Source organism: Balaenoptera musculus, chromosome 6 (genome assembly GCF_009873245.2).
Source record: "Balaenoptera musculus isolate JJ_BM4_2016_0621 chromosome 6, mBalMus1.pri.v3, whole genome shotgun sequence".
NCBI classification, from domain to species: Eukaryota; Metazoa; Chordata; class Mammalia; order Artiodactyla; family Balaenopteridae; genus Balaenoptera; species Balaenoptera musculus.
Genome location: NC_045790.1, coordinates 11628333 through 11700421, shown reverse-complemented (window position 1 = coordinate 11700421; position 72089 = coordinate 11628333). Strand labels below are relative to the sequence as shown.

At 38.8% G+C, this 72089-nt stretch overlaps 1 pseudogene; it reads right to left on the bottom strand.

Moving 5' to 3' along the window:
* Positions 1-23099: 23099 nt before the first annotated feature.
* LOC118896944 lies at positions 23100-28781 on the bottom strand (annotated as a pseudogene).
* Between the last annotated feature and the right edge of the window lie 43308 nt (positions 28782-72089).

Below are 72089 nucleotides of genomic sequence, written 5' to 3'. Positions count from 1 at the left end.
TGGAAGGGATGTGAGGGGGCAGTTCTGGGTACTGCTTTTTTATCTGGTTGCTGCCAAAATGGTAGGTACCCTTTGCGAAAATTTATTGATCTTAAAAAGGCTTAAATAAAAAACAGGTTTTATTACTTAAAAAAAAAAAAAAAAGAAAATTTATTGATCTGCACCCTTGTGACACGGACATTTTTCTTTAAGTGTGTGCTTCATTATGAGAATATTAATTAATTAATTAGAGAAAAATTACTCAATGACAATATGATATCTCTACATCTTTGTTTTCATAAAAATATGGAATCACATTTTTTTTCTTGAACATCAAAACTTTTTGAATTAGAAAATCATCTCTCTACCCGCACAATATCATAGCTGAACAAATATTTAGAGGGGAAGAAGCAAATGTTTATCCTGGCTTCTCTGTACAAAATGTACCACTGGGTTACAGATGAACTGGTTTGCGGGGCAGAAATAGAGACACAGATGTAGAGAACAAACGTATGGACACTGAGGGGGGAAAGTGGCGGGGGTGGTGGTGGTGGTGGGATGAATTGGGAGATTGGGATTGACATATGTACACTAATATTTATAAAATGGGTAACTAATAAGAACCTGCTGCATAAAAAAATAAATAAAATTCTAAAATTCCAAAAAAAAAAAAAAATGTACCACTGGGTAACCAAATAGTAGAAGAGGGAAAGCATCTCTTTATAAAAGCATTTTATCTAATAAATGAAAAAGAAATGATGGATTTGCAACTGCCAATGAGTGAATGGATCTAGGCATTGAGGATCAATAGCAGCTAAGATCACGAAAAGAGAGACAATCAGACAAATGCCTCCTGGTGAAAGTGTAGAACACCACATAGTTTTGCCAAAGGATTTGAACCTGAGCCTGATCAAGTCTCTGGATTCAGCTGCCAATTTGCAGGAAATACAGAGGGTAGAGGAACTGTGCTATGAGTATACAATACATAGAGTCAAGAGTGTGGAATATTCTATAGGGCAAATGCCCCAGCTTCCTCAACAGATAAATTATAAGAACAATAGAGAGATGGAGGGGAAATGTATAGGTTAAAACTGACATAAAATATGAACTTAAAAAGGAAACGAGTAAGGTTAAACTCTAGTCTCTAGGAATGGACATTTATATGAGCTCTATAAAAGTCAGTAGAGTAGTTACTTTGGGGGAGGGAAAAGAAGGGGGGATTGTGATTTAAATGGGCCATATGTCTTCACCTGGGTGGTAGCTACAAAAAGGCTTAACTCATCAGGCTATACGTTTGTTTGGAAAGGCATTCTGTATTTATGATTTGTTTTTACAATAAAATAGTTTTAAAAGTCAATGAAATTATATATTAAATTATTTACATTTCTTTATTGTTCTTTGAAAGTAAGATCTCTTGACTATTTGCCTACATTTGCCCTTTTTTGGTAAGTTGCTTACATAGATAGGATGTACTTCTACTGTTCTCAAAAGAAATTTTTGAATTATACTCTGGTTTATGAGAAAGCTTCATGAACAGCATGCTGATTTTGTTGTTTAGTAAGTTGTAATTGACCGAAAATATTTTCTAGGTTTTAAATGCTACTTAATTCAGCAGTATTTGGAATCTTTTTATGTATTAATGTTTATCATAAATCGTACTTAAAACTTGCAATTATGAAGTTTTCTTGCTGTATAGGAAGGAGACACTAATTAACAAAACAAAACAAAAAAGGACTTTGAGCAATTACTTTTATGACTGTGCTTTATGCTCTGGAGCAGCTGATGGCATTCCATATCCCCTACCATTACATTTCTACAGAATTCCCTGAAGATGTTATGATTTGTCATAAGTGCTAATTTAAAAAATCTAATTACACATTGTTCATTCTGGATCCATCCTATACTTTTAAAGAATTAAAAAATTTTTTATTGATATATAATTTATATACTACAAAATTCACCTTTTTAAAGTGTACAATTAATTCTGTTAATACATTCACAAAGTTGTGAAACCATCATTGTTATCTAGTTCCAAAATATTTTCATCACCCCAAAGAGAAACCCTGTACACACTGAGTCACTCCCCATTTCTCCTTTCCCTCAGCTTTTGGCAAACACTAATCTACATTCTGTCTCTACGGATTTGCTTATTCTGAACATTTATCCATTCATCCACTGGTGGACATTCAGGTTGTTTCTAACTTTTGGCTATTGTTAATAATGATGCTGTAAACATTCATGTAGATCTTTTTGTGTAGACATCTGTTTTCAATTCTCTTGGATATATACCTAAGAATAGAATGCTGAGTCATATAGTAACTCTACATTTGGCTTTTTGTGGAACTGCCAAACTGTTTCCACAGCAGCGGCACAGATTTATGTTCCCACCAGCAGTGTATGAGGATTCCAATTTCTCCACATATTTGTCAACACTTATTATTGTCCATTTTTTGACTACAGTCATCATAATAGGTGTGAAGTGGTATCTCATGGTAGGTACTTTTAGAAATACATTTTGAAATCAATAAAGAAACATTGGACTTAAACATTAGACTAGTTGGATCTAACATTTACAGAACATTCCATCCAACAGCAGCTGAATATATATTCTTCTCAAACTCACATAGAACATTCTCCAGGATAGATCATATGTTAGGCCACACAACAAGTCTTAATAAATTTAAGAAGACTGAAGTCATATCAAGTATCTTTTCCAACCAAAATGGTATGAAAATAGAAATCAATTACAAGAAGAAAACTGGAAAAATCACAAATACATGGAGTTTAAACAACAAGCTATTGAACAACAAATGGGACAAGAAGAAATCAAAAGAGAAATTTAAAAAATATCTTGAGAAAAATGAAAGTGGAAATACAACATACCCAAACTTATGGGATGCAGTGAAAGCAATTCTAAGAGTAGAGTTTATGGAGATAAAAACCTACATTAAGAAAAAGAAAGATATCCAATAGGCAATCTAAGTTTACACCTCAAGGAACTAGAAAAAAAAGGAAAGACATAAGCCCAAAGTTAGCAGAAGGAAGAAAATAACAAAGATCAGAATGGAATTAAATGAAATAGAGACTAAAAAGATAACGGAAAAGATCAATGAAACTAACATCTGGTTTTTTGAAAAGATAAGCTAAGTAGAAAAACCTTTAGCTAGACTTACGAACAAAATAAGAGAGAGGACTTAAATAAATACATTCAGGAATAAAGGAGGAGACATTGCAGCTGATAGCAAACAAATACAAAGGATCATAAAAGACTACAATGAACAGTAATAGGCAAAAAAATTGGACAACCTGGAATAAATGGCTAAATTCCTAGAGATATTAAACCTACCAAGACTGTATCATGAAGAAATGAAAAATCTGAACAGATCAATTACTGGTAAGGAGATTGAATCAGTAACCAAAAACCTCTCCCAACAAAGAAAAGTCCAAGACCAGATGGCTTCACTGGTGAATTCTACCAAATATTTAAAGAAGAATTTATACCATACTTCTCAAAATCTTCCAAAAAAATAGAAGAGGGGGAAATATTTCCAAACTCATTTTATGAGGCCAGTATTACCCTGATGCCAAGCCAGACAAGGACACCACAAGAAAAGAAGAGTACAGGCCAATATTCCTGATATTTAACAGAGATGCAAAAATTCTCAACAAAATATTAGCAAACTGAATTCAAGAGTACATTAAAGGGATCATACACCATGATCAAATGAGATTTATTCCAGGGATGCAAGAATGGTTCAAATTCCACAAACCAGTCAATGTTATATACCATATTAATAGAATGAAGGATAAAAATCATACAGTCATCTCAATAGATACAGAAAAAGCATTTGACAAAATTCAACATGTTTTCATAATAAAAATTCTCAACAAACTGCATACAGAGGGAACATACCACAACATAATACAGGCATACATGACAAGTCCACAATTAATATCATACTCATTGGTAAAAAGCTAAAAGCTTATCCTCTAAGATCAGGAACAAGACAAGGAGGCCCACTCTCACCACTTTTATTCAACATAGTACTGGAAGTCCTAGCCAGAGCACTTAAGCAAGAAAAAGAAATAAAAGGCGTACAAATCAGAAAGGAAGAAGTAAAACTTATGTAAAACTGTTAGCAGATGACATAATATTTCATATATAAAAAAACCCTAAAGACTCCACCAAAAAACTGTTAGAACTAATCAATGAATTCAGTAAAGTTTCAGATACAAAATCAACAAAATTCAGTTGAATTTCTACACGCTAGTAATGAACTATCAGAAAAAGAAATTAAGAAAAATACCATTTACAAGTGCAGCAAAAAGAATAAAATACTAAGGAATAAATTTAACCAAGGAAATAAAAGATCTATTCACTGACAACTACAAGACTTTGATAAAAATAAATTGAAGGAGACACAAATGGAAGGCTATTCTGTACTTGTTGATTGGAAGATTAATATTATTAAAATGTCCATACCACCCAAAACAAGCTACTGATTGAATGCAGACTTGATCAATATTGCAATAACTTTTTTACAGAAATAGAACAAACAATCTTAAATTTTGTATGGAACCACAAAAGACCCCAAATAGCCAAAGCAACTTGAGAAAGAACAAAGCTGGAGGTACCACACTTCCTGATTTCAAATTACATTACAAAGCTATCATAATCAAAACAGCATAGTATTAGCATATAAACAGACACGTAAATCAACAGGGTGGAATAGAGAGCCCAGAAATAAACCTATGCATATATAGTCAATTGATTTATAACAAAGGAGCCAAGAATATGCAGTTCGGAAAAGATAGTTTCTTCAATAAATGGTAATGGAATCACTGGACAGCCACATGCAAAGGAATAAAACTGGACCCCTATCTTACAAGATACACAAAAATCAATGCAAAATGAATTAAAGATTGAACAGGAGATGTGAAACCATAAAAATCCTAGAAGAAAACATAGGGGAAACTCTCCTTGACGTTGGTCTTGGCAAAGATTAAATTAAAAATAGAACTACCATATGATCTGGCAATCCCACTTCTGGGTATACATCCAAAGGAAATGAAAACAGAATCTGGAAAAGATATCTTCACTTCCAAGTTCTTTGCAGTATTATTCACAATAGCCAAGATATAAAACAGCCTTAGTGTGTGTCAGTTGATGAATGCATAAAGGAAATAAATGCATAAGGATGTCGTATGTATACAATGGAATATTTTCATCCATGAGAAAGAATGTCATCCTACTATTTGCGGTAACATGGTTTGACCTTGAGGGTATTATGCTAGGTATTGTGCTGGTTCTGTACTCTTGCCTCTTGTGGCTCCCCCCCCCCCACCTTTTTTTTTTTTTTTTTAATGATCTTAACACTATAAGAGAGGAATTCTGGGCCCCTTCTGGTTTCTCTGGGACTCAGAGGCTGTGATACCCACAGATTTCTCCCACACTAGCCCTCTTTAGAGCCTTAAGTGGATAATCTTTGTGTTTAGGTCTGCCTTTTAATTTTCTATTTCTTAATAGTCTTTTTCAATGTTGTATGCTTGGAGTGTGTTTACAATAGAAGTGTCCCTAATAAAAGATTTTTAACTCTGTGGATGCTAAGAGAGGTAATATCTACCATTCCTATGAATTCAAATACTTCAACTGAAGGTGAGTTCAACAGATTGAAACATATTCCATCGACCAGAAAATCTCAAAATGTTTTCCTTCATTATGTAACGGTTATGCATTTCAGTTCTAAGAACAATTATCCTACTAGATCAAAGAGTTTTCAGGGCTAGAAAAGTGTGCTTTGAATTTATCAATACTGAGGCTCTTCTTAGGAAATCTTTGTTCATCATATAATTATTATGTGATAAGTGGTGCTCCATAAAAACAGAAGTAGCTCTAAAACAAAGATAATGAACTGCGCTGTTTAGCAATGCCTGGGAAAATTGGGTCCTTTTTCTGACACCCAGTTACTGCATCATTTTCACGTTAGTCTTCTTTTAAACATTGAACAAAAAAGATACTCTGGGAACAGCATTAAAAACATTAGAGAAAAAATACACAAATACAGCTTCTTCCCATTTTGTTAGTTGTAGTCATCATGTCTGTTGGTCAATTAGAGTAGGAAGTTGTCTTACTAATGGACAGGACTTCCTTACACAGAAATCCTATTGCAGATCAATTTCTTTTCAATATCATCATCACTTTTCAGAACTACTTGCATTATTAGTGCTTTGGTCACAGATGAGCAAAACTCTCCATTATAAAAAATATATATTGGGAGAAGTTGGTATAATTTTCAAATTACCACAGATGTTAAAATTCCAAGAGTTTGAATAATTTCTAATTTTGCCCAAGTTTTGAAACTGCATTTTTTTATTTGAGACTGTAGTAGCTAAAAAAAAAGAGCAAAACAAAAAAAACCCAGCAATGCCTTAAAAGAATTAAGGAAATTTTTAAATAAAAAGAAAACCTATTAATAGTTAACTGGGGGAAAATGTCAAACAAAAATTTCTCCTTTACCTGCAGCATTGTGGGAAAAAAACCTGCAATTTTGCTGAGGGAAATAAGGAAAGGAAAATTCTATCTTTAGAAATTGATGATGGAGATGGTGTTTAAAGCTTGCAGATTGAACTCAAACCTTTATTTCTGCTCCCTTCCAAAACAGAAAATATCAGAAAAGGGATTATATTTGTGACAAAAGGAATAAACCTGCACAATGTTTGGAGACCATTAGGACAAAATTTTGGAAACTGAAAAGCAGAGGAGAAATGGTGAATTACTAACTAGACATAACAAAGTTGAATGCCAAGTTGGCAGGAGGAACAGTGGAGAACTAATCCAATGTCCATCACAGAATTCCCAAATCTCAGGATTTAGAGGCACCAGGTTCCATTGAAGGGTGAGTGCTCTCCCAAAACCAGAGGAATGTTTCAAAGACTGTTTAAGAAGCGTTCAGGACCTTCCACACCCCAGGGAAAAAATTGAGATTTGTTCTCTGGATATTGGGGGAGGGGCAGTAGACACAGAGGAAGGAGGGGGTACCAACTGGACCAGAGTTTAAGCAGAAACTACTACTCCATGTTGATATTTCCAAGTTTCTTTCCTATCTTGGTTCTCGGAACACTGGCAGTTACGTTTATATCCCTCAGGTAAGATGTTGGAAGATTTTTCTCTGGGAAATCTGACTAAGCCAAAGAAAACAAAAACTAAAAACTAAACAACAACGACAACAAAATAAAAACTAAACAGAATGATATCCAGAGTTCCACAGTGAAAATCTCAGCTAGGTCACTTCACAGTGACGCACACAAGCCCTATGCATGCAATAAAACTTTGCAACAGCTTTTTAAAGACACACGCTTAAAAATAGAAAGAGAAAGCCAGATATCAGCAGATTTCTGGTGAAAGATTCTGATAAGAATATTAGAGACAAAAACAAATAAGCAGAAAAAAGCCACTTGGAAGATATACAGATTATCTAAGCAGATGATAACTTTAAAACAATTACCAATATCTTCCAAGGGATTTTTAAAGACATTGCATTCGTGAAACAAGCACAGGATGATTTTATATATACATCCTGTGTGTATGTATGTGTGTGTATAGCTAGAAAGATAAATAATATAAAATTTAAAACATTCTTGGAAATCATAAAAAAGAAACATGAGAACAGAAAAGGAAAACTGCAGTAGAGGATTTGGGAAATAGATTTGAGGAAATATACCAGAAAGTAGAAGAAAAAGGCAAAAAAGGAAAACAGAAAAGATGAAAATACAAGACAATTAGAGGAGGTCCCAACATCTGAACAGTAGAAGTTTCAGAAAGAGAGAATAGATAAAACAGAATGGAAGAAGTGATCCAAGAAATAATTCAAGAAAATGTCCTAGAAGGGAAGTATAAGAGTTTCCAGATTGAAAGAGCCCACTGAGTATTAAGAACAATGGTTAAAAATAGACCCACATTAAGGCACATCATTGTGAAATATCAGAACAATGGGGACAAAAAGCAAGATCCAAAAACGGGGGGAGGGAAAGAATTTCAAGCTATACACAAAATAAGAAGAAACACAATGGCATCAGACTTCCTAAATGGCAATACTTGGAGCAAAAAGAGAATGGAGGTGGTGATTTCCAAATTCTGAGGGAAAATGGATTCCTACCCAAAAAGTCCATACCCATAATTGATGAATTATGATATTTGATAATAAAGACATTTTCAAATATAAGTCTCAAAAAATTTATCTCCTATATTTCCTTTCTCAGTAAGTTACTGGAGGTGGTACTTTTTATTAAAACAATGTAATAAATGAAAAGCTAGAAATATGGGTGAACCAAGAAAAGGGAGATACAATAGAATAGAGAGGGAGAGAGAATCCTCAGCGTGATAATGAAAACAGATCCTGCAGTGACAGCTGTAGAGGAGCCGTAAGATGCCATTGGTCTTGATATCAGGCAGTCATCATAAAGTAGGGAAAACTGATAGACAGTTTAGGTAGTAGTAATTGGGGATGCATTTATAAGTATAGAGGAAACTGTGACAACAACAAAACAAAGGAATCATTATCTCCAAAAAGAACTGATTTGTGCAAGAAAGGAAAAGAGATTTTAATACGTAGCATGACATATGATTAACAATGTACATAGTCATACATATTGATCTAACCAAAGTTATGATATAAATCTACTGGGAGGGTGAGGATATGAAAAGTGTAAATACGTATGGATTGAGTATGTAAATGAAAGCTAAATTATCATTTTCCATCGTGGACATACATTAGATAATGGGTAAGATGGAAAAACCAAGAAGTAGCAATAAAACCATGTTATTTAGAAATATCAAGATAGAAACCAAGGGAAATAGCTAAAAAAAGTTGAGAGTGGTTGCTTCTTGCAAATATGAGTTGGTATTTATGTGGGTAGAGGAGAGGGAGAAGCGTTTTTGTTTTGTTTTTGAAGTTTGTTTTTTTTTTTTTCTTTTTGGCTGCGGCACCTGGAATGCAGGATCTTAGTTCTCCAACCAGGGATTGAACCTGTGCCCCCTGCAATGGAAGCACCGAGTCTTAACCACTGGACAGCCAGGGAAGTCCTTTGGAGTAAGTTTCGTAAAGCTATATGACAATTTTAGCTGTGGGCACACATAATTGATTCAAAAATAAAGAAAGGTGTTTGGAAAACAACATCTGAAGGTATTTGTGATGGTTAATTTTATGTATTATCTTGACTGGTTCATGGAGCACGCAGATATTTGACTAAACACTGTTTCTGGGTATGTCTGTGAAAGTCTTGCTAGATGAGAATAGCATTTGAATCAGTAGACTGAGTAAAGCCAATGGCTCTCCTCAGTGTTGGTGGGCATATTCCAATCCATTGAGGGCCTGAATACAACAAAAATGTGGAGAAAAAGAATTTGCTCATCTCTCTGTCTCTCTCTGTCTCTCTGTCTCTCTCTCTCTTTCTCTCCCTGATGGAGCTGGGACATCAATCTTCTGCCTTCAAACTGAAACTTACATCATTAGTGCTCCTGGCTCAGGTCATCAGACTGGGACCAGAAGTTACACCATCATTTCTGCTGGTTCTCAGGCCTTCAGATTTGCACTGGAACTATACTACCAGTTTTCCTAGGTCTTAAGCTTGTAGACAACAGATCAGGGCACGTAGCCTCCATAAGAACCCTAATACAGTATTATAGCAAGATAATGATGTATCTTTTGCCTATGGTAAGAGTTTTATTGGTTTAATTTAGTTAGACTTTATAGTTTTAGTTAAGAACTTTCTATGATTTTTTCGGCTAAGAGAAAGCAGGATTATGCTTAAGCTATTCGATAATATTTTTAAAACATTCCTCAGAAAAGATCATCTCAAAACAGATACCTTATTTAGGAACAAGGTCACTCCAGTAATTTCACAAATGATGTCAGTCTTCAAAGTTTTCTATGTTCTCACAAGCTCAAAAAAATCTTCTTTCTTTTGTAAAAAAAGTATTTTCTAAGCTTAAAGCCAACTTAATTATATGAATCAGGGAAAACAGACTCTTCCAAGTTATTGACTTCACATATAGGCAGGTAAATAAAGTTCCTAGTCTGAAGATTCTTCAAATCCTCTTCAGACTCATCAATCAGGTCATCTGACTTTGACCGGATCCCGTCAAAGACAGATTGTTTTTTGCCTCTGCCAAACTAGATCCAGGTTATAATTTTCAGAAGTAAAGGGGGACTTACTTATGGAAAACTGGGTGCAAAATGCACTGGAAATCAGACTACTCTGAGTTCTGATATCCAGAGTTGATTTCATTCTTGGTTCCATAGCAGAGATCCACCTGACGTGGTCGTCACAAGAAGCAATGTCTACCTATGCCAGTGTGCTTGATCCTCTGGTTGGTCCTACTTCAGAATGCAGCCCATGAGCCCTTAGCCCTACATCTCTAGCTGATACCTTATCCTTTACCCCATATGAACTCCTCGCTCCTGAGGGACAATAGCAACGGTAGCTGGGATAGCTCCCAAAAGTCCACTGTGTGTCAAGGAGGAGCGGAGGAAGCTATCGTGGCGATGGGAGCTACCAGGGCTCAGGACCCTCAATGCCCATTCCTCCCAACCTCTCATCTAACCCTCCCATCACACTCATCACATTCCCTTCCCTAATATCTCTCCTCCCAACCCATTTGCCCATTATCTGTTCTTCAATAACATAATCATTAAAGGTCCTTCATTTTGCAATCCAATTTTCCATGATTAATTCTTGGATCATAATTTTTTTCTTTCTCAAAGCTCTGAGGACTTTGCTTCACTGTCCTGGAATAAAGCTTTGTTGACAAGTTATCCAACCATGATTTGTGTATACATGAGTCCACAAAAAATTTTTAATTACTTTATTGATTGAAGTGGAAATTTGTCTTTGTTGATTGTTTTCACAGCCAATTACCCTCACTATGATCTTACCCAAAAGAAGTTTGTCTTTCTTTTCCCTCAAGCACATGATTTCACTAGCCTGAAAAGAAGAAATAAAGATGTTGCACTTAAAAATAAGACATATGCTTATATTCACTGTGATAGGTTGATGGCATAACTTAAATCAATTATTACTCCTGTTAGTGGGTATAGTTAAAAGGATTGATGGGTGACAAATAATTCTTTTGGAATTTGTCACAAAAATGCACACAAACACATACACTTACACACATATCTAGCTGCAGTCATTCTTAATAGAGCTATGCAGGATGGCAAGGTATATATGAATCTACAATGTTAGGCTGCTATCTGAAAAGTGAACTTTACAATATGATATCATTGTAAAAGGTTGAGAGGAAAGAGCTCAGGCTTATTTGTTCCACTATGTTCACCACTGGCCAATTATATATTTTAGAAAATTATACCTTTCCTCCCACTAGGAAAACTGAAGGGGGGCAGGTATTCTTCTCTTCACCTCTTGTCAGCTTGAGTGTAGTCACATGACCTAAAGGTGACAAACAGATATTCCTCAAGGAGCAACACCAAAGCAGAGGGTCAGTACGGATTATTTCTGATGACTGCAGCTGAGTCAAGATCCTAGTGGCATTGGCACCACCATTGGCCTCTTCTCTGACAAGAATTTGGCTGGTTCCCCTCCCTTAAGTCTGCCCAAGTCTGGTTCTCTAGCCTTATTATGGTCAATCCCTTCATATCAATTCCCCTCTTAACAAAGTTTCAGATTAGGTTTCAGTTGTTTTGTAACCAAGCAATCATCATCAGTTCTGATGAAGTTCATAGCTTTATGACTGTCAACCTAACTTCTTTCAGGGCTATTGGAAGAGTCTTAGCATGTCCGTGCATGACGAAGATGTGGAGAGCTTCCTTTTTCCCTAAAGTAGCATAAACCAGATATCTTACCAAGCATTACAGGGGCTCCATCTGTGCAGTGTATGAAGCTATTACTTTTGGTGAAAGTGGGTTGGCAAAAAAACTTACCGTTTCCCCAACATTGACAATCTTCGTAACTTCAAAAGGGACTCACAAAATAATATTTTTTTTCTTTGATGGCATTAGCATGTAAATAGTGAATATAAAAAAGGAGGTGATTACACAGAATGATGGCTGTGGTTTCACCCAGTTGCATATTGAAAGGGAATAAGGACTCTGTCAATTGCTTGATGACTTGCTTCAAGATGTTAAAAGCAATATTGACTACTCCAGAATATATCATTAGACAAGAAAATCACTTCCAGATTTTCCTATGTTCTATTTTACAGACATTCTCCACTATTTACAACACATGGCTTTACTTAAGCCTCTGCAGTAGAGTGGAGCTTCTTGTGTTTGGCAACTTCATAAGATGCCTTAAGAAAAGGTTTTTCTGAAAAAATAATTTTAAGGTTTAGGAAGGTCCCAGCATTTTTGAGCCAAGCTTTCTTCATTCTTACACCCTCACCCAAAATATCTTGTTTAGATCCATTTTTGGCATGAACAGATGTGAAGTGCTTTATTAGGTTGCTGGATACATACTTTAATGGATAAGACTTTTTGGCCCAGAAAACACTGGCTTTTGTGTTCCATCATCACATCACATCAACAAGGCAAGTAAAAGCATGTTTACAGAAATGATCATCCTTCCTTTTCTTTGACATTTCAATTTAAATTGAGTCTATAAAAATAAATATATAAATCTGAAATAATATTATTGACTCAGTTGATATTTTGAAACTTGACTTTTTGTATTTTAAATTGTTTAATCTGTATAGAAACAGGTAATTTTATGTCAACTAAGTAGAGTATAGGATATACAAAAAAATTATATAACAAATAAAAAAGATATAGCACATTTTATAGTTTATCCAAAATTTTAATTCGTTTAAAACACTAGTTCAGAATCTGTGTCCTTCCCGAAATTCAGCTACTGTCAGGTAGAATTGCTAGTTTTTGTTTCTATTGTTTTTTGCCTTCATAAAATAATGAGGTTTATTTCTGATAGTTTTTACAGTTTTCTTGTGAAGATTATTTTTAATGTATGGTATTTTCAAGGGATAATAATATATGAATATCTTTGTGTCATACATTGCATGTAGAAGCCGTTACTTCATAACCGAGAAAGTAAGCTAAAAAGGAAAGCAAATTTTTAAAATTTTACATGTTTTTATGTTACTAATTAACATCCTTTCTTTTCAGCTTGAGGAATTCCTTTCAGCCTTTCTCATGAAGCAGGTCTAGCGGTGATGAACTCCTTCCGCTTTTGTTTGTTAGGGAAAGTCTTTATCACACGTTCATTGCTGAAGAATAACTTTGCTGGAGAAAGCATTCTTGGTTGGCAGTTGCCCTGTGGGGGGGGGGGTTCCTTGTATGAGAGAATTTTTTTCTCTTGCTGCTTTTAGAATACTCTTTCCCTTTGATTTTAGACAGTTTTTTAAAAATAATTTTCCTTAGAGAATATCATTTTAGATAGAAAATTTGGGGTAATCTATTAGCTTCATGAAGCTGGATGTCCAAATCTCTCCATAGATTTGGGAAGTTCTTATCTATTATTTCTTTTAAATGTGCTTGCTACCCCTTTCTCCCTCTCTTTTCCTACTGGGATTCCAATGATGTTTACACTGTTTCTCTTAATGGTGTCCCATAAGTCCCCGAGGCTTTCTTCATTCTTTGTCATTATTTCCTTTTTGTGTCTCTGATTGGATCATTTCAATTGATCTGTCACCAAGCTCATTGATTCTTTCTTCTGATTGGTCAAGCCTGATATTGACACTCTCTGTTGTATTCTTCAGTTCCAAAATTTCTGTTTGGTTCTTTTTTATGTTTTCTATCTCTTTGTTGAGCTCATTTTATTCTTGTATGGCTTTCCTGTTGTTAAATTGTCTATCTGCATTCTCTTGTAGCTCTCTGAACATCTTTAGAACAATTATTTTGAATTCTTTGTTGAACAATTCCTGGGTCTCTCTTTCTTCGGGACCAGTTACTGGAGATTTACTGCATGCCTTTGGTGGAGTCATGTTTCCCTGATTCTTTGTGATTCCTGTAGCATTACATAGGTGTCTGCACATTTGAAGAAGCAGTCACCTCTTCTAGACTTTATGAACTGACGTCAGTAAGGGAAGATTTTCACTTGTGGGTGGGGACACGCTGGAGTGTTCTTTGACCCTGGTCCTAGTGGTGCAGGACGCCAAGTGTAGGGGCGTGTGATGGCACCAGGTCCAGTGGTGTGATGTCTCTTTAGCTCAGGCCACTGGGGTCCATAGCACTGACAAATGTGTCATCCTGGGTGAGTGATGCAGGGAGTCTGCAGTAGCTAGAAGGGCTGTTAGGGTCCTCAGCAGTGCCTTCAAGTCCAGTGGCTGGAGAACAGAGCAGGCAGTGATAGTAACCAGAGCAGGGGTGTGCACACACTCAGCTGTGGGGAACAGCTCCAGGTGCCTGTGTAGTGACACTCACATGACCACAGAGGATGGGGCTGGCTGCTTGGTGGAGTCAGAGGGGGTGGAGTGGAGAGAAGAGAGCAGTGAAAGGCTGGGGAAGCTGGTTGCTTACCCTAGTCTTCCTTTCCCAGTGAGGGGAACTCTTTCTAGCTGGGGAGTTCCCTCTTGGTGCTGATCAATGTCAGCTTGAGGAATAGAAAGATGAAGGCAAAATGAAGTTGTGTTTCCTTCATTTTTGTTCAGTTATTCTCAGTTTTTTTTGTTCCACTGAGTTGTTGATATTTTTTAAGTGGACTCCAGAGCTCTCCCAGAACAATTTTTGTTCATGGGTAACTGCTCAATTTTTTTAACTTTTTGAGGAGACAGAGGCTGGGTTTTCCTGCGCTACTAGTTTGGTGATGTCACTTTCTCCCTCTGAATTTTGGCAACCTTCAGGCTCAAACCTTGACTTTGATTTTCGATTACTTTGGTCTGCAACAAAGATAAGTGTTTGTTTTTGTTTTTTTTCAGTACAGCCTTAAAAATCAAAGAAATTACCTGGCTTTCTTATTATGCCTGAGGCTGGGAAATGAAGACTTTGAACTTGTTTTCCTTCTATACACTCTTCAGCTGAGAGGCAACCAGACTACCTCATAGTCCTCGTGTTGCATTTACTTGAAGGCTGTTGACAGCAGACATTCCTAGAATCAATTACTGCATCAGTTGGGATTCTAAGTCACAAAGAACAGAACTCACTGTGGCTAATTCAAGCAGGAAAGTAATTTTTAAAATCATGTTAGGAGTTCCCAGATTCTGACGATGAACCAGGGGAGCAGCTTGAACAACCATGAGCAGCTGCTCCAGTGAAGATCTGACTGGGGCCACCATGAAACACGGTGTCACAGTCCACACCATGATGCTGATGAGGGGTGATCCCACAAGGACCACTTACCTGTTGTCTCCCAAGCAAGCTTCACTACTCTGCCTGAGATGCTTTAAAGCCATCACCTCTCTTCAGATCACTCTTTTCTGTGTCGGAAACTCCAGTGAGTGTGTTTGGTGTCAGTCTCAGCCTATCGATGGTGATGGTATTGGCTAGAAATGCCTGGGGGCACTCACTGGAGCCTGATCTACTCATGAGGAGCCCTCACAGACATTTCCCAGACCAGAGCCAATGTTGTGTCTGGACCAGCTCTTGTGGTTCTCACTATGATTGCAAGATACCCTCTGCAACAGCCATGAGGGAACTTTGGAAGAACAAGGTATATTACTCGCAAGTCCTGGAGGGTACACAGCATGCCTGGGACTACACAGTGAGGTCACGGGCAGAGAGAGAAAGAGAGAGTACGGGCCTAGGTTTCTACTTATACTGGGGTCAACGGTAGGGTGCCTAGGGTTTTGAGGCTTCGATCTTCATTGCTGAACCTAAAGCATAAGAGCAGGAATTAAAGTGTGGAAAGGGAAAAGGAAGCAGTCAAATGGTCCATAACCTAGGTCAACCAGAGCTTTCTAAAATGGGAACTTTCATAGGTGGAACAGTCTGACTCTTTATAGTTGTGTAGCTGGCAATGTGTTTATTTGAGATAGATGTCTTTGAAGTGGATGCCTCAGCAATCAAAAGCTTAGTGTCAGGAGCTTACAATATAATAAAAAAGCTAATTGTCAGATGTTTACACTGCAGGGTGCATGTGATTGGAGGAGCTTATGCCACAGGCATGCACCCTGGTCACAGGCACACTGGGAAAACAAGATTTTGCTTTTACCTTGGGCAAGTGGGATAAGGTGAGAAATTCTGCAAACATTAGGCAGACATTGAAAAGGTATTAGACAGCCACAGACTTGAACCAATATCCACAGCCAAGACCCAGCTCAAATGTCTCCTCCTCAAAAGACTGTCTTCTACCACCCAATCTAAACTGGGCCCCCCTCCAGGTTACTCTCCATGACATGTTCACTTCTTTTAAGGCATATATCACATTCTCTGACTATCTTGTTGTGTATTTATTTGCTCTTTTCTTGTCTGCCACCTAATTAAAATAATAAAGCTCTATGAGAGCTTAGCATAGTGCATAGCAGATGGGCAACGTTCTGTAAATATTTGTTAAATTAATGTAGCTGTAAAATAAGCTATAACTAATAAATGATTATAACATGGTTTTCATTCTTCCCAAGGCTATATGCTGCAGGGGTCACCAATGTGGTGAAGCCGGTGGTCCAGTCTAGGGCTGGGTTCTGTGTTTCCTGCCCCTACCCCTGCTTCAACCAAAGCAACTTTGGATTGTGGGGTTCTTGCATAAAATCGCATTTGAAAATAAGTTTAAATTCCAAAATAATATGTGAAAATGACAGCTCTAGCTCAAGTTTCCATCAACTCTAAATTGCATTACCCTGTAAGAATGGCCCTGACTGCTGTTTCCTCTCCAAACAAATAGACTCTGCAAAATATATCTCAAACTGTCTACTGTCCATCTGCCTCCCCAACTTCATCCCTGCCCCTCTTCAATTCATCTTCCATACAGCAGTGAGAATAATATTTGTGTAATGTAAATGAAATCATAACATTCCCCTGTTAAAAACATTTTAGTGGCTTCCCACTGTGCATGGAAGATCCAGAATTCTTGGTGTGACCACAAGCTCTCTGCCTGGCCTGACCAACTCCTCCAGCCTCACCCACCTGTCGCTACTCCTTATAGCCACATTGGCCTCCTTCTGCCCCTCCAGGACGTCAAACTCTTTCCGAGCTCAGAACCATCCCTACAGGCTCATACCTGTTCTTGGAATCCTCCTCACCCCTGTTTGCAAGGTTGATTCATCATCTCTCAGGTCTCGGCTACAAGGTCTCCTTCCCAGAAAGCCCATTCTGGGTTGTCAGATCCATAGTTAGTACTCCCCTCAGAGTCTTTCTTCTAGCACCTGTGCCTTTTTTATTGATTTCACCACAATTTTAGTAATATGCATTTATTTTTATATAGATATATATGTACATATATATGTATATTTTGTTTCCTTGTTCAATGTCTAGTCTCTCTGCTAATTTATAAGCTCTAAGATAGGAACTCTGTCTACGTTGCTCAACAGAGCCCAAGAGAGTGTTGGCTGGGTATATTAGGCAGTCAGTACATATTTGTTGAATGAAGGCAAGAAGTAACGAGTTCAAATTACAGAAAGTAGAATTACTTTTAAAGTGGGACAGTTTATCAAAAGAGTATCTGAAATACCCATCAGTGAAAAACTTAACTTTGGAAAAGGGGTCATATGAATCCAAAATCCAAATATTCAATTTTTAAATCCCTGGATTAAATACATTAAGGAAAATAGTGTTTCATCACCTCTACTTATAAACCGCTTTGACTCAGCTTATCACCGAAATCGTCATGGTTTTCATGGAGCATTTTTTTTCTTTATCACAGGTAATTGTGTATTTAGTGCCCATGAGCCCTCTGTAGATATAATAGCTACACAGAATGGTTAGGATTCATATTTGGATTTCTTCATTGTCAGTGAAGCAGTAAATAATAGAATCTTTAAAATAACGTGTTTATTTAGCAATGGTTTATTGACGCTGCAAATCATAAACTATGTCCTCCGTGGGTTAAATCATTTACATGAGAGTGTTTTGTAGCAGGAAGGGGAGATAGATGGCTCTAATGTATTCAAAAGTATTCCTTAAGCCTTCTCCTCAAACTAGGAATGGTTTTTCCTCCAATCAGAATTCTGCAAAATTTCTCCATCTGCTGGAATACCGACTTCTCACCTGGTCCTTACAGCCTCTCAGAACTCGGAGTTCTCTGTCTTTCCAAATTTGTTATCTTGCGGCTCTCCTACGTTTATCTGGCATTTCAATCCATGTACAATAAAAACACTCATAGATTTTAGAACAAAAAGGGACTTAATAGCAATCCTGTCAAACCTCTTATTTAACAGAGGAAAACAACTGAGTCCCAGTGAGGTTAACTGATAAACATAGAGTAGACACTTAGCCTTTTGTTAACTGAGTAAAATTTCCTAAGATTATATCCCTACATAGTGGAATAGCTGAAATTAGAAAGAATCTTCTGAGCATTTATCCAGCATTCAAACTTCTACCGTAGTCATGATAATAAAAAACATTTTTTGAGTACTTACTATGTGCCAGACACATGTAGGAACAAACTTAACACTCTCAATGGCCTTATGGAGAAGGATACTATTCTAATCACTTATTACAGTCAGGGAAACTGGGGCACAGAAGAGTTTAAGTAATTTGACCATAGCTGCACAATGAGTAAGTAGCAGCACAGGAATTCGATCCCCAGAGCCTGTACATATAATTACTATGTCATGCTGACTATAAATGTTTAGTGATATTCTGCATCTCCCAAGGCCTCAGCACCTTCTTTCATATCATTCCCTCCAACTGGAATATTCTTTGTCTGATTTTTATTTTATTTATTTAATTAATTAATTAATTAAATTTATTTTTGGCTGCATTGGGTCTTCGTTGTTATGTGTGGGCTTTCTCTAGTTGTGGCGAGCGGGGGCTACTCTTCGTTGCGGTGCGCGGGCTTCTCATTGCGGTGGCTTCTTCTGTTGCAGAGCACAGGCTCTAGGTGCATGGGCTTCAGTAGTTGTGGCTTGCGGGCTCTAGCGCACAGCCTCAGTAGTTGTGGCACACGGGCTTAGTTGCTTCGCGGCATGTGGGATCTTCCCAGACCAGGGCTTGAACCCGTGTTCCCTGCTTTGGCAGGCGGATTCTTAACCACTGCGCCACCAGGGAAGCCCCTTTGTCTGATTTTTAATTTCCTTTTTCCACCTAGCATCATTCTTCATGGACCACATTAATTATTATCTCCTCCATGGAGCTCTTTTTAATTAACCCCTAAAATATGTTATTACTCTACTGTTAGCCTTCATAACACTTTGTCTCTATATTATGGGCTTAGTACATTCTGCCTTGATTTATAATTAATTTTTGCATTTGCCCTATCCTCACTTACTTGATAATGAGTACCCAAAGATGACAACTGAGACATTCATTTGTGTTTGGTTCAAGTTGTGTATTATAAAGCCCCTGCTATGCTATGTTAGGAGGTCAGAAAACAGGCTGATAAGACACGGTCTCTACCCTTGAGGCACTTACAGCTTAGTAAATGTAACTTTATGTTCCTGGCAGTATTTATACATTTATTAGTATCCAATATGGCTTGATTGAATTTAATTGAAAATTGGCTTACTGAAAAGAAGAAAAATTAAAGAGGATGCAAATGAGAACAGATTGTTTTACAAAAGAGCTAGTGATCTTTTTTATTAAATTTTATTTATTTATTATTTATTTATTATTTTTTATTGTTGTTGAATTACAATGTTGTGTTAATTACTGCTGTACAGCAAAGTGACTCAGTTATACGTATATGTGCATTCGTTTTCATATTCTTTTTCATTATGGCTTATCATAGGATATTGAGTATAATTCCCTGTGCTATACAGTAGGACCCTGTTGTTTATCCATTCTATATATACCAGTTTGCATCTGTTAATCCCAAACTCCCAATCCAACCCTCTCCCACGCCCCTCACCCTGGCACACCAGTCTCTTCTTTATTCCCTGATTCTGTTTGTTTCATAGATAGGTTCATTTGTGTCATATTTTAGATTCCACATATAAGTGATATCATATGGTATGTCTTCCTCTTTCTGACTTACTTCACTTAGTATGATAATCTCTAGTTGCATCCATGTTGCTGCAAATGGCACTATTTCGTTCTTTTTTTATGGCTGAGTAGTACTCCATTTTATAAATGTACCACATCTTTATCCATTCATCTGTCGATGGACATTGAGGTTGTTTCCATGTCTTGGCTATTGTGAATAGTGTTGCTATGAACATAGGGGCGCATGTATCTTTTTGAAGTATAGCTTTGTCTGGATACACGCCCAGGAGTGGGATTGCTGGATCATATGGTAATTCTATTTTTAGTTTTCTGAGGAACCTCCATACTGTTTTCCACAGTGGCTGCACCAACTTACATTCCCACCGACAGTGTAGGAGGGTTCTGATGGTGTATTTTAATTCTGCCAACTTTTGCTCTGTATATTTTTTTTATTGGAGTATAGTTGCTTTACACTGCTGTGATGGTTTCTGCTGTACAGCAAAATGAATCAGCCATATTCACACTATGTATAAAATAGACAAACAATGAGAACATACTGTATAGCACAGGGAACTCCACTCACTTGGGTCACCACAGTGCTAGCGCTCTTCTGAAGTGAGGCAGGAGACATTTATTCTTGGTGGGGCAGGCTGGGTGTGGCAATGCAAGAGAGGGGAGCACCGCTAGCCCAGGTTACTCTTTGGCAAGTGCATCGGTAGCCTGCACACCAATGCCTGGGGCATCACTGTCAGACAAACATAAAAACCCAGAGGTCTCCTGTGAAATGAATGTGCAACAGGGGCTTTTCATAAACAAACCTGAGTCAGAGGATTTATGCAATGAACACCTGTGGGCTGAAGACGCATATATCAGTACATGAAACCCCACATTAAAGCAGGTAGCAGAGAATGATGAATGTATCTGATCATCTCACACTCTGTGACACTCGACCTTGCTCTTCACTGTTGCCGCAGTGTGCATGATTATGGGAGACAGACTTTAGAAATAATGATGAAAGACCAATTATATCCTATCTACTCTGAAGTCACTAATCTTTGGTACCCAGGTGTGGGGTGCAGTGGGGAGGTCGGGAGCTGGAAAGGGCTTCTCTGTGTTTCCTATCTGACCTTGATTTTTGACCTTGCTTTGTGTTCTGTTTTAAAAGCCTGGACATCACGAGTTCATAATAGACTCTATCCCACAAAAGTTAGGGAGAATATTGTATACCCAATTATTTGATGAGAGCTATGACATTTGATTAATGACTCTGACCTAGCCTAGGATTATTCCAAAACAGGTTAGGAGCACTCTTGAAATTGCGGAAAACTAAAAGTGTAAGGTAGGTAATGGCCAACTCAAACAAATATTCTGCATGTTTGGACCTTGAAGTGAGAGTATGGAAAGGAGAGAGGGAAGTGGGGGAGGAAGGGATGGAGAAGAAGGAAGAGGAGGTAGAGGGGAGGAGTCTGATGATTCCTTTGGTGATCCATTCCCTCCTTGAAGATTCTCCCATGTCTTCTCAGAAACCTTACACTAAGGACTGTACCTTCTTTCTCTCGCATGTGCGATCTCTCCTTCTTAACTGGATCCCTCCAATTGTCCTTTCCACACGCTCCTTCCCTAACATCCATTTCACAGGGTCCCTACTCCATTTCCAGATCCATGTTGGGCAGCTGATGAAAAACTTTGGGATAAACTCTAGAGAGGGAGGAAGGCTGACTGACTGCTGTGGAGGAATAGAGGGGGTGGACATGCCGTGGAGGGGACATATACTTCGTTCTGACAAGATTATTCATGTAATCACACCCTGCAGAGATCACAGAATTTGGATGATATATTTTTAAAGCACGGTAACCAGCACACACATGGGGGAATGAGAGAGATTCCCCCAGCAATCTCTAGGTGAGCTAATCCAGTTGTGGCCTCAGTCACCACACTTGAAACTCTTTTTTTTTTTGAAGCCAGCAATAATTAGGGATCCTCGATGAAAGAATAATTTACTTTGAGAAGAAGTGAAATAATGTTGAACCCTTAATTTTTAAGGTTTATTGATGGTATTTTTGCAAAGAAGTTGATAAAAGTGGTACTCTTTACTCAATCCTAAATCCGTTTCTCTCTTGTCACCTTTGGGTATTGGCCTGTGACCTCAGTCCAATACCATCAGGGTCTTCACAGATCTTTGAGCTCATTCATTTTTCGCTCTCATTCAAAAGTCCATAGCTGATCCTCTGGAAGCATGTAGTGTCTGCCAGAGCTTCTCAAGACACCTAAGACAACCTGGCTTCTCTTTTTCATTAGCAGCAGGCCCTCTGTTCACATCGCACCTTCCGTAATTGATTTCATAACCTCCATCCCACATGTGTTCTGTCTTTTCCTCAGAGATCTGGAATCTTACAAAACATTCACTTCTCTAGATAGGCTATTCCATCACTGAATTTACTGTGAGCATGTACCTCTCGTTACCTACACACTGCAGTCACTTCCGTAGATTTATTACATGTTAAGGAGCAGGAAAAGACCTGAGAACTGATCCAGCCCTGTGATAATCCATGTCTTAGTACAGATTGCTGTAAGGAAATACCATAGACTGGGTGGCTTAAACAGCAAACACTGTTTCTCACAGTTCTGGCGGCTGGACATCCAAGATCAAGGTGCTGGCAGATATAGTGTCTCATGAGATCCGTCTTTCTGGTTTGCAGATGGCTGTGTCCTCACATGGTGGAGAGAGAGGAGGAGAGCAATCTTGTGTGCCTTCTTATAAGAGCACTGATCGCTTCATGAGGGCTCCACCCTCACAACCTAATACTTCTCAGATATCATCGCATTGGGGGTTAAGGCTTCAGCCTAACAACAACAACAACAAAAATCTGAATTTTTTGGGGGGGATGGACACAAACATTCAGTCTGTGGCCCTCAAAAAAGACAAAACTGCCCACCCCTGGGAAGTGTGTTGGAAATTTGTAGAAGTCTTTTGGATTGTCACAAAGGTTGGGATTTAGAGGGGATGTTAGACACGCTGCAGTGCAGAACCCGATGAAAGCTTTCCCCGCATGCTATGCAACTTTTTCTTCTTTTTTTTTGACAGGAAAGTAGGATTTATTGGTGAGCATGAGTAAGGAGGGGACAGCGCCAAGGCTCTCATGAGTGCAGGGCCCACCATTTGTCCCGAGGGCCACGATTAGGGATGTATTTGATCCCATAGCCATCTGGGATGGGCTGCTTTTCTGCCACCATGTTTTCAAATTCATTCGCATTAAACTTAGTATATCCCCACTTCTTGGAGATGTGGATCTTCTGGCGGCCAGGGAACTTGAACTTGGCCCTGTGGAGGGCCTCCATCACATGCTCCTTGTTCTGCAGCTTGGTGTGGATGGACATTATGACTTGGCCAATGTCGACCCTGGACACTGTGCCCTGGGGCTTCCCAAAGGCACCACGCATACCTGTCTGGAGCCTATCAGCTCCAGAGCGGGACACTACCTTGTTGACACGGATGACGTGGAAGGGCTGGAGCTGCACTCGGATGTGAAAACCATCTTTGCCACAGTTTTTCACCAGGCGCTTGTTGGTACAAATATGAGCAGCCTCCAGGGCTTCGGAGGAGAGCTGCTCAAACTCATCTGACACCATGTGGCCACAGAGTGGGAACTCATCCACTTTTGCCTTCTTCCGCCCCAGGTTTAGAAGATACGGCTCGTAGCATCAGGTACCCCCCTGCAGAAGCAGGACTTTGGGTACGGCTTGTTCTTACAATACCGTTAACACCGGCAGGGCGGTAGCCCATGGCAACACCAGGATCTTCAGTGGTACGCCAAAGGGAAAGAGCTATGCAACTTTTTCAAATGCATCACTGGACATTCATAGGTTTATAATCATATATTCATAGGATTGATTCTAGTTTACCTAGAAACAGAAAATGTATTTTACACTGAAATTGCCAGATTATGGAAACAGAATATACTCTGCTTTCTTCACAAATTTCTTCAATGCAGCTTGATCTGTTGGTCTGCATTTGTAGCTGTTGCATTTACAATGGTTCTACGGATAGGTATCCCTGACAGTGTTGTTATATTATCTAGAGTAGTTGCCTCTGAAATAAATATTTTGTAATTAATTATAAATTATATAGTTTTCATATTAGAATTAAGACACTTGATCAGTTTTTTAACTGTGTCTGGAGATCAATTTTATTATTAACAATTTCACTGCAAGAGGGCATTGCAAAACATTTGTTAATAAAGTATATACTAGTTCTACATCCATTCATGAATGTTCCACCATTTATTTAATGTCCCTTACTGATTTAGGTTATTTCTAACATTTTACTTTTACGAATAATGTTGCTATGAAAAAGTTTGTATCCATCATTTCATATCTTTACAGGGTTTAAAATTTTTATTAATTACTAATTTTAAAAATCTAGAAAACTTTCATGTAAAAATCTAGGTTTCTGTCTTATTATAAAAACGTAACATATAGTCATCCTGGGCTCTTTCCTACCTGGTGATAATAATCTGTAACTAAGAAGTAGCTGCCTACTTTTGACAAGTTATATTAGTTTGATGGAGCTGTCATAACAAACTGGGTGGCTTAGATAACAAAAATTTATTTCTCCCAGTTCTGGAGACTAGGTAGTCCAAGATCAAGGTGCCAGCAATGTAGGTTTCATTCTTAGGCCTCTTCTACAGCTTGTAGGCCATCTCACTGTGTGCTCACACGACCTTTTCTTTGTGTAATTGGGACGAGGAGAGAGAGAGAGCTCCCTCTGGTGTCTCTTCTAAGGATGATAATCCTATTGGATAAGGACCCCACCCTTATGACCTCATTTAAACTTAATTACCTCCTAAAGATCTTACTTCCAAATACAGTCACATTGGGTGTTAGGGCTTCAAAATACAAATCTGGGGGCAGGGGGACACAATTCAGTACAGAGCACAAGGCATGTACTCTCCAGCTGGCCACCGTCCCCACTATTCTTTATGGTTTCCCTAACACTGAGGAGTATCAGTTTCCATTCGTCATCACACATGGGCTGGTGTATTTCTTCTACCAAATATAAGAGGAAATGAAATAGTCATTATGTATAGGTCTCTTTCAAAAGTGAGAAAATGCAAGAGAGATTGAGAGAGGCAAGAGTTTCAAGCAAATGGGAGATAACATATTTTGGTGGAAGTATTCTTACATGTTTATAGGCAAACTGAATGCAACTTTGTCAAAGAATAAAACCTAAGTACCCATTAGGAAACAAACCACTGGAACTGCTCAGACCCAGGCTGCTTTACATAGGCAGGTCATCTGCTTGGTCCCGTGGCAATAAAATCCTGAGCATGCATTTGTTTTTTTTTCTTCTGCTCCTAGAAATTGCCTCAGGTCTGAGGAATCACTACTCCTTGGGAAATGGATTGCCACACTCTTTCTTTATGCATCGCCGATATCACTGCATCTGTTTTCCAGTCTCGTATATACTCTGCAGTGTAAGTGATGGAGGCCGAGTTCTTATGCAGCTGAGACTGAGCTGGCTGCGCTGTCCAACCGTGCAGCTCAGAAGGAAGCCAGGATATTTGTTGTTTGTTCATTTCCTTTCCTAAACACGAGCTTGTTGCTTGCTGCAGTGCAACAGGCTATGAATTCAAAATAGAACAGTTCCTTCCGTGGGTTACCTTTCAGATGAATGTTCACTTTTGACCAGTGACCCTGGAAGATCTAAAGCCACAAAATGGGGGAAGGGAGCACCTAGGAGAAAACAAGTTCCTTTAGAACTTCCAGAATTTCCAGTCAGAAATTCTGAGAATAATCATCTTTCTAGAGGCAAATCAACCCTCTTTTCAAAGTAAATAAAAAGGATGCTTATTAGAGTATATGCAAATGCGGAAAGCAACAGTTTTAAAGTGAAAAGAATGTGAACATGTTTTTTTATTTTCCAAGTCCAAGATTTCTTTTTTACTCTTGGCATGCCACGCAGAATGAATAACCTTTCTTTGGATTGATTTGTAGCAAAGGTGCAATTCCAACTTTAGGGAGGCTTGTCTTTTGTTCTGGGAGAAAAGTTTTCCCTTTGCTGGTGTCATTTAGCTATTGCAACAGTCTCAGGGCCACGCCCACTCAAGTGTGAGAAGATTTGCCACAAGTCTAAGGAAAAAAGCACCAGTCAGGAAGAAATTTTTGTATCTTGGCTGACATTACGGTGTAGTAGCTACTTATTCTTGCAGTGCTTATGAAGCCTGGGACACCATCTCAAAGCAATTACTGAACACATATATAGTTCACCAAGTGCTTTATACATTTTATCTCACTTAATTCTCCAACAATCCAATGAAGGTGGAAGCTATAAGAGATAACTATTATCCCAAGATCCAGAGCTATAAGTGGCAAACCTGAGAGTCTATGTCAGACCTCTTTGTTCATTCCTTTTCTTTTTTTTTTTAATTGTGGAAAGAACACTTAACATGAGATCTGCCCTCTTAACACATTTTAAGTGTACAATATTTTATTGTTGATTATAGGTGCAATATACAATATAATAGATCTCTAGAACTTATTCACCTTGTTTGTCATTCCTTTCATCACATTCAGTAAAGACTGAGTTGACGATGTCTGTCTAACCCCAAAGCCTATGCTTCTCACCCTGAGATACTCTGCCTTTTAAGTATTACTTTAGAAAGTCAAACCGAGACAGGCTAGGACCTGGGACCCTTTGTTGCAGTGCTTGCCCCTGGATTCACCTCTCCTCCAGCAACAAAATACAAAGAAACTTTATGGGACTAAAAATAACTGCGTGCATGCGCAGTTGGGACAAATTCTGGACAAAAGATACAAAGAGACCAAAAAAACCCAACTGCCACTTTTTAACAGCCTGGAGCAAAAACAGGGTGTCGGGAGCAAAAGCAGGGGGCTGTGCATGCCCCCGGCACGCAACACCACCTAAGGGGTGGGCAAAACTCCTAAGCCGCCCCTCCGGCCAGACCCCTGCACATACCCGTACCCTCACCCCAGGTAAGGAACAAGCTTGCCCCCCGCTCAGGGAGCGAGCGAGCCAGGGAACCTGTTGTTTGTTCTCACTCCCCCCACCTGCTGCAGCCGGGGCCCCAGTAAAGCCTTGCCTGAATTTCTTATCTGGCCTCTAGTCAATTTCTATTGATTGGGGAAGGCCAAGAACCCTGGTCAGTAACAAAACTACATCAAAATGTTATTTTAGCTCCTACACAACCTAGTATTGTACAGGTGAGAGCTAGTGGAGTCATTGGTGCCAAAAGTCATTCACTGTGAAGCAATCTTAACAGATCAAGCTAGGAAAATTCCCTTTAAGTCCATTTCTTGGGAATGGAGATCATCCATATAAATACAGATCACTCTTACACCTACCACTGGGCAAGCATGTTTGTCCCATGGCATCATTTGGTCCATTTGCAAATTATGAGAGAGAAGGAAAGGCAAGGTAAGCCAAAAGAAACAATATGTTTATGGATTCTGTGCAAGGTGCTAGTGGATTTTGTTTGGATTTATTTTGATTTTCTCTAGGCTGTCTTCCTGGTTTAGGAAGCCAAAAAAGAGCAGAGAAATTCAACATAAAATTAAAAATGGGTGAAAACTTGTGACTCTTAATAAGACCAAAAATACATTTTAAAAAAAAATTAATTTACTTATTTATTTATTTTTGGCTGTGTTGGGTCTTCGTTTCTGTGCGAGGGCTTCCTCTAGTTGTGGCGAGCGCGGGCCACTCTTCATCGCGGTGCGCGGGCCTCTCACTATCGCGGCCTCTCTTGTTGCGGAGCACAGGCTCCAGACGCGCAGGCTCAGTAGTTGTGGCTCACGGGCCCAGTTGCTCCGCGGCATGTGGGATCTTCCCAGACCAGGGCTCGAACCCGTGTCCCCTGCATTGGCAGGCAGACTCTCAACCACTGCGCCACCAGGGAAGCCCCCAAAATACATTTTTAAACGAAAAAGATTGAGCTTACATTGGGCTCAAACCCACTCACTTTCTTTAGCAACAAGAAAATTGGGAGGCTTGGGGTACAATACATTCTTCCGTTATTCTTAGGTTGCAATCTTAGTACTATATACATATAGATATTTCTTTGTATTTTGGGGTAACTTTTACGATTCCCTCTAAGAATGTTAAATTAAAAATTAAGCCTTTGTAGATAAGTGAAAGCAGATCACCTTACAGAAGAAAATCCATCCAATGAAATAACAGTGAATTGACACATACACTTTAATGTAACAATGACTGTAATGGCAAACTCTTTTCCTCCTTAAGCATGGAAACAATGGTGTGCAAAAAGTATCTGGACCTTTCTTACATGATAGGAGTAGTGGGAAAACAGGTAAAAGAATAATCATTCTTCTGTTAGGACACAGTAACATGTTTGGATTCTGAACATTGTACATGTGTGTGCCACGAAGAAAGAAGAGGGGGCTTCTGAGAGATTTCCTTTCTGATTTTCTGGAAAGTCTTAAATTCGGATATTAAGTTCCATAGCAATACTATTTCAGATGACAGAAAAATTGGCATGACCAATTTTTGGATTAAAAAAAAAGTCCACAGTTACCACTGACTTTGCTGTGCTTGAAGCATGTGATACAAGTGGAACGGAATCTCCTTGCTGGCAAGGAAAGCAGTTTCCCTTACTTCATACTTGCATTCTCCACCTTTCCCTTGTAAGAGGAAAGGATGCTGAGGATGAAACAGCAAGGAGTCTAGAATAGAAAACCAGCACTTAAAGAAATACATGCTCATTATGAAAAGCTTTCAAAATGGAGAAAAATACAAAGAAAAACATTGCCAAAAATTCACCTTCCAAAGATAACTGCGATTTTCATGTTCGTTCTTTCCTACCAGTCATTTTACAATGTTCTTCACATTTTTGATAGATTTTATAAAATCACTATTATCTTTGTGTGTGTTTCAAAACTAACACGTGAATCATAAAGAATTTATAGAAAACAAAGAAACAGAATGGAAACAAACCATTGTCCAACAGTTAACATTTGAGGGTATATCAATTTTTCCATACTATATATTGAGTACTTATGTGCTTCAGGCCAGTCTTCTAAGCGCTACTCATGCACTGTCACATTTAAAGTGTACAGTTTTGCAGTAAGGTATGTATGGTTATTTCTGAGGTTTGAAAATATCAGGCTCAGGAATGAGCAAGGTCAGTGAGACTGAAAAGCCTTTGTTCTTATCTGGCAGTCCATGCTACACTGGAGCAGCTTTCAACTCCTTTTTTTAATCACCTAAATACATGTTATTTATTGAAATGGAATTATTTCCATTACTATTTGTAAATTCTCTGTTTAATTTAAAAATCCATTCAATATTCTTTTACAGATTCACTTTCAATGACTATAGTGTTTCCGTTTATTGAAATACCATGATTTATTTAGTGATTCCATATCGTTAGATATTTTGGTCAGTTCTAATTGCGCTAACAAACGATGCTAGAAAGGAATCTGTAATTCAACAATAATAATTTCACATCTATAACTTGTAGAGTTATAACTCATAGATGTGATATGCCAGCATGAAAGGACATAACAAAGTTTGTAGAATTTTGACAAAGTGTTGCCAAATCACTTTCCAAAGAGATTGTACCAATTTAAACCTGAATCGGTGATGTGTGAGTATGCCTGCCTCTCCACCGAAATGGAGCATTGGTGTTAATGTTTCCCCATGTACTTTTTGCATTTATTTATATAGGGTTGTAAATTTTTATTATGTATTCATGTCCTCTGCCAGTACTTCCACTGGAGCTGCTGTGGTTCTAAGAGCTCATTTAATCCTCCAACAATGAAGAAGTGGAATGAAGGTGGAAGTTATTAAGTAACTGTCCCATGATCCCAGAGCTATAAGTAGCAGAACTGAGACTCTAATGCAGACCTCTTCATTCATTCATTCGTTCATTATTCATTTTATTTATTCATTTCACTGCATTCAACAAATATTAAGTTGATGCTTTCAGATCATCAACTCAGTTTTCATAACATTTACTATTAAATAGTTCACCTTTTCCCCACCTATTTGCATTTCCAGAAAAACCCTGTAATAAATCCTTATATACACATGTATCTATTTCTAGATATTCTAATTGGGCCATGCAGCTGCCTATCTGTTTATTTCTATGCCAGTATATAGGAGACACATTATTTGCCAACATCACTTTCGTTAGGGCATCACCCCTCCCACCACATGTGGTTAATCTTGTCCTCTGTCCTCACCTGACACAAGAGGACAGGAGTCCTGCATGGGCCAATCAGAACTCCCTACACCTCTGGTCTTAGAAATTAGTCTCTGGGCTTCAAAAACTGGCATGTGGCTCAAGCTGGGCTGTGGGGTTTTCAGCTGGAGGAAATGAAGACTGCACCTGGCATTTGTAATCTGGGTGCTGGGCTATAGCCCACATGAGGGCTTTTGGCACTTACCTTCCCAGTCTCATGGAGGAAGCCCGTCTGCAGAGGGAGGGAAGGAGGGCAGTACACAGGGGGAGGCTGAGGCAAGGGAAGAAGCAAGAAGCCTATCTGCATTCAGTCACGCTGGGTTCCTAGTCATGGAAATCCATGAATTCCGTTCTTTTTGGATTAAACTGGTTTGAGTTTCTGCTTTAGCAAGTCATGTCTGTCTTAAGTGTTTCATAAATGATACGGGGGCTATAAAAATTTAAGGCAGTGGTAACATCTGGGAAAATGCATCCTCTCTTCTAATATTAGTCCCCTCAAAACTCTTAGTCCAAATTTCCGTATCTGTAAACTAGAAATCATAATACTCAGCTTACCTCTTTTATAGGAAGAGTATTTATAGATAAGTGAATAAATATATATGAAATCTAAAAACACTATAAGATGTATTCTTTTAATCAATGGCATATTTATTTTTCTTAACTTTGTATGTCTTATTTGAGAGAAATTACTTTCATGTCTCTATCTATGCTACAGCCACCTAATAGGTTCATTATGGTTCATAAATGTATTTTATAATTAGATTTCTACAAGGACAACCCTAGTCATAAATATTAGGAAAGGAACGAACTTGTATTATGTCTTTCTATACATGTAAAAATCACCACAAGAAGAAAAACTATTGTTTCAGTATTTTTTTTTCACCATCAGTTGCCCAGTCCAAGAAGTATTAATGGAGAAAAGTCTCAGTTGAATGGTAATGTCAACTGTCGCATCAAACCAGATAATAACAAAGTGTCAGTGTAACTCCAAGGTGTCTAAATGTTCAATGTGTTAAAAGACTGCCTTCATTCACAATATAGCTCTTTACAGTAAAGTCCATGGCCCCATAGTTCTTAAAGAACAGAACAAATAGTTGAAAATGATGGTTACATTTTAAGTTTCTCACATCTTGGAATAATTAATGTGTATGTGAAGAATTTCTCTAAGCTGATTGAAACATAGGCAGAAAAATGTCTGTTTTCTTTTTTTAATCAATCATTTCATTTTACTGCCACTAGATATACTGGTTCTGCTTTATTCTCATGAGAAAGATTTTTGCTTGAGTCATAGCAAATTTGCTGAAGAACATCATGATATTTTAACATAACAAGAATGTCTACTTTTAAATCTCTAAAATTAATTCCATCCTCCCTGAGGAAAGACAAATGGAATGGCCAGGTTCCACACTCTGAAGTACACAGAAAAGACTGACAAAAGCGTTCCCAGTCTGAAGCCTTGTTGCTAGCTTTGTAGGTTTAATTGCTTGCTCGTTTGTTTTAAATCTGAGATTATATATTCTTATATATGATACCTTTTAAACCTTGAAATCATATTCCAGGGGATGAATAAGGTTTATATTGTCATGTTTGATGGAAAAAGAACAGTTTCTGCTCACTTTCATCTCTGTGGTTGGTCATTAAAGAGTGTAATTAGTCAATATCTGTGACTGGCCTGCTATATTCAGATTGAATAAAACTTTTCTTTTTTTGGAACAGCTATTGTGTGTCTAGCACCACGTTCTCAATTATTTTATCTCAATCTTGACAATCACTTTATGAGCGGAGTATTTTCACAGTCGTTTTAAATGCAGGAAGCTGAAGTTTAGAGAGATTTGTCCAAACAGCCAGCACTGAGATTAGTCATTTGTGCAGAGTCACAGAATTAAAAAGAGTCAGGATTTCAACTCAGGTCTTTCAAATTTATGATGTTTGCCCTTTTGACTCTCTTCCCTCTGATCCCTAAAATTGTGAATAATTGAAACTATCACAGAGGACATGTGTAATAATGTGGATCTCAAAGACACAATGCTAAGCAAAAGAATCCAGAAACAAAAAAGTACATACAGTATGAATCGTGGGTATGAAATCCAAGTTCAGATTTACTCATCTTTACTTCCTGAATAGATCTCTTTACACCTTCTGAATGTGATATCTCTTTTGCTGGAATACTTCCTCTAAGAGTGATATCAAAGAGTCTTTGTGCTAATCCTTCTGAGACAATTGTATGCTCGAGAATATCTTTGTTGCACTTAAACAAAAACAGCTGGATGAAAACATTCTGGGTTCAAATTACTTTTTCCTTCAGCACGTTGAAAATATTAGTCTCGTCTCATCTAATACCATTGCTAAAACATCTAATATCAATTTGGTTTTTGCTCCTTTGTCTCAAGCATCTTCTTTTTTCCACTATGATGGTCTTACATTTTACTATAGTATAACCAAGAGTTGGTTTTTCTTATCTATTCTCTTGATGTTTTCTAAACTCTTTCAATCTGTGGTCTTCCTTCTTTCTTTAATTACAGGAAATTCTCAATCATTATTTCTTCAAATATTTTCTCCTCTTCATTTACTGTATTCTTGTCTTCTGAAGTTCGTTCTATCCTCTTTCTCTTAACTTTTTTTTTTTCTTTTGGTCCTGCAGCATGTGGGATCTTAGTTCCCCGACCAGGGATCAAACCCGTGCCCTCTGCAGTGGAAGCACGGAGTCTTAACCACTGGACCGCCAGGGAAGTCCCAACATTTCTTTTATATTTTGCTCTTTTTGTACATATTGGATGTCTTTTAGGAGGATTCCTTTACATTTTTCTAGTTTGCTAGCTCATTCTTTGGTTATATCCATTCTAATATTCAATCCATCTACAGTTTCTTATTGTAATGCTAACTTGCAATTGCCTCTTTTTTATAACCGTTTGTTCCTACTTCAAATTACCAATATCCTCCTGAAAAATCGTTCTTTTGTTTATATTAAATTGATTGATTGTGCTTTGCCTTGTGTTGGGTCTCCAGCTAAATTTTGGACAGTCATTATATTTCTTTTTGAGCTCATGTTAACGGAGGGCTATCACCTCCCTCAGGTGGTAACCAGGACCTATTGCAATCTTGTCTCTCACACCTGCTAGGCTCTGGCTCCAGTACTAGACTGTAATTCCGATTTTCTTCCTCCAGCTCTCTCTCTGCTTCTCCCATGCTATGGCTCACAGTCCTCCTGCATTCTGGCCTGTGATTCTTCACACACTCACCCACTTCAGATGTCGCCAGAGGTTTCTGACAGCATTTAAGTTAATTAGTCAGGTCCATCAATTTCACTTTCACCCTGGAGCATTTCCAGATTGCGTTCTGGGGCCGAGCCACTAACTAATTTCCTTGCAATCCAGCAAAGCTCACATTTTGTACAGCATTAGGATGCTACAAATTTTAAAGTGAAATCAAAACCACCAGCTCATTCCCTTCTTTCCTTCTTTTCCAGGAGGTTTCTGCTATCGTAAAGTTGCTGTGTCATTCTCATATGTATTTGTATACCTTTACTTCATATTGTAAAATAAAATTCAAATTTTATGGCAAGACAAGAAAAATTTAAACAGAAAAATTCTTCTCTGCCCTTTGGCCTCCTTTCTCCCCCCACTGTGCCTTGTGTATCCACATTATGCTGGACCAAACCTCTCCCATTGGCAGGAATACCTGCTCAACCATAAAGAGCAACGTCCTCCTAGCATCAAAAGACAGCTCCTTAAAAGATAACACTCCTTCTTGATCCTGTAAGGGGTCACATGATCCACCGCAAAGGGCATATGTATCTGGATTGTATAAGCTGTCAATATTACGTCATTTGATGTACAGCCCTCTGTCTCAAAAAACATATAAACTGTGTCGACTTTTTTTTTTTTAACATCTTTATTGGAGTCTGCTGTATAATCAAGTGAATCAGCTATACATATACATATATCCCCATATCCCCTCCCTCTTGCATCTCCCTCCCACCCTCCCTATCCCACCCCTTTAGGTGTTCACAAAGCTGATCTCCCTGTGTTATGCGGCTGCTTCCCACTAGCTATCTATTTTACATTTGGTAGTGGATATATGTCCATGCCACTCTCTCACTTCATCCCAGCTTACCGTTCCCCCTCCCCATGTCCTCAAGTCCATTCTCTATGTCTGCACCTTTATTCCTGTCCTGCCCCTAGATTCTTCACAACCTGTTTTTTTTTTTTAGATTCCATATGTATGTGTTAGCAAATGGTATTTGTTTTTCTCTTTCTGACTTACTTCACTCTGTATGACAGACTCTAGGTCCATCCACCTCACTGCAAATAACTCAATTTCGTTTCTTTTTATGGCTGAGTAATATTCCATTGTATATATGTACCCCATCTTCTTTATCCATTCATCTGTCGATGGACACTTAGGTTGCTTCCATGCCCTGGCTATTGTAAATTGTGCTGCAATGAACATTGTGGTACATGACTCTTTGAATTATGGTTTTCTCATGGTATATGCCCAGTAGTGGGATTGCTGGGTTGTATGGTACTTCTATTTTTAGTTTTTTAAGGAAACTGCATACTGTTCTCCATAGTGGCTGTATCAATTTACATTCCCACCAACAGTGCAAGAGGGTCCCCTTTTCTCCACACCCTCTCCAGCATTTATTGTTTGTAGATTTTTTGATGATGGCCATTCTGACTGGTGCGAGGTGATACCTCATTGTAGTTTGGATTTACATTTCTCTAATGATTAGTGATGTTGAGCATTCTTTCATGTGTTTGTTGGCAATCTGTATATCTTCTTTGGAGAAATGTTTATTTAAGTTTTCTGCCCATTTTTGGATTGGGTTGTTCATTTTTTTCATATTGAGCTGCATGAGCTGCATGTATATTTTGGAGATTAATCCTTTGTCAGTTGCTTATTTTGAAAATATTTTCTCCCATTCTGAGGGTTGTCTTTTCATCTTGTTTATGGCTTCCTTTGCTGTGCAAAAGCTTTTAAGTTTCATTAGGTCCCATTTGTTTCTTTTTGTTTTTATTTCCATTTCTCTAGGAGGTGGGTCAAAAAGGATCTTGCTGTGATTTATGTCATAGAGTGTTCTGCCTATGTTTTCCTCTAAGAGTGTTATAGTGTCTGCCCTTACATTTAGGTCTTTAATCCATTTTGAGTTTATTTTTGTGTACAGTGTTAGAGAGTGTTCTAATTTCATTCTTTTACATGTAGCTGTCCAGTTTTCCCAGCACCACTTTTTGAAGAGGCTGTCTTTTCTCCATTGTATATTCTTACCTCCTTTATCAAAGATAAGGTGACCATATGTGTGTGGATTTACCTCTGGGCTTTCTATCCTTTTCCATTGATCTATATTTCTGTTTTTGTGCCAGTACCATACTGTCTTGATTACTGTAGCTTTGTAGTATAGTCTGAAGACAGGGAGCCTGATTCTTCCAGCTCTATTTTTCTTTCTCAAGATTGCCCTAGCTATTCGTGGTCTTTTGTGTTTCCATAGAAATTGTGAAATTTTTTGTTCTAGTTCTGTGAAAAATGCCATTGGTAGTTTGATAGGGATTGCATTGAATCTGTAGATTGCTTTGGGTAGTAGAGTCATTTTCACAATGTTGATTCTTCCAATCCAAGAACATGGTATATCTCTCTGTTTGTATCATCTTTAATTTGTTTTATCAGTGTCTTATAGTTTTCTGCATAGAGGTCTTTTATCTCCTTAGGTAGGTTTATTCCTAGGTATTTTATTCTTTTTGTTGCAGTGGTAAATGGGACTGTTTCCTTAATTTCTCTTTCAGATTTTTCATCATTAGTGTATAGGAATGCAAGAGATTTCTGTGCACTAATTTTGTATCCTGCTACTTTACCAAATTCATTGATTAGCTCTAGTAATTTTCTGGAAGCATCTTTGGGATTCTCTATGTATAGTAACATGTCATCTGCAAAAAGTGCCAGTTTTACTTCTTCTTTTCAGATTTGGATTCGTTTATTTCTTTTTGTCTCTGATTGTTGTGGCTAAAACTTCCAAAACTATGTTGAATAATAGTGGTGAGAGTGAGCAACCTTGTCTTATTCCTGATCTTAGTGGAAATGGTTTCAGTTTTTCACCATTGAGAACAATGTTGGCTGTGGGTTTGTCATATATGGCCTTTATTATGTTGAGGTAAGTTCCCTCTATGCCTACTTTCTGGAGAGTTTTGATCATAAATGGGTGTTGAATTTTGTCGAAAGCTTTTTCTGCATCTATTCAGATTATCATATGGTTTTTATCCTTCAGTTTGTTAATACGATGTATCACATTGATTGATTTGCTTATATTGAAGAATCCTTGCATTCCTGGGATAAACCCACTTGATCATGGTGTATGATCCTTTTAATGTGCTGCTGGATTCTGTTTTCTAGTATTTGGTTGAGGATTTTTGCATCTCTGTTCATCAGTGATATTGGCCTGTAGTTTTCTTTCTTTGTGACATCTTTCTCTGGTTTTGGTATCAGGGTAATGGTGGCCTCGTAGAATGAGTTTGGGAGTGTTCCTTCCTCTGCTATATTTTGGAAAATTTTGAGAAGGATAGGTGTTAGCTCTTCTCTAAATGTTTGATAGAATTCGCCTGTGAAGCCATCTGGTCCTGGGCTTTTGTCTGTTGGAAGATTTTTAATCACAGTTTCAATTTCAGTGCTTGTGATTGGTCTGTTAATATTTTCTATTTCTTCCCGGCTCAGTCTCGGGAGGTTGTGCTTTTCTATGAATTTGTCCATTTCTTCCAGGTTTTCCATTTTATTGGCATATAGTTGCTTGTAGTAATCTCTCATGATCCTTTGTATTTCTGCACTGTCAGTTGTTACTTCTCCTTTTTCATTTCTATTTCTGTTGATTTGAGTCTTCTCCCTTTTTTTCTTGAAGAGTCTGGCTAATGGTTTATCAATTTTATTTATCTTCTCAAGGAACCAGCTTTTAGTTTTATTGATCTTTGCTATCGTTTTCATCATTTCTTTTTCATTTATTTCTGATCTGATCTTTTTGATTTCTTTCCTTCTGCTAACTTGGGTCTTTTTGGTTCCTTCTCTAATTGCTTTAGGTGTAAGTTTAGGTTGTTTATTTGAGATGTTTCTTGTTTCTTGAAGTAGGATTGTATTGCTATAAACTTCCCTCTTAGAACTGCTTTTGCTGCATCCCATAGGTTTTGGGCCATCGTGTTTTCATTGTCATTTGTTTCTAGGTATTTTTTGATTTCCTCTTTGATTTCTTCAGTGATCACTTCGTTATTAAGTAGTGTATTGTGTAGCCTCCATGTGTTTGTATTTTTTACAGTTTTTTCCTTTAATTGCTATCTAGTCGGAAAAGATACTTGATACGATTTCAATTTTCTTAAATTTACCAAGGCTTGATTTGTGACCCAAGATATGGTCTATCCCAGGGAGTGTTCCATGAACACTTGAGAAGAAAGTGTATTCTGTTGTTTTTGGATGGAATGTCCTATAAATATCAATTAAGTCCATCTTGTTTAATGCGTAATTTAAAGCTTTTGTTTCCTTATTTATTTTCATTTTGGTTGATCTGTCCATTGGCGAAAATGGGGTGTTAAAGTCCCCTACTATGATTGTGATACTGTCAATTTCCCCTTTTATGGCTGTTAGCATTTGTCTTATGTATTGAGGTGCTCCTATGTTGGGTGCATAAATATTTACAATTGTTATATCTTCTTCTTGGATTGATCCCTTGATCATTATGTAGTGTCCTTCTTTGTCTCTTGTAATAGTCTTTATTTTAAAGTCCGTTTTGTCTGATATGAGAATTGCTACTCCAGCTTTCTTCTGATTCCCATTTGCATGGAATATCTTTTTCCATCCCCTCACTTTCAGTCTGTACGTGTCCTTAGGTCTGAAGTGGGTCTTGATTGTAGACAGCATATATACGGGTCTTGTTTTTGTATCCATTCAGCCAGTCTATATCTTTTGGTTGGAGCATTTAATCCATTTACTTTTAAGGTAATTATCGATATGTATGTTCCTATTACCATTTTCTTGTTTTGAGTTTGTTATTGTAGGTCTTTTCCTTCTCTTGTGTTTCCTGTCTAGAGAAGTTCCTTCAGCATTTGTTGTAAAGCTGTTTTGGTGGTGCTGAATTCTCTTAGCTTTTGCTTGTCTGTAAAGATTTTAATTTCTCTGTCGAATCTGAATGAGAGCCTTGCTGGGTAGAGTAATCTTGGTTGTAGGTTTTTCCCTTTCATCACTTTAAATATGTCCTGCCACTCCGTTCTGGCTTGCAGAGTTTCTGATGAAAGATCAGCTGTTAACCTTATGGGGATTCCCTTGTATGTTATTTGTTGCTTTTCCCTTGCTGCTTTTAATATCTTTTCTTTGTATTTAATTGTTGATAGTTTGATTATGTGTCTTGGCATGTTTCTCATTGGATTTATCCTATATGGGACTCTCTGTGCTTCCTGGACTTGACTGACTATTTCCTTTCCCATATTAGGGAAGTTTTCAATTATAATCTCTTCAAATATTTTCTCAGTCCCTTTCTTTTTCTCTTCTTCTTCTGGGACCCCTATAATTCGAATGTTGGTGTGTTTAGTGTTGTCCCAGACGTCTCTGACACTGTCCTCAATTCTTTTCATTATTTTTCCTTTATTCTGCTCTGCAGTAGTTATTTCCACCATTTTATCTTCCAGGTCACTTATCCGTTCTTCTGCCTCAGTTATTCTGCTATTGATTCCTTCTAGAGAATTTTTACTTTCATTTATTGTGTTGTTCATCATTGTTTGTTTGTTATTTAGTTCTTCCAGGTCCTTGGTAAACGATTCTTGTATTTTCTCCATTCTCTTTCCAAGATTTTGGATCATCTTTACTACCATTATTCTGAATTCTTTTTCAGGTAGACTGCCTATTTCCTCTTCGTTTGTTTGGTCTGGTGGGTTTTTACCTTGCTCCTTCATCTGCTGCATATTTCTCTGTCTTCTCCTTTTGCTTCACTTACTGTGTTTGGGGTCTCCTTTTTGCAGGCTGAAGGTTTGTAGTTCCCATTGTCTTTGGTGTCTGCCCCCAGTGTGTAGGGTTGGTTCAGTGGGTTGTGTAGGCTTCCTGGTGGAGGGGACTGGTGCCTGTGTTCTGGTGGATGAAGCTGGATCTTGTCTTTCTGGTAGGCAGGACCACGTCTGGTGGTGTGTTTTGGTGTGTCTGTGGACTTATTATGGTTTTAGGCAGCCAGTTGTCTAATGGGTGGGGCCGTGTTCCTGTCTTGCTAGTTGTTTGGCATGGGTGTCCACCACTGGAGCTTGCTAGTCGTTGAGTGGAGCTGGGTCTTAGCATTGAGACGGAGATCTCTGGGAGAGCTCTCGCCGATTGATATTATGTGGGGCCAGGAGGTCTCTCGTGGTCCAATGTCCTGAACTTGACTCTCCCACCTCAGCAGCACAGCCCTGACAGCCGGCCGGAGCACCAACACCCTGTCAGCCACATGTCCAGGTACGTGGGGAGTTTCTTGCCTTTTGGGAAGTCTGAGGTCTTCTGCCAGTGTTCAGTATGTGCTCTGTAGGAGCTGTTCCACATGTAGATGTATTTCTGATGTATTTGTGGGGAGGAAGGTGATCTCCACATCTTACTCCTCTGCCATCTTGAAGGTCCTCTATCCCTTGTCAACTTCTAACAGGCAGAATAGTTCTCAGAGCTTTCTGAGATGCTCCTCCCAGGTTATAATCCTCAAATTTGGCTCACATAAAATTTTTCCATTCTTTCTTAGATCAACTGATTTTTTGTCGATAATATGAATACTTCCATAAACATTACTTAGTATTATTTTGTTTTTAAAATTATCATAAAAAGTATCATACTGTACAGCTATAAAAAAGAATTGTATATATAATGAGTTGTGTTAAATTCAATTCTTTTTCAAAAAAACCAAAAAACAAAAAACTTGAGGCATTTTAAAATTAAAGATACCACACTTAATAAAAGAAAAAGTACAAGATCAGAACCAAGGGAAAAGGGAAATGTCAGCATGCTAAGGTAAGGGTTAGAATAGTTACAATGTTTGAGAATGAAGCAGTGCTCTGAATAAAAGGGCATTAAGTCTTTTTAGTTTTGGAAAAAGATCATACTCTTTGGGGGAATCACATTCTGATTCACAGGTCACTTGGTGTGTAATACACTTATATGCAAGTAAATCAGTTGCCCTTCCATTGATTCCAGCAACCATAAGTAGAAACCAAGCTGTGTGGACCAGAGCCTTTTTAGGCTTGAAATAGGAGCCAGAAGCAAAACAAAGCAGAAAACATCCAGAAGTGGATCTAACGGGCTTTGTTTTGAGAATTAGCTTAAGGCAACCTGTGTCTTTATAGTAGTGTATCTGCAGCATAACTTGGCTGTCCACACACTGTGAAATGATTTTAAAATTTGTAGCCATGATTTTAAGTAGGAACAGGCATTACTTTCCTGTTTACTGAGCAAAGAAACTGGCTAGGCTGACTAGAATGTTTAAGTGACTGATGCAACAATTGCTACCGTTTCAGGCTTCTGTTAGATACTTGGAACATTATCATTGGTTTTAAAAAGGAAAATGGTTTGGAGCACTGTATAAATAATATTATTCTACAATGAGACATCGCTTTCTAAATCTATAGCTATTTTTTAAAATCACGTGGAGAATTGTGTTCATAATGTGGGGAAGCTGTACCTTTTCAAGCCTCTTTATTTTGCTGTAGAGTGAAATGAGCTCAAAGAAAATTCAACTTCAGATATAGTTAAGGAAATTTTAAATTAATAAAATTATTTTTCAATTTTTGAGAAGAGCTTGACGATCTGTATGTTTATGTTAGGGGTAAAATTAGAGTGAGCAGCTTTGTTCCTTAATCATGAAATGGAGCAGGACCCTGTGGGGCTCCTGGGCACAGAGCTAATCAGGGAAGGGAGGGAGTGCAGAGACAAGGGAAGAGCAGCCAAGAAACAGTAGTGCAGCGCTGGGGCAGGGTTCTGGTTTTGCCTCAAGGGACACACATAACAATATCTTTGAGCTCTTCAGCAGAACTAAAACCCCCCACGAATGGAAGATGCTAATTACTTGATGAAGCATTCTTCAGAGAAGATCAGGAGACCACCTGAGGCCAGATGAAAGGCCCTGACCCTTATCAGCAACCCTGCCCTTGAACCATTGCTATAAAAACTGCTACCAGATCCTCCTGAGTTGGAACACACAGTTTCAAGAGCAAGAGCCCTCTGTGCCCCCCTTTGCTTGGCAAAGCAATAAAGCTATTCTTTTCTACTTCACCCAAAACTCTGTCTCCAAGAGTGGATTCAGCACCGGTGCACAGAGGCTGAGTTTTCGAACTCAATCACACTCATTTCGACACAAACAGATTCTCAGCCACTTAATTCACTTTACAAACATGTATTGACTTATTGACTACCTACTATGTGCCAGGCATTGTGCTATGTGTGACAAAGACTCTGCCCTTGACCCAGCTCTAGTCAGGGTCCACTAAGCCCTCAAGGCCCTGCGCTTGGATTCTGTCCTTTATTGGTAAGAATCTTGCTGGGGCAGTTTAGTGAAAATCCCCCACCCATGATATTGGATCAAATTCTCCATCCCCCCCATCCTCTGGCGGTATCTTGTCACCTTGGCCTGCCTTCAGCAAGATTCCTGTTGAGTTGGTCTAGCAATAATGCCCTAGCCTGATGTTTTCCTCTCACTAATTTTCCATCCGCTGACCCCCACCCTGCTCCTTGGCGGTAAATCTCCACTTGTCCTTGTTGTATTTGGAACTTAGCCCTATCTCTCCTCTACTACAAAACCCTCTTGCGGTAGGCCCCCTGGATAATGCCTGCCTTATCATCTTTAACAAGTGTCATGTATAAATTTTTTTCTTTACAGAAGAAGAGTAAATCCTTGCACTCATGTGGTTTAGAGTCTAGACAATAAGCAACCACATAATGAATCAATGACCATTTTGCTCAGTACCATAAGGTAAAAGTTTCCAGTGCTAAATAGCCATATAGGAGGAATATTAACTTAGTCAAGTATGAGGAAGCATGTTCCTGAGGAAAAGCCACGCTTGTTAAGACACACTGGTAAGTAGGAGTGACCGAGGAAAGGAGGGCACAAGGAAGCGTGTTTCAGGTAGAGGACATGGCAAGTGCAGACTCGCAGGTGGGATGCCACCTGGCCTGTCTGAGAGCTGAGAAGGGCAGCATGGCTGGAGCTTCAGAAACAAGGGACACAGGTGAGTCATATCAAGCTAGAGAAGCATTGGCCGTAGGAAGAATTTTGGATTTCATTCTGCGTGATCCAGAGGGGGTGATATGATCAGATTTGCCCTTTGAGAAAGGCTATCTTATTACTCTGAAGAAAATGGATTGGGCAGGACAGCCGGAGGCAAGGTGAACCATTTGGCCAGGACGGCCATAGCCGGAAGGACAAGGCCCACAGCAGGGGAGAGGGAGAGGTGTGGATGGATTCAAATTGTAATTAGGAGGAGGGGTCAACAGGACCTTGTGACCACCCAAGGTCTAGACCAAGTAACTGTCACAGGGGATGACAGTATTCAGCCAGCAACGAAGGATTACAAGGATGTGAGGGAGGCAAGTGGATTTGGAGGAAGGTGGGCAGTGGGCCTCATTGGAATTCTACCACAGCTTGCAGACGAATCCTGGAAGTTGTGACCAGGGCCGATACCGCATTTGCCTGTGGCCACCAGATACGGGCAGCAGCAGTGGGTACAATGATGACCAGCGATAGCAGGAAGTGAACATAAACCAACAAAGCCTCCTCAGGATGCCAGAGACAGGAGCCTGGTGTGTGCTGTGTGTGGACCCACTGACCACCTTGGTCCCAGGGCCTCTCCCGCCGTGACTTGGCAAAGGGCCAAAAGCTGGTACTTTTCTCTCCCAGCATGTGCCTTGTGGGTTTAGTTTGTTGACCTACAGGTGCCTCTGGGTCTCCCGTGAGTTTCCAGTTTGAAGGTTGAAATCTTAAGCCACATAACAAGAGTGTGGACAGCTAGAGAACTAAAGAAGGTCTGAGGAAAACAAGAATTAGAAGAAACATAAGAAATTATGAGAAAAGCACCACAGAACCTTTTTTTCAGAAACTACCTTTTTCATGTTTAAATTCTTTGGGGAAAAAAATGCAGTTATTTGTTTAACAGCTCAGAAAACGATTGATCGGATAATGCATCAGAATCAGTTTCCACTCCTGGGTGCCAAACTATGGCCCACTGCCGCCCCTCTGACCTCTGGTCACCCTGCTTCAGCCACACTGGCCTCTAAGCACATTCCTGCCTCAGGGCCTTTGCATTTGCAGGTCCTTCTGCCTAGATGTCTAGATGGACACTCTCTATTCCTTTGGGTCTTTGCTCAACTGCCCCTTCTCAGTGAGGCCTTCTCTCTCTGAACTGGCCCTCACACACCATCCCTCCCCCACTTCTGGTGGCCCATCCCTCTTTTCTGCTTTTTTTCCCCATAGCAGTTATTATCATCTCATACAATTATTTTTATTTATTTGTTTGCTTATCTCCTTCCATCAAAATGCAAGCTCTGTAAAAGGCAGTGATTTAGTTTTCTATGTCTCCAGCTCTTAGAACAGGGATTCTCCCAAAGTAAACCCTCAATAAATACTTACAGAATAAATGAATAATCCTTTAAAGCACAGGATACTGATATAGCAGTTTTGAAACCACGCTAATGCCTATGGTTTAATAATTATTTTGGTATCGAAGAGATTACTGCTTTGAAAAGAGAACACAATTATTTTGAAGCAAACAGGTTAGAACCAGTTAGAGCCCCCTGTGCACTCAGCTAATGCTAGTTGAGGATGCTGTGGGCAGATAGATGGGTGGCAGCTGAGAGCAAAGAATTCCCAGTGGGCATTCGTCCTCTTGCAAGCCCTCCTTGAAAATCAGGTGATGTTAGTCATAAAAACAAGGCTGAGTTCTCTTGATTTTTTGCCATTGTTGTGACAAGGAGATCGAGCCATCACATCATTTTAATCATTAAAGGGCTCCAGGAGAAACGGTTGGTCTCAGTGACTGCTCTGCATGACAGGGTAATGACCAATGCCTCCTCAGCGGTTGGCTGTGTTTCATATTGACTAGGTAATAATCTGCTGCATGCAGCTGGCTGGAATAGATTAGAATGGTGAGCACAAGACACAGACTAATCAACGAGAGAGATACGCGCCACCCTATCGGAGCGTCCTTTGGGACCGTCCACAGTCACATCTGTCATTCTGAAATCCTGTGGAGTCCAGAGAACGCTTTATTTGCAGGCTGGTTCATGCTTTCAAAGGTGGTGTTTGACACAGTTAGGGAGACCTTATCCCACAGCTACAACCTGAATTTCTTGATAAGGCACCTAACTCATTTAGGTGTTCTAGAAATTGGGAATTTGTGTTCTGTTCATCCATTTTGCCCAGGAGAGGGATGTAAGAGAATCTCCTGGTTCCTCCTGCCTGGAGTTTATCTGGCCTGAGTAGGGCATACTCAAGGGAGGAACTTATACAGAGGAGTCAGTTCATGTTTTACAATGAGATTTCTAACAATATTCAGGGATGCCGTGTCAACGAAGGCCAGAATCTAAACTGACGGGTGAGCTAGTCCGATATCAAAAAAGATTATGAAGGGATAAACATTTGGAAAGTACGGTACAAATAATAACTCTTAGAAATGTAAATCCAATAAACTAGAGAGATGGAGCTTAGATAAATAGAACACCATGTGAAAAGATCCCAAAATTCTCTAGGGGTCAGAGAGATGCAAATTAAAAGAATAGGAAGGTATCATTTTATACCCTTCAGGATGGAAACAAGAAGGTCAAAAAGAGCTAGAATATTTGTCACTGGCGGAGATCTGGACAACAGAGTGTTGTTCCCCAATGCCATTGGAAATGTAGTGTTACAACCTTTTTAGGAAAGCAAACTGGCCACTTCCTATTATAAGTATAATTACACATATCTTTGATCCAGCAACCCTGCATAAAGCCATGCATTATCCTAGGTCCTTTCTGTGATAAGCCGACTAACCCAACACACAAGACTATTACATAGCTTGCAAAGCTCTGTAGTAATAGAAACATAGAATTCTGCTTATTGGCATTCTTAGGTGCTCTAATTTTCAGGGACCAGATCTGTTTGGCTTTTTAAAATTAACTTACATCTTTATTGATTCAGGGATGCTGAAAATGTTGTCAGTCTTCCAAATGCCAAGTGAGACTATTTGAATTTAGGGGGGAAAAAACCCCAGAAAAAAATGCCAGGTCAGAGGCATGAAACCCAGCACACCCAAAGGACTGCTGCTCATCATTGTGTGACAGTTTTGAGAATCAAAATGAAGAATGGTCAGAAATTGACTTGGGACTGCATTCTTCATTGGTGCTATCAAAATGCAAAGTCAGAGTGCCAGAAAAATCAGAATTGAACTGTTGAATTTATTTGGGTGTCTAGTTTATATTAGGTTTAACATTGTATTGGGATACAAACTTTGTTTAACTTATGTGTCAGGGAAATGCCACTGACAGGTAAATGTGCCTGTTCCCTACCCTTACACAGTCCAGAAGACAACACTTAGCTGATGCAATCACCGGAGGGTAGCAAGACCTGAGCCACAGATAAAATGGCCCACTGCCAAGGTGAGAACAGTTTTTCTTTTTGCACCTAATAATGAAATACTTTATTCTACATCAAGGTATCTGGAAAATGAAGCTGCATTTGGCACACATTACAGCTGAGGAATGATCCATATATGGTGAGTACAAAACTCAGTTACAGAATGATTTCCTAGTATTACCAGATACTCCATTACCAATGCTTAATTGAAAGTAAAACATGATTTGCCACACTAGAAGGCTAGAAGTGAAATATGACAGAATTTAAACAGGCAGATATAAATGTAGCACCTATCTGTATTTTTTTTAAAAAAGTTGAAAAAAATCAGCTACATGGAAGAGCTCTGGCCTTAAACACATTTTACCCAAAATCCAACCAGAAAGCCAGTCCATTACTTCTTCTTCTTTTTTTTTTTTAGCAATTCATTGTATGACTCATTAATTCAATTAATTCAACTACTTAAGGAACATTTATCAAGCACTTAATATGGGCCAGACATTGACTTGGATGCTGATACTACCAAAGGGAACGTAAGGATGTTGTTTCTGAAGGATAATACCCACTGGATATTGAGGCAAAGTCTTCAGTGTATGAGGGAGAGTGACCAGGAGGTTCATAGAAGTAATAAGTAGAGTGGTCTGGGTGGGTAGAGAGAAATGGCATGGCCTTCAAGGGAGCAAGAGTTCAGAAGAGATCCTGGGAAGAAGGAGGGTGCTGATTCCACCTCTCAGCTCTGAGGTTTCCATGTTCACACCACTCCAGGTGGTTCTAGTACAGGTGGTCTGAAGATTACCTTTTGTGAACAAGAAGAGTTTCCCACTTGAGAGGCTCCCAAAGGCCGATTTGGTTAGGCCATGGAGGGAAAGAAATAGTCCATTCCAAGACATTTGAACCTCTATAGCAGGCTAACAATTCTTCTAGCCTTCAGCACTCCAGTGAAGAACAACTCTCTGACCTCATGGGGCTGATATTTTAGTGTGCTGAATAGAGAATAAATACGTAAACAAATAACTAATAGAATTTCATTTAGTTATCATTATTATTTAAAAAAATAATAAAAACCTGGGAAGGCATAGAGAATAATGGGATATAAAGGAAAATCAGAGTGGTTAGAGAAGACCATACTGAGAAGATGATATTTGAGCAGAGAAAGGAATGAAGAACAGGAGAAAGGCGTGCAGATAACTGGAGATATAATATCCTAGGTATAAGAAATAGAATGTACAAAGACCCGGAATTTGGAAAGTGGCATGGAGGCCAGGGTAGCTGAAGCAGAGGGAAGAGTGGTGAGTGGTGTGCTGGAACCAGACTGTACTGGCTCAAAAGAGCCAATTGTTGACTTTTCAGGACTTTTGCAAACCAGTGTTAAATTATATAAACTTACCGTTAAATACATCATATTAAAAACAAGGCAATAAATACTCAAAACTTATCACTTCCTAATTATCTTGTTATGTTTTACTATTATCTATGTTCTTGAGTTTATTTATGTCTAAGTATCTATAAATATACTATATAATAGTGTGCTACTGCATGTCTCTCCCCAACTCTGCATTTAGGGATGTCGAGTTGTTAGCTTGAAATCACCCACGGTGGGAGAATTATACCGTAGAAATTAGCAAGTGCTACAAATCAGAGCTTGATCTACCTTTTGTTGATTGTCTAGACTTAAGAAAGATATGGAGAAAATGTTAAAATGCAGATGAACTCAAAAGTGTTTCATGCTGCATTTGAATAGCACCAAAAAAATGAGAAAATATTCTTTTAGTGTTTGAAAACTATTTTCCAGTTCAGCAAAGAAGTCACTCAAGTCATTGACACATGGCACATGGGTGAAGTTCTAACACCCATCTTTGTTGTTTTACTCTATCTTACTCGTTAACACAAATGAAAATATTAACCAACATTCATGTCAGAACTGTACTTGGAAAGATAGTTATTAACCACTAATTTGAACACAGATGTGGTAAGAAAGAACCAAATTATACAGTCTTATAGGCCAAGGTAAGGATTTTTATATTAATTCTGAATTAATTGGAGGGTCTGAATTGGAGGGTCTAGGACAGAAGAATAAGATGATCTGAATGCTGTTCTAAATGGATCATTTTGGTAGCTGGGGATTAAATAGAGCGTAGGTGGACAAAAGTGGAAGCAATAAGCTGAGTTAGGAGACCATACAATGGCTTATAACAGGTAGTCATGGTGGAAGTGTTGAGAAGTGGTCAGATTCAAGCTATATTCAAGACAACGTCAACAGGACTTGCTGATGATTTAGTTGTGGGCTAGAAGAGACACAAAAGAAATCATGCATAACTGCAAGGTTTTGGTTTGAGCAACTGGAAGACTAGTACTACTATTTAACACTGGGAAGTAAAATGAAGCAGAAATAGGTTGAGGAGGGGGTTGGAGCAGAATCAAGAACTCTGTTTTGGACATTTTTAATTTGGATGCCTATTACATATCCAAGTGGAAATGTTGAGAGTGAAAATGTAGGGATTGTGTTTTCCACAGAATAAAGATTCTAGGGGACTTATAGTAAAAGGCAATTGGGAAGGATCTATCAAGGAGATGATGAGAAAGGAAAGATCCCAACTGACTGATGTGGCTTATATCTTGCATTGTGTGTAAAGATGATAAGAGTTGAGGCATTGTGGGTAAAGCTGACCATATATATATATATATATATATATATACACATATATTTGTTTGTTTGTTTAAGTCCCAGCAATACCTGGTGAAAGCAAGAATTTAGTCACCCGAGGAAAAAGTCAGCCACAGCTTGGCTTGATTGTTCTGCTGAAGAAAGCCTAGTCTAGGTAGACAGTGTAGCAAAGGGATGTCTATTACCTCAACCTCTCACTATATGTAGAAAATACAATCCAATATTCCTTTTGGACCCCAATATCCTTCCTAGATTTAGAATGTGTATGTGCTGTACTCTTTCCCATTCCCTCCATGCTCCCCTCATCTTGCTCCCAGGCTTAATTTAAGCGCTAGCAAACACAGCCATGCTGATCTCACAGCCCAGTTAATTGAATGGAATTTAGAGCCCAAGGCTGACAACATCTCGCGAGGTTGGGTAAGGACATGGCAGAGATGACTGGTGATGTTTGTAAAGAAAGAAGGTGTGAGATGCCCATGGTGGTGGAGTGATGGAGTGCTGTGAAGAGGACTAAAGAGAAGGAAAGCAGAATACTATGCCTGGAGTGAGCACATCTCACCCGCCCCACTCCCACCCTAAAACAACCATCAGCATTCCTGCCCCATGGCTGGGGTGGCTCATCAGACAGAGACTCCAACACTTTCGGATTCCACAGCATATCAGCTGCCTGCCTGACTCAGTTGTGCTTGCTTTTCTCTCTTTACTCCTAGACTCCTGCCTTAATACTCCCGTCTCAGTGGCTTCCTTTGAAATCATTCAACTTGGCCGTTGTCTGGATTTCCTATTGGAATTTTGGACCATGGCACAACTGTCTAGATTTTGGCTTTGCTTATTCCTTCAGTTTCAGCATCTGCTCTCTCCTCTAATTAGTCCTTTCCTCTCCCACCAGCATTACCAAAGGGAGGACTTTCTGCCAGAGCCCCAGACTCTGCAGAATTCATGCCTCCCCTTCTCATCCACCCGCTCCCATGAGATAAAGAACCCCTTGCCATAATGTGGAGTAACTGTTATGTTTAGAAGATTAAGACTAAACAGGCAGTTAGTTTAGGGCACAGTCTCTATAGATGGTCAGAATTATTTTTAAGCTAATCAAACAAGCATTATGATGCTGCCATGAATACTCAATTTCCAACTCCTTCTTTCTCCAAAACTGTCACTCAAGATAAAGAGGAGCCAGGTAAATGATGAAAATATGAGTATCAGAGCTCATGCCTGTTATTTTTGGAGAATGAGGGAAGGCTGCTCCAGTCAATGTTTTCCCTGTATTTATTCAATTCTCTTATTTTTTATTTTTATTTTTCCACATTCATTTCTATTTTTTTAATTAAAAAATTTTTTTAATTACTCTCTTTTGAAAAAAATATTTATTTATGTATTTGGTTGTGTCAGGTCTTTGTTGCAGCACGTGGGATCTTTTAGTTTCGGCATTCGAACACTTAGTTGTGGCATGCGAACCTTAGTTACGGCATGCAGGATCTAGTTCCCTGACCAGGGATCGAACCCAGGTCCCCTGAATTGGGAGCAGGGAGTCTTAGCCACTGGACCACCAGGAAAGTCCCCATATTCCTTCTATTTGTCTCAAGTATGGTTTACTTTGTACAACATTTGTAAGAGGGGTGGAAGATGGGCAGAAAGAGACGGTAACAAGCAGCTTAAAAATGTAACAACGAAGGGTAATATAGTAAAGTTTGGCTTTGAATTGTCTATGGTATACTTACCACAAAAAAAAAAAAAAAAAAAAAAAGCCAGGGCAGAAGGGAACATTTAGAGTGATGAATATGTTTATTAGTTGATTTCGGTAATGGTTTCATAGGTGTATGCATATGTCCGAACTCATCATATTGTACGTTAAATATGTGCAGTTTTTGGTATATCAGTTATACCTCAATAAAGCTGTTTTTAAAAAAGAATTATATAACTGAATCGCCGTGCTGTACAGCTGAAAATCACACGATATTGTAAATCAACTATATTTCAATTAAAAAAAATTTTTAAGAATTATGGGAGTTGGAAATGAGCTCAGATTTGAAACTGTTTTTATTCTTTTATTGAACAAACATTTATTAAGGGCTCACCGTGCCAGCATTGTGTTGGATGCTGGTGCGACAGTGAAAGCAAGGCAGACCCTCTCCCTGACCCTTACGTCTATCAGAGAATACAGAAGACACAATAAGCAACAACAATAATGTGCTATGATGGGGAAGTCGGCACCATGGAAACGTGTAGCAGGGCAATCCCGGTCTGGGATGGGGTAAGGATTGAAATTCACGAATTTGAGACTGACTCATACAGCTATCAGTGACAATCAGGGCAACCTCCACAGACTTCAGCTGGAAGGGGGAAAAATCCATTTTCTTTTATATCATCATTTTATTCACACATCAGCATCCCCTCATTCCTATCCACTTATTCCTGAAAGCAGTCCCTTTTTAGAGACTCCAAATATGGTGATTAAACAAAGGGGATTCTGGAAGGGCAAACAAAGCATTAGAGACGGTTTCATTTTATATAAATGCCAAATTTTCTGCCTCAGTAAGGTTGCAGCTGTGACAAGAATTAGGCTGCTTTCTAAGTCATATATTTTCTAAAGCACCATGCAAAGAAAATATTAATACATCAGGGGAAATGAAACAAATGGACTCAATTACTTTAAAACCTTGTGAGCAGGCAATTTTTATGATAAAAAGAATAATGCAATGTACTGAATAAACAAAGACAATTATATTGTTCATGTAAAGTGGAGATGCATTCTCTGGTTAAATCCATGAGCATACAAAGAGCTAAGTCCTAAATTTAGTTTCCTGTTCTACACAGAATCCTGAATGGAAGTTAGATTAATTGGCATCTAATGAATCTAACATCATTTTCAATATAATGATATTGTATGCATTTTTGGAAATTTATAAATTTTAATTCTATGAATCACATTTTAAAAATAACTACAAATAGTCTCTGTGTATGGGCTATATGGGGTAAGAGACTGCTCACAGAGGTACAGCTAAAGAATGAATTTTACCCACTGATGAAATTATCTGATTCATATCAGAATTAATCAACATAGGCGGAGTAATGTTTAGTCATAGACAAGACACAGATCAGTAAATTAACACCGGGTTGGTAATTAGCAATGATTCCTGGTTATGGTTGACACCTCTAGATGCAGCTCAGAATAACTCCTTTTGTATTCTGCTCCATGTTTTCTTTCATTCTGTGTTTAGACTTTAGTCACAGAGGGATTGATGTTTACTGCAAAGAGCTTGGAGTCAGAAGATCTGTATTCTGGTCTCAGGGCTGCTAGAAGATAACGATTTGACTTTACAAAAAAATAAGTTCAACACTTCTCTTCAAGTTGCACATCTGCAAAATGAAGACACTTTATAAAGCAGTGTCTTTTTAAAGACCAGGAATGTAAAAGTGCTGAAAAAAATGGTAATAGACACAAATATAAAATACCTAAACAGTCTATGCATAAATACAATTGTATATCGTAATAATAGCTAATGTAAGCTAAACGATCCCTTTAGAGATATCAAAAATAGCCTGTCGATAGAATTCTCATTTCTAAACAAAACAAAAAGCCAGTTAGATTGTATATGCGTATTTGTGCATGTATGAATTAAAGGGTGAGCACTTGCTAGTATTATCAATTATTCATATATATTCAGAATGATACAGGCCATATATGCACACAGATTTTTGAGATTCAGAACCATGCAAAGAAGGTGATGATCAGCAGTTTATTTGGATGTCTAGTACATGTTGCATCACTTCTACAAATAAGAAGTCAATAAAGAAGGCTGATAAATGGGGTCCTCATGTGAGAGCTGAAGACAGAGACAGAAGGAGATGCTTTGTTTCTGAAACCTCTAGCCTGGAATAAATTACACAGTCATGAGTTGAAGTCATTTGCAATTAATTCCCGTTGTAAACTTCAGTTGAGAGGGATCAGGGGAGCCTGATACAGCATCACATCATTGGTTTGCGTATTTTTAGTAAGTGGCTGTGATTTTAACAATGAAATTCTTTAGTCTAAAACCTTATAGTAATTATGCAAGTTCTTTTAAACATATTGCTTTTAGAGGACAGACATATGCTTATATTATTATTTAGCATAATTTTTCTTGTGTTCATCAGGAAGGAAACCTCATATGCCATAGCTATAGAGCAAAATGCTTTTCTTCTATCTAATTCTCAGGTTTGCTTCTCAAACCAGTACTAGTCATAGGTGCACCTAAACCTATGGAGAATTGATCACATTAAATTGATACATATCTCTACATGATATTCATTTCTCAGATTATTTAGGGGTTATTTGGCATGGCAATGCACAGAAACTGACTCATGGCATTTGTGAAATCTCTTCAGAAATCAATTTCTAAGTTTTTAGCAAAACAGGACTTCCAGTCCTGACAAGATGGCATGCACCTGTTTTTCCCTGCTCTTCCTGCCAAGCACAACTTAAAACCTGAAAATAATGTGACAACCAAGGTGAACTCTGAATGGTAGTAAGAAGAAGGCAAACTGGTTTGGAACCCCACAACTGGAAGAACAACAGAGCGGAAGGGTGTCTTGAGTCTCCCTCGCCCCAGACCCATCCAGCAGAGGAAGGTCATTAAGACCCAGCCTTTTTTGACCCTAAGGTGGCAACCAAATGTAGCCCAAGTAGGCTCATTTCTTCCCTGGATTGAAGGAGACCCTTTGACAACATCAGTGAACACACCACCACCAGCAAGGCAAACCAATCATGAGCCCCACCAGCAAAAAGAGGCAAAGGGAAATGAACACAGAGGTAGAGAAAAAACGTATGGACACCAAGGGGGAAAAGCGGGGAATGGGATGAATTGGGAGATTGGGATTGATATATATACACTACTGATACTATGTATAAAATAGATAACTAATGAGAACCTACTGTATAGCTCAGGGAACTCAATGCTCTGTGGTGACCTAAATGGGAAGGAAATCCAGAAAATGAGGGATGTATGTATACGTAGAGCTGGTTCACTTTGCTATACGGTAGAAATTAACACAATATTGTAAAGCAATTATACTCCAATAAAAAGTAATTAAAAAAAAAAGAAAAAGAGTCAAGGGGAAGTGCTCTCCCCCAGCAGCCCAGGAGATTCTCAAATGTGATTAAAATGGTAAGGGCTCTAATGAATAAAGCATACGACATTCAAGAACAGATGAACAATGTAAACAGAGATATGGAAATTCTCTGAAATGAAACGCTAGAGATCAAAAACACTGTACTGGAAATGAACAATGCCTTTAGTGGGCAGTGAGTAGATTAGAGGTGGCTGAAGAAAGAATCTCTGAGCTTGAGGGTATCTCAAGAGAAAACTCCAAAACTGATAAGCAAACAGAAAAAAAAGAATGCTGGAAAAAAGCAGAACAGGTATAACATACATGTAATGGGAAAAATTATGTTTACCCAAATATTCCATACACAAATATTCATAGCAGCTTATTCATAATGGCGCCAAACTGGAATCAGCCCAGATGTCCTTCCACAGGTAAATTTTTAAACAAACCATGGTACACCAATACCATGAAATACTACCCAGCAATAAAAAGAATGAACTGTTGATATACACAGCATCTGAGAAAATCTCCAGGGAATTATGCTGAGGGAAAAACAATATTAGTCCAAAAAGGTTACATACTGTATGATTCCATTTAGATAACATTTTTGAAATGTAAAACAGAGTAGTGGTTTTCAGGTGGCATCTGAGGGGTGGCAGGAGGGAGGGAGGTCTTGTCATAAAAGAGTGACATGAGGGATCTTCATGGTGAAGTTTCAGTATTTTGACTGTGGTCGTGGATATACAAACCTAAATATATGATAAAATTGTACAAGTCACCTACCTTTATATTTCCAAAATGAGATCATACAATAGATACAACTATAACCTGCCTTTTTATATATCAGTATATTATGGCAATCCTTTCTTTCCATAAATATTGTCTGTAATGTCATTTGTAATAGCTATCTAGATAATTTACCATAGTTAATTCAGCCAGTCCCCATTTGTTTAGCATTCAGGTTGTTTATGATTTTCAGGTGCACTAAGCATCTTTGTAGCTAAATCTTTGGCACACTGGTAGTTATTTTTTTTTAGGATATATCCATTTTTAAGGCTTTTTACACTTATTTCAGTTTTTGCCAAAAGATGATGAGAGAGCCAACTTCCCCACCACTCTGTCAAATTTGAAGATTATAACTAAAGGAAAAAAATTGCTAATTTATAAGCAGAAAAGTTTTTTTACTGTGGCTTTAATTTGCACTTCTTTGTTTACTAGATGAAATTGAGTTTTTTAAATGCTTTTTAGGCCAACACACCTTTTCCTTTTTGAGGTGCCTGATCGGACACTCTGCCTATCCTTCCATGTTTTCATAAAACTTTACAGAAGCTGATTTTATACTAAGAATATTAAACTTCCTTGCAGACATTTTCTCCCAGTTGGCCCTCTTAACCTTGTTCATTATGAGTTTTGACATTTAGGCATTTAAACAAATTTTGTTGTCAAAACTAAATAACAGATGTTATATCGGGTGAAACTACGAGTGATTTGTTTTTTACTTTTCTCAGTTTTCTGCAAAGAATACACTTCCTTTGTGTGCTTTGAAAAAGAAATTGATACCAATGAGAATACTATATGTGAAAAATTAAGTGCAAGGGATGAGTTGTATTAGAAGAAACTTAATAGCTCTTGGTACTTTTCTTATTGAACATTAATGAATGTCAGTAAACTAGGCATTTAACTTAAGATATCAAAATAAATGAAACAAGGACCTAGTTAAGTAGGAAGAAAGACTCATGATAATGAATATAAAAGGAAAAGATAAAATTGATTTCAAATAAAACAAGTTCAAAACCTGGTTCTTGAGAAATCTAATCAAGAAAAGAGAACGATAACATATAGAAAGAGTAAAGATATATAAAAACAGATCATAGGAGGATTTTCTAAGCTGTGACATAATCTATATACAACTCTGTATTCAAATATTTGAAAATAACATTGAAATGGGTAATCGTCTCAGAAAATACAAATGCCCAAAGTTGAATACCAACCCATGTTTTAAAATCCTGAATGGACATTCATCAGAGAATAAATTGGAAGAGTTTTATCAAAGAATGACTCCCTACAAAAGCATCAAGCCCAGACAGTTTTATAGACAACGTTTTTCAAACCGTCAAAAAACAGATAATTCATATGCTATTTAAACTGCTGGAGAGTATAGAGAAGAGCAAAGGTTATTTAAAAAAATAAAATTATATCAATTTCACTTATGAATATAAGTGCAAAAATATTAAATAAAACATTAACAAGTTAAATCTGAGTATAATAAAATAAAGAATTCCCCAGATAAATTCAAGAAAGGCTTAAACTAGGAATTCAAGGGGAATTCAAGATTGAGAAATAAGTTGATATATATGATTATATTAACATGACAACATAAATAAATCAGTCATTTCAAAGGATACAAAAACACTCCATAACTGGACTGAATGTCAATATTATGACATAGTATGAGTGTGTTTCATGTTTGGTAATTGCAATCATTGTTGCTTTTGTTGTGGTCATCCATGTACAATGCTTGGTGTCAGTCTATTTATGTCTTGTAAAAATAAAATACAGTGTGTGTGTGTGTGAATATAAAAAAACAAAAAAAAAAAAAAAAAAAAACACTCCATAAAAGGAAACATCAATTAGATGAGATAAAGAAAAAGCAAGCAAAGTCTTACTGACAAAATAGGATAAAAGTCTGTCTAAAACTAAAAGCAATGTCAAACTCACAGGTAAAATAATAAATACATTATTATCAAATAGAGAAACAAGGTAAAGATACCTACAAATGCAATTGGTATTTAATATTGTTTTGGGAGAACTAGCCAATGCAAAGAAACCGAAAAAAAAAGAGTTGTAGAAAGGAAAAAGGAAAACCTAAGAGAATTAACTGGAAAACTATTAGATCTAACTAGATTGGTTGGTTAAGAATGTAATGAGAGATGTGTTGATAAAAGTGTACTTCAATCCCAACAAGTTATTTTGTGGATGTTGACAAACTGATTGTAAAGTTTATATGGAGAGACAAAAGACCCGGAAGAACCAACAAAATACTAAAGAACAAAGTCACAGCACTGACACTACTGGACTTCAAGACTTACTATAAAGCTACAATAACCAAGGCAGTGTGGTATTAGTGAAAGAACAGACAAATGGATCAATGGAACAGAAGAGAGAGCCCAGAAAAAAAACCCACACACTCATAGTCAACTGATCTTTGACAAAGACGTGAACAGAATTCAATGGAGAAAGGGTAGTCTTTTCAACAAATAGTGCTGGAACAACTGGACATCTACATACAAAAAAAATTAGTCTACACAGAGAGCCTACTTACAACTTTTACAAAAGTTAACTCAAAATAGATCATGCACCTAAATGTACAATGCAAACTTACAAATTTCTAGAAGATAATGTAGCAGACAATCTAGGTGACTCTGGCTTTGGCAATGAGTTTTGGCATAAACACTGTGGTAAATTTCAAGATTTGGGGTTGATCAAGGAAGAGACACGGACATGAGAAGCAGTGACACACAACAAACTTATTGAACAGGGTTGCAGGAAAGGGGAAGTCTTTCCCAAGAAGGGACCTTCCAGAGACAGTGGAACAAGCCTATCACCCAGAAGGGTAGTAGGGCAGGGGATCGCCTGGGGAAGAGGGGGATATCCGAGAAGGGGGGCGACGAGTCTGGGTGATGTTGGTCAGCAGCAAGGTAAAGAGTCTTTGAGTCAGAGAGCTCTGAAGGGCAGCAGTAGTGTCTGGTCTTTTATGGCTACAGGGTTTGTCTTATTTATGGTTAGCAGATGTTAAATGCAGTTTCACAGGGTATGTAAAGTGGGTAAGCTCTAAATGGCTAAGAATGTTTATTTGGATCATAGGTAAAGCAATTGGACTTGGAAGGATCTGAGTTTGGTACCAGTGGGCTTTGGGCTAACGGTCCTAACCTGATGTGAAAAAGTAACAACATGGGCTATTTTATACCAAAAGCAAGAGCTATCTTTGACCCTCTTATATAACACCATCAGGACAATCTAGGAAAGAAAAAATTGATTAACATGAACTGCATTAAAATTAAAAACTCCTGCTCTGCAGCGGACACGTTTAAGAGAATGAAAAGACAAGCCACAGACTGGAGAAAATATTTGCAAAACATTTATCTGATAAATGGTTTGTATCCAAAATATATTAAAAACTCTTAAAATTCAAAATAAGAAAACAAACAACCAGTTAAAAATGCCCCAAAAATCTGAAGAGACACATCACCAATGAATATATATAGATGGCAAATAAGCATTTGAAAAGATGCTCAATGTCATATGTCATTAGGGAATTGCAAATTCAAACACTGATAAGATAGCACTGCACACATATTAGAATGGCTGAGATCCAAAACATTGACAACACTAAATGCTGCAGTGAATATGAAAACGCAGGAGCTCTCATTTGTTGGTGGTAGGGATGAAAAATGGTAGTCCCTTGGGAAGACAGCTTGACAGTTTCTTACAAAACGAAACATACTCTTACCACACAATCCAGCAATTGCACTCCTTCGTATGTACTCAAATGAGTTGAAAACTTATGTCCACACAAAAACCTGCGCACGAATGTTTAGAGCAACTTTATTCATAATTGCCAAAACTTGGAGGCAACCAAGATGTCCTTCAATAGGTGAATGGATAAACAAACTGTGGTACATCCAGGTAATGGAATGTTATTCAGTGCTAGGAAAGAAAGAAGCTATAAAGCCAGGAGAAGACGTGGAGGACCCTCAAATGTATATTTCTTAGTGAAAGAAGCCAGTGTGAAAGGGCTACATACTGTATGATTCCAACTATATGAAATTCTAGAAAACCAAAACTGTAGTAAAAAGATCAGTGATTGTCAGAAGTTAATAACCTCATTTGTAATCCAAGGGTTTGCCGGTTAAAACTACTAAACACCAAGTCTCCCTTCAACACTAGCAAAATTTGAAACATTTGATAGCTCGCAGAGTAACTGAGAGTGTTTTTCTTAGTTTAGACACAGTTGTTCTACATCCAATTAGAAATCCACCCCCCAAAAATGTGGTGTGTTTCCAACACTAGTACTTAAATCACCATTCACACATAAATTCAGTCTACTGTTTGTAATTTACGTGCTATTTCCCTTGTGAAGCTCAGAGCAGCCATGTGTATAAACCACTAGCCTGCATGTAGCACAGGTTTCTGATCCTTACAAGCCTTATTCTTTGCTCAGTACTATAGACCAAGATATATTGTTGCTCCAAGGCACTCATCCCTTTCTGGGCTTTTGTTTGCAATGCTTCTCATTCATCTCGCAGTTCACCAATATACAAGAGGAACTTCCCCACTTTTCCCCCACCTATCACACGCATATTCTTGGCCACAAAAATTTAGATTATGCCAACTCACTAAAATCTTCTTATTCAGCCTGTTTTCCACTGTGAAGGATCTTTTTCCAAGAGTCTAATATCTGACACAATGTATGACTTCAATGTGACACCTTGATTTTTACATTGCATCAATGATCTGCTTTCTCGCAGATCAGAATTTAACATTAAGTCCCTTCTCGTGTTCAGATCCAAGCCTGCTATTTCCAAAGGGGAAAAAATATTAGAGGATTTCATATGCTGATGGACTATAGAGAAAACTAACATTGTTAGATATTCAGACCATATTTTCTTGATGAGTGAGATTTTTCTTTCTGGAGTATCCTGTCAAGATGAGAAAGCTTATGGAAGAGAAGCTTAGGAGAAAAGAAATTTATCTTCACTGTTCAAAAATGATTGAATCGATTGCATTAGCATTTTTTTGGTGAAAAGGGAAAGTGAAAAAGATCTGGTGCGGAGACATTGCCAAGAGCATGGCCTTGGCCTCCATGTGTATTCCAGTGTAAGCTCTACTCTTTGTAAGGAGTATTCACACGAACTTCACAGCTTTAGTCTTCTCTTTTAAACAGAGCTTTTAACATTCCTTCAAAGGATTAAGTTCTCAATAGAATCACCTCCTGGATTAAGTACTGCTACTGTTCTTACAGTACAGCATGGATTTCTTTCATTTAATGCATTGCATTTTATTTTAGTTCATTTATTTATTTATACAGCTGGTTCTTATTAGTTGTCTATTTTATACATATTAGTGTATATATGTCAGTCCCAATCTCCCAGTTCATCCCACCACCACCACCCGCCCAGCACTGCATTTTAATGATCTGTTTATGTGTATACCTCCAACGCCTGGTGTGAAGTCCAGCAGATCATAGGTACTTAGTATATGTTATGAGACTTGAACTGATACGTGAAAATCCACTGTTAACTGCAAGCTTCATGAGAAAAAGAACTGCATTATTTTCCTCCTTTCCCTGAAATTACACAGCGTTGCATTCCAAATGTAGCAACCTTGCGATTTACACTGCAGATGACTTATCTTCCAGGACATGAATTTTTTTTTATCTCTTAATGGAAATTACAACCCACATTTCAGAGCATTTCACATTCTGCTTTTCAGTCCTGGGAGAGATCTGTATGTGTAAGATCAGTTTAACGATATACAATAAAATGAATTTAGGGGAATATATAAATCAGCATTTCAAAGGATAAATATTCCAAGAGAACTTTGATCAAACTGAATTCAGAAGAAGGTACAAACCACCATCATATAGTGCTAAAGCCACCTTTATTTCCAGGGAGTTAAGTCTAACTATTGATAAAGCTGGGAATGATTACTATAGAAATCCAGTTGCTAGGTACCAATAACCAGAAACCTCTTTCATCTTGAGCTAGTTCTCTAGTAAGCATTCAGTTCATTCCATGTTTAGTAAATGATATCAAGGGCCAAAATGTGGAACATATTACAGTGGTTTTCGAAAGTTTGGAGCCTGTGGGCACCAGAAGCCCTCTTCCCTGTAGATTTCAGGTGGCGCCCAGGACTGAGTCCCCGGCACACAATTGATAAAACTGCCCAGTCTCAGAGTTCTTTCAAAGACCCCTCCGGGTTACCATAGGAACTAAGGGTTTCTGGGGGCAGGTTGGAGAGTCCATGGCCAGGCACTGATTCAGCTCTCAGCCCAGCCAGGACACAGGCAGTTAATTGGCTGCTGTCCCTGTGGGCATTTTTGCCTAATGGGGATTTTGGCTTTCTAGGGGCTCTTTGAGCAACTTCCTCATTGGCTCAGGTTCTCTGGGGAGGTTAATAGCACAAGTCACAAATCTGAGCCACTGCCGCCTGAGCACTGGTTCCTTCCCATGTCCTGTTGTTGACTTGATGACAAGTATTTGGCAGGATCTGGGCACAGTGGAGACAAGCGGACTCCGTGTCGGCTTTTTGGCTGTTGCTATTTTAGGGCTTTGCACAGACCTTTGCCCTACTGTTGACTAAACAGACCAAAGGGGAGAGACGCAGAATGAGATAGGACAAACCGTAAGTCTAGCATTTTGGAAGGGAGAATTTCACAGAGACCTACGGCTAATGTTTTTGGATCATTATGGATTCATAGGACTGCACAGGAAAGGACCTTAGCGATTTCATGCCCGCTAGATTTTAGGGATCAGAGATTCTGACTGGCCTGTTCTGGATCACACAGCCAGGTAGCAGCAGCGGCGAGCGGGGGGGTTTTGGACTCCTGGCTCCTTTTTGCTCTCTCTGCTCCATGAAAAGCTAAAATGCAGCTCTCCATCTGATCAAAGTTAGACAGCATTCTAGAAATGCACATCTTTTTAAAATCTACATGACAGATATGAAAACCTGGTGCTGTTGATAGTTTCACTATTCCTCCTGTTAAGACGAGGCTGCTATTGAGACGGACTCACAGATTTAGAGAACGAACTTATGGTGACCAGGAGGGAAGGATGGGGACGTGGGATAGTTAGGGAGTTTGGGATTGACATGTACACACTGCTATATTTAAAATGGATAACCAACAAGGACCTACTGGATAGCACAGGGAACTCTGCTCAATATTTTATAACAAGTTCATTGGGAAAAGAATTTGAAAAAGAATAGATACATGTATATGTGTAACTGAATTACTTTGTTGTACGCCTGAAAATAACACAACATTGTTAATCAACTTTGTTCCAATACAAAATAAAAAGTTAAAAAAAAAAGGAGGCTGTTATTGCAAGGGGAAAGAAAAAAGAAAAAATTCAATACCGTCCTCAAGGTGGCCCTCGTACCGTAACTCTAAATCTTCCTAATTGTCAAGGATACTGACTCACAGTGAGCCTGGGAAAAAACTGTGAGGCAAATTGCCCCTATTGAATTTCTCTTACTGACCATTTCTCTAAATGGAGTGATACGTAGCTCTCCTTAGAATGGATAATGTGCTCTCGCTTCTCCTCCACCTGTACCACATTTCCTCCTTTTAAAATACGGACGTAGGATCAGCAAATGCGCTATGGTCCCAATATTAGGAAAAGATGACCTCTGTTTCTATTGCCCAATTTTATTTAAAATGTGTGCTTTCTTTTTTTCAGAAACTTTTAGAATATGGTAGGTTTGGAACTTTGATAATAGGGCCAAAGGCTGGAGAGTTTCCATAGAATTTCACTTTTTCCTATTCTTAAGGATACTGAGAAAAATCAAAAGAGGTAGATTTGCCAGATTTAGCAAATAAAAACAAAGGATGCCTAGTTAAATTGAATTTCAGATAAACGATAAATAATTTTTAGTATGTCTCATGCAATATTTGGCTTATACCGAAAATTTATTTGTCGTCTGACATTAAAATGTAATTGACTGCCCTGTGTTTTTTCTGGCATTCCTATGGAGAAGGGGAAAGGGGGAGGTGAGGAGGAGGAGGAGGAGAAGGGAGAGGAGGAGGGAGAGCAAAGTTCAATGATTGTAATGTATTCTCCGGAGAGAAAAAAACAGTATCGGATTGCAAGGCCATTTCCTTGCACTGTGACTTGTCCATTGACAAGGAGACCCAGAAGAGAAATTTTTTTTTTTACCCAAGTGGTACTCAGGTAGCCCATGATAAATAAAACTGATCATACTTGATACTTTGTTTCATTCTGATTCATTAATTCATTCAAAACCATTTTTTTATTTGCTGGGATGGTTGGGGGGGGTTAAGGCACAGGAAGTGGTAGTCAGAGATGATTACTCTGTGGTCTTCAAGACCTCACCAATCCTAAATACCATAAGAAAAATAAAAGCGACTTGCTACAGGGCTGTGGAAGAGAAGTCTCTCATTTCTAGCTGCCGCGAAGAGGAATGTTTACACAGAAGAGGACACACTTGAAATCTACCTTGAAAGAATGATCTGCATCTGAGCCATTGCCCTGCAAGGTCATTTCTGATTGTTCTTAAAAGTTGGCTTCATAGAGGGTCTGCTTTGGAGCAGGGTTCATGCCATCACCAGCAGGTGACAAAGGGTAGGAGCAGCTTTCCAGAGGCAGAAGCAGTTACCAGGAGAGCAAGTTATAAGATGGTGGCAGGTGGGGGGAAGAAGAGGAGAGAGAGAGAGAGGTCAATTGGCGATAAAGTGGTATCTGGGGAGGATGCTGAACGTTGGCTATGCTTGTATCCATTTGTTCGGCTCTGGAAACACTATTTCTACAATGCATCTCTTCCACAAATCATATCGTTTGCTTAGATTTAGTCCATCACTCAGTCACTTTCACATGGGTACTCATATCAACTGTCCAGGAATTGAAAAGCAAATGGGAAATCACTAATGCAGAGTATCCACCTAGTGGTTTTTAGGAAGGAAACCTCATATATATATATATAAAATATTATATGTATTATATATAGTACATAACTTACATTTATTCTATATATAGTAAATAATATTATAAAATATTATAAAAATAACATAATAAATTATATTTCATATATCATAATATAATATGTATATTGAATGAAATGGAGGGTTTCCTTCCTGAAATAATATATAATACGCACATATTATATATTATATTCTATAAGTGTATATATGTGTATATATATATACATATATATATATATACTTGTCAGTAAAACTCATGCAAACAGTGCTAACTTCTATAAGTAATGTAGCATTATTTTCCAAGTTCATCAGCCCAGTTTTGTTTTCTTTTTGGCCACACCTCAAGGCTTGCGTGATCTTAGTTCCCCCACCAGGGATTGAACCTGGGCCCACGTCAGGGAAAGTGCCGAGTCCTAACCACTGCACCGCCAGGGAATTCCCCCCAGTTGTCTTAAACAGAGCTTGTTCTTTACAAGAATACTGTATCTGATAAATTTCAAATATAGAATAAAACAGAAGTCTCATGTAAAAGTGTATATGAATAATTTCTGTTTCTTTTCGCTCTTTTTTTTTTTTTTTAAAGAAAACCAGATCTTTATTATTACTCACAAAGGCAGTCATTCCCAGTTCTTAAATGATTTAATGGAATCAGGAATTTGACATCTTGTTCTTGTAAAGATTCAGAAATACAAAAGGAGTCTTGATATTGCCAGAAGTTAAAAAGATAAAAAAATGAATCCTACTCAAGAAATATACAATAACATAGCAATTTTAGGTCAGAAACAGAAAACACGTGCTAAAAAGGAAGGAACACACAAATCAATTTTTAATAATATCCTAAGAGGAAAAAAATAATTATCAGATATACACACTCCAAATTAAAAAAAAATGAAGAGTCCAGGAGACCAGTTTATAGCTTAATTCTCTGTAGTTCTTAGACCTATAGGGAAGGAATTGCAGTTCTTCTAAAAACAGCCACAGTCAATAGAAAAAACTGAAGAACTCTCATTTTTGGTGAGTGACCCAAATGCCCTGGACATCACCAGTCTTTGAGTACAAGTGAGGACACAGTAGCATGAACATCAAACGACTTTGGCTCTGAGCCTGGGACAGCAGAACTGGGATTCTGGACATCAACAGTCTGCTTTCAGAGTCAGAGTTCTTAACTTCCCGTTGAATTACTTCTTTCAAAAAAGTCCAAGAGGAGTCCAACCCCCTCTTCTCTATCCTCTCTCTGCTTCAAGTATCTTCACCAGAAACCATACCATATGAAAACAAACCCAAATAATAATAATAACAAGAATAAGGAGGAGGAGGAGGAGGAGAAGGGGAAGAAGGAGAGGAGAGGGAAGGACTCCCTATCTTCCCTCTTTTCTTCCTTCCTTCCTTCCAAGTTTTATGTAGCAACCACTCACACCATGTCAGGCCCATACCAGAACCACAAAGCTGACTAAAAACCAGGACCCTCCACAGAATCAGTCTAGTGGGAAGAGCAGAGGGTCCAACAGCATTAACAATTTAACCTAAATAAAAAAAGACTAAATAGAAGCATCTGGTAAACCTCAATGCAGATAATGCTGGCAGGAAAAAGTAAGAGGCCAGCAGGAAACGAACTGAGTTCACGAACAAATTAGAAAAAGATATGTCTGAGCCTAAGTCAAGACTGACTCCTGACTCCTGAGGCTGCCACAGAAAAGTGTGGTCTAAAAGCAGCTCACAGGTAGGGAATGAATAGCTGCCAGATGTTCCTAAGGAATAAATAAAATGAAGACCACGAAACTGCTAGGTTTCAAGTAAATTCATTAGGCTTTACAGAGGGGACCAGAATAGAGAAGAATGGATCACATAAGCAAATAAGTAAAGCGGAGAAAATTTAGCATTACACTAAGTAGTGTAATTTATCATTCTTCTAGAGAAATTTTTTAAGGGCAAAATTAAAGATTCTATCTTGGTCTGGTACTTCTTTAGTGGCATTTGTTTTGTGCATGGTTTATGCAATGCACATGCAATCCATATGAGACTGTACAATCCATATGAGTCCATTAGTGCAATGGAGAAAGCTGGAAATACACTAGCCCAGCCAGAGGTCAAACCCAGCCTGGGAAACACCAGTTGGAGGGAAAGTGGAAGGCCCAACTTTTTAGAGCTACTTTTCATTAAGGAGAGGCAGTACAGTGTCATGAAGCAAGGTCTTTGAAATCACAAAGGCTGTTAGGACTGCCTCTATGATTTACTAGCTGTGTGATCTTGGGTCAGTTATTTAACCTTCGAAATCTTAAATTTTTTTCATCTGTAAAATGGAAGTGATAATAGCATCTCCTTCATAGGTTTTTCTGTAATATGAAATGAGATCTTGCCTGTAAATAGACTTCCCAGTGCTGGATTCATGATGATGCCAGCTATCCCCGCTCATGGTGGTTATGGTGGTGGTGAAGGTGGGACGTACATGGAAGGAGGGGTTTTTTCTTTACTATTTATTTCCTCTGCAGTTGTCTTCATCTCTCTATTTAAATAAGGATAATAATTCACTCTAACTAAAAAAGTAATTAATAATCTGGGAACCTTTAGACATTTGTGCATTCTCAAATGCCCCTGTATGTCAAAATGCCAACCCATATATCTGTCTTTGGCAAGATTTGTGGGAGTTGCTTCCCATAATGTTGATTTAAAAGCTTTGGAGATATGGTCCAAATATCTCCAATCTCTTCTTTATAAGGTTAGGCACTATATTTAAACCCTCTCTGAATCCATTGATATTTTCTGCTTGTCGGGGTAAGGCGTTCTTAATGTTTTCTGCCTGGAAGCATACATGAGACGTTGGTTTTCAGCTCTGGGACTATGAACTTGAAGCTCTCTCTCTTGGTGACTGGATGAGCTACAATCGAAAGTCTCTCAAGGAATGCCAAGGCAGAGAGAGAGAATCCTTACTGCTGGGTGCTTGTGTGAGGACTTGTGCCACATGGGGTCTACCAAGCAGCAGTTGGGTTTCCTCATACCTACCAGGGACGCTGGTGGCCTTGCTCTCACCCCCCTCTCCCCACGACAGGGCACTGCTAGAAAGCGTGGCAGTGGCCACCCCCTCGTGGTCTCAAATACCAGTCAGAAAGGCTGTGCCAGCTTGGCAACTGCAGCAACTAATTCTGACTGTGTCAATCTCCCAGAAATCGCTTGACCCAATACCCATACGAACAGAAAAGAGAAATCCAGGAAAAAACAGATTTGAGCAGGAAACCAGAAAGGGGAAGAGGGTCAGCGTTTTGGGGAATTCAATATCATGGCTTCCTGCACAAGGAAGCTGCAGATTTCTTAGCGAGCAAAGGCTATTAACATTCTGTTTAAATTTGACGCTTAAACTCAACACGACGCAGGGCGTTTGACATGGGCTGCACTTCCTGTCACAATTTATTTGGAGTTAGATAATGTTTCTGACTCAAAAAACTGAAAGCCTATTTCTCTGCTGTCATAAATCGAATCATCCCACCAATCTCAGTAGAACTTGGGTCCTATTCAAGTGTTGCATGCAAAACAGAGAGCATTGAATAGCTTTTGAAAAGGGAAGATTCTGTGTAACAGGAACCAACGAGGGAACAGATTTTTCCAAAGGATTTGGCATAAGTCCCCAGAGGCTAGGGATGGCCTTTGAGCTATCCGACAGACTCTCTCTTCCCATGTCAACCTCCTTTTCGGGTTTGGTCAGAATGTTGGCATGCTAACGGGGTAAAGTAGAGCAATCCGATTGTTTCCATAAACGCCAAAGACCTTCTTGTGGGTTATTGAGGTTTAAACCCCATGAAAGCAGAAAGCAAGACTTTACTCTTCTTTGGGGTGGCTTCACAGACCTAGCATGATGGTCAGCTGAGAGCTTCCTGAGTCACAGCACCTAGAAAAGTTCCGGAAACCAAGGAGATCCTCAGTAAATGCTTCGTGATTGACAAATGTGTCACATCTGCTGTTGTTAAATTTGACTTCTGCGTGCTTCTTATGTATCCATAAGAAGCCTTCATTACTTCAGGCATATATTTGAAGACCATTACATTTTCCTCCACTTCATTATTTCATAGCCAAATTTTTCATGAAGCCGCAAGTACCACCCCCCCGTGCTTTTATAGCAGTCGTACTTATACCATTTATTACACTATGCTGTGTTAACCCGTTGCTTATCTCTACCACCCTTAGATAGGGGAGAGGACTAATTCTTGTTTATCCTTGTCACCCCAGTGCCTAGCATGGTAGACAGCATTTCAGAAGCATTCAATAAATACATACTACACAAAGCTCTGCACTCAATGTGAAGGCTTTGTGTTTCTGAAGTATTTAAACTGACATCTATCAATTCTAAGACTCCTGAAAAAAGATTTTTTTCATCATGAATCAGAACTGAATTGTGCAATTTGCATGAGATGAACAACATTTTAATGCCTACCTTTACTTTCTATTATGCACCATTCTCCTTCGTGCTAATTTTGCTGTCAGAGGTCCAGGAGGAGAGTGAAACACTTTATGTCTCCTTTGCAAAAAGTTTAAAACACAAACCAGAATTTTTAAGCATATTCTTTTCTTTAGCAGTTTTTTTTCTTTTTATTCCTCCTCCCCCCTCTTTTTTTTTTTTGGAATGGCTGCCATTTCCTCTTTAAAAGTTAAGTCTAGAGTGCTTTGGACTTACGGTACAAGAACGCATATTTACTTCCACATTTTGCAAATATTTGTTGAGTTCCTATGATTACAAGACACTTCTGGAGGTAATAAGAGAGATGGAAAGATGGACAAAATTGTAGCTCTCATTGAGCTTAAGTTCTAGTGAAGGGGAGACAAGCAATAAGAAAACGAACAATAAAATGTCAGGACATGGTCAATGTTCTCAAGATAAGGGAGTGATAGGGTGTTTTGAGCGTCTCTAGAATGGGCTGTCAGGGAAGGGCAGACTAAGGAGGTGACATTTAATCTGAAATCTGAATGAGCCACAGGAGTCAACCTCTGGACTCGGGGAAACAGCTGTCCAGGCAGAGAGGTTGGCAGGAGAGCCCAAGGTGGGAACAAACGTGGCTTGTCCATGGAACAGAAGACCATCTTCTTCCTCTACAGGGAGTCTGTTGGCCTGCAGGCTCCCACTAGGTAACTGCCATAGACTGAATGTGTCCTCCCGAGATTTGTACGTTGACATCCTAATCCCCAGTGTGATGGTCTTAGGAGGTGAGTCCTTTGGGAGGTGATTAGGTCATGAGGGTGGTGCCCTCTGGAATGGGATTCATGCCTTTATAAAAGAGACTCCAAAGAGCTTCCTCATCCCTTCCATCATGTGAGGACACGGCAAGATGACAGCATCTACGAACAAGGAAGCAGGCTCTCACCAGACACTGAATCTGCTGGCACCTTGATCTTGGACTTCCCAGCCTACAGAACTATGAGAAAGAAATATCTCTTGTTTATAAGCCACCCAGCCCAGGGTACTTTGTTGTAGCAGCCCAAACAGACTGAGACAGTAACCCTTATGGAATTGACTCTTCATTTAATCCTTGCAGCAATCCTGTGAGGTAGGTATTGTCCTTATAGAAGAGGAAATTGAAGCCCAGGGAAGGTCTGCAAAACACCTCTGGTCACGCAGCTGATTACTTCCTGTTTGAGCTGGGAGCTGACTTGAGATCTCACATTCACATCCACTTCTTTTTGCTTCAGCACCCTGCGCAACCTTCTTGAGGGCCTTGTCTGGGCTCACGTGTGTGCTCTGCTTCCCTCCCCACAAAGGCTCAGCCCAGTTTGATTCTTGCTTTTATTGGTGGAATTTTGCTTGAAATTGCTGTAATTTGATGCCAAAGAACTCCCTTGACTCTTTGAAAACACAGATGGGTGGGGAGAGAATGAGAGATAGTGGGGGTGGAGGTGGGGAGGGACAAGGAAGGGGAAGGAAGAAGAAAAGGAAAGCTCACATTTATGGAGCTCCTACTACATCCTGGATATGGTGCCAGGATCTTTACACGATGGACTCTCCATAAAATCCTCCACCCCTGAGCTTTAACCTCTGGTGTCACACTGATTACCCAGCCATCTAAGGCCTACTGGTCCATGGAAAGTCTCAGATACTAACTTGAACAGCCACTTGTCGACTGAAAAAAAAATGCACAACCTAAAAGTTGAGGGTTATGTTTTATTCAGTGGACTTTCTGAGGATCTCAAGCCCGGGAGACACCCTCTCAGATAGCTCTAAGGGACTGCCCTAAAGAGATAAGGGAGGAGCCAGGATATATAGGAGTTTTGTAACAAAAACCAGATCGGTGGAACATCAAAAGATTGCTGTTAATTAAAGGAAAACAGACATCTCAAGTTAATGAATTTAGTGCTTTTCTATGTATGGGAAGATGCAAAAGTCCAGGCTCATTGAAATCATTCCTTTGGTATATACCTCAGCTATCTGGGGCCAGTATCCTGTGTTTTCTCATCCCTGAGTCTCCTGAGGGTGCACCACTGAGGGTGGCTGCACTGGCTGATGGCTTGATGGTGGGCATCCTGTTTCTATCCTGAGTTCCCTCAGGGCCACCTGTCATGGGGCGGCTGTAATGTGATGGCTCGATGGTTGCAACACCCTTTGTTTACTGATCTGGCAGGTAACGTTGTTCATTTACACACTCAATGGTTTTTTTTTTGGAATGTCAGAGATTAGAACTTTCTGGGAAAGCAGCCTTGATGCTCTCGGGCACCTCTCTGTGGCCACCAACTAAAGCATTCCAAGGACCATTAAAATGCATTAAAACACGTTGTTGAGCTGCTCTAAAAGAGTGGTCAACTCTTGGTTTTCTTCTTGTCTGTCTTTTCTGCTTCCTGTCACGTTAAGAATGTAAATGGATAATGGAAATGTGCTTCTTAAATATTAGTGATTGTCCTCTGAGTGCTTCTAACAGAAACATACGGTGAGAGACTTTGGCATCAGAGGGGTCAGAATGAAAGCACTGCTCACTCTGCCACTCGGCTGCTGTTGGATGAGTTAATCTGTCTGCATCTCAGTTTCTTCATCTGCAACTGGGACCAACAGCCCCTGCTGCCTGAGATGCTCTGGAGATGAGATGGACGATACGTGTGAAGGCAGCCAGCTCACCGCAGTGAGTAATAAGTTTTAGCTCTTTTCCTTCCCCTCTCCTTTGCTCTAAACACAGAATTATTTCCACAGACAAGTCTGACATTAAACACTCTTAGATCAAAATAAATGTTGCTTCATTTCCAAGCCCTCCCCAAGTCTAAGGAAACAGCACGTTCCTAGGAAAACCAAAAACAGGTAAAGAAATCTGTGAGAGTGGGTTAGGCTCTGGGCTCTTTCAGAGAGAGAGATGACCCCAAATGTGAAAGGAAGTGTTTATGGTGTGCTCTTCATCAAGGGCCCCTGCCTAGGGCATTCTGGGCTGGCTGTCACCTGTTCTTCCCTTTCCCCCTGTGAGTGAGCCATTCTCTGCTGGGTGCAGCCGTACTTGAGGGTGTTTCCTTGCACTCCCCCACGCAGGACAGGCAGGAAAAGGCCAAACACAAATGACAAGCCCACTATTCTCTGTTTGTATTTATTTTGTTGACTGCTGCAGCAAAACTCTACCAGTGGCTTACCTTTCACAACAGATGTCTTTTCTGCCTTCAGTTGCAGGAATTGTTCCAAAGCAGATGCCAACCGAATGCTGGTGCCAAAAGCATATATAGGCAAAGCTGCAAAAGAACTAGAAGAAAACACCAGACTCCTGGGAAGCCACCCAGGGAGGGAGAATCAGGACTCAATTTGCTCTGCAGTCTTATAGGGCGGGATGGGCAAGCCCTCAGGGCGTTAGTACCCTCCGTGTGTCCCTAACTCCTCTGCCTTCACCTTTGCCTTTTGAAAAAGAGCATGGCACAAGGAGGCATGGGTTTGAATTCTGCCTTGTTATTTAGGGGCTGTGATACCCTGGAGAAGCCACTGACCTTTGCTGGGCTTCAGTTTCCTCGTCTGTGAAACAGAGCCCATGATTTTGTGGGAAGAAAGTATGATAATGGATGTGAAAACCTCATAGAGTTAATAAAACATAAAAGGTGCTCAACTGGTTATTCTTTTAATTAATGGGAAAGATGATATTAAATGATAGCTTCCTAGAAAATGTGTCTGCTTATGGTATATTCATATAAAACATGTTAAAGTAATGAATAAAAAGTATATATGCATTTAAAATATATTGAAGGATGAACCCAAAAATGTCGATTACTTCTGGTTCATAAAATTTAAAGGTGATTTTTATTGCTTCATTTATAGTTACCTATATTCTCTCATTTTTCAACGATGAACATGTATTGCTAATATAATAAGAAAGCAAAGAGAACTGAGGCTGTAGAAGAATATTAATAGTCCAGAAAATGTTCAAAATATATTGTTGTGAACAAAGGCTTGGATATATGAAACACCACACTATAGTATGTGCAGATAACACATAGAAGCTACAGGGAAGAGGTAGGATAAAACCCTTACAGGGGTCGTCTCTGTGTGGAGAAATTATAGATGGTTTTAATTTTCTTCTTTTTGATGTCACATTTTCCTCATTTTTATATTAGTTCTACAAGTCCTGAAAAGGGAAAAAATACAAGTAAATTATTTTAAAAGCATGCAAAAGGTGAACAGACATTGCTGATAGGAAACAAACATTATGCACATAAATAAAATGTTAATGGACTTCCCTGGTGGTCCTGTGGTTAAGACTCCGTGCTCCCAATGCAGGGGGCACAGGTTCGATTCCTGGTCAGGGAACTAAGATCCCATATGTGGTGGGGTGCGGCCAAAAAAATAAATAAATAAAATTAAAATAAAAGAATAAAATGTTAATGTAAATAGATATAGGGGTCACCAAACCTGTAGCAACAATGTTGAATAAATAGCATA